This window comes from Lampetra fluviatilis, chromosome 43 (assembly GCF_964198595.1).
Source record: "Lampetra fluviatilis chromosome 43, kcLamFluv1.1, whole genome shotgun sequence".
Classification (NCBI taxonomy): domain Eukaryota; kingdom Metazoa; phylum Chordata; class Hyperoartia; order Petromyzontiformes; family Petromyzontidae; genus Lampetra; species Lampetra fluviatilis.
The window spans coordinates 4,899,777-4,971,865 of NC_136317.1; the positions used below are offsets into that span (position 1 = coordinate 4,899,777).

Below are 72,089 nucleotides of genomic sequence, written 5' to 3' on the forward strand. Positions count from 1 at the left end.
AGTGAGTGTGAATGAGTGAGTGAAAGATTGAGAGAGAGAGTCAGAGAGAGAGGGCGTGAGAGAGTGAATGAGTGAGTGTGAATGAGTGAGTGTGAATGAGTGAGTGAAGTAATGAGAGAGAGTCAGAGAGAGACGGCGTGAGAGAGTGAGTGAGTGTGAATGAGTGAGTGAAAAAATGAGAGTCAGAGAGAGAGTGCGTGAGAGAGAGAGAGTGAAATAAATTCAACATACATTCGTAAATGATTGACAGTATAAGTGAGTGGTCCAGAGAGTGAGGAAATGGGTGACGGAATGAGTAAGAGAGTGAGTGAGAGAGTGAATGAGAGAGAGTGAATGAGTGAGAGAATGAGTGAGAGAGTGAGTGAGAGAGTGAGTGAGTGAAACGGCCGTGGTAACATGATTTCGAGACTCCAATCGACTGCAATTCATCAACATCACCGGCCTTGATTTAAACGTTGCCGCAAACAATCGGTACCATTCGCAAAAAATATAACACACTCATCAATAACCCTGCAGCCTTAAAAATGAAAACTATACAATAGGCGACGTATCGGGCAATGATCCTTCTTCACAGCACCTTTTGCACACCTTCGCAAATGTTTCCACCGTCCAGATGTCCCGAGTAGCACTGAACGCAACTTTCCCAACACCCAACACCCCCGGGTTCTCTCACAACTCTGTCCTACTCAGCTTCCACGTCATCAGTCGTGATCGATCCACTGCTGGACGAAGGCCATCCACCTCTCACGATCCCTAAGATGTAATCACCCACCCAGTATCCGCACACTTTTTTTTAAAATATTTATTAAGGACGAAGACAAAATAGCTCTTCACAAACTGTTGGGACAAATTCTGTTAGCGAGCACATATTAAGGCCGCCACAGCAGACGAATGCGGTGGGTCATCAGCAGCACGCCCGGCCGCCTGTGTCTCCCCGGTGTTGATGCGAAGGATCGGCACCACCACGCTCGCTCGCTCACCCAACCGCAGTCTTCTCTCCCCCTATACCCGGTGAGTCCCCCGCATCTGCCTCACAAGACGCAGTATTCCCTAAGTTTCGAAGCAACCACCGAGACCCATAGACTTACACCAAGACCCATAGACTCACACCGAGACCCACAGATATCGTTATCCGACAATTTGACCTTTTAGGTCTTCTCCGCGCCGTTGACCCGTGTAGACGGCTCCAGTAGCCGGCTCGGAATTGGGCCCCCGTGCCCACCCAGCCTGTTCGCAATCGACAACTCTCAGCGGCCCTCCGACGTTCCCTTCCGATCTTCTGCATCGCTCATCCCCGAGCCAATGACGACTTATTTGAACCGCGCGACAAGTCCGACGTTACTGCAATCAACACGCACGCTGCCGTCTGGGGGGTGGGGGGGGAACTGGGAGCAACACCTTATCGGGGTTCTTTAATGCCCCGCTTCAAAAAAAACAATTTGTGAATGCCACGCGCAGCTTCAAGTTTAAGCCTCGGCAAGGTAAGGTAATTATACCCTTTTTACCGGGTAAAAGGGTAAAGGTAAAGAGTAAAAGTGTCGACATGCCAAGGGGTAAGGGTAAAGGGTAGGGTAAAAGGTAGGCTCGTTGCTTTTTACATTTTACCTTACCTGCTAAAGGGTAAAAGGTAGGGTAGAGTGATTGTATTGTTTTTACACTTTTACCTTACCTTGCCGAGGCCTAGCTTCAACACACGCGCGCGTGCACTATGTGGTCTTGCCAACCGCTAGGGTGGCAAAGGCCCAGCCCTGCAACTGCCCGCTACCGTCACTGCTGTCAGCATGGCCTCCGCTAGAGAGGAGCTCTACAGAGCCCCTTCTCTGTCGAGGGTGTTTGGCCTACTCTTCCAACTCTGGCCAGTGCGTCTTGGAAGAGGTGGGAGTTGCCCACATCTCCCCCCCCACACACACCCCACCATCAAATTCGACCTGCTGTGGATGCAACCACGTGTACTGCTGGGTGGTGAGAGGTGCACGGGGAAAGAGGGGGAGGGGAGGGAGATGGAATGTGGTGGGGAGGAGGAGGGGGAGGGAGGCAATTAAATAATCTTGCGCGATTGTTTCAGCTTCCACGCCGGGAGACCGAACCGGCGGCGACCTGTGGGTTGCAAGTCAAGCGAGGTCTCAGCAACAGCAGCCAACCCTCCTGCATCCCTTGCTCGTTCTATTGTCAGCGCGTGCTGTGCAATTGTAACGAAGCGCCCGAATGAATAATGAATGAATAATGAATGCATTGTTCCAATAACATCTCAGGCGCGCGACAGACTCGAACGGACAGCGCACGGGGAAACTCCACGACGCGTGTGAAGTTAACACCCCCCCCCGAGCTCCCCACCGCAACGCCTCCAAATAAGAGAGACGTAAACACTCTATACGTCGTATTTAATAAAACATAATACATCGTCAAATGTAAGCCGAATCGTACCTTGATGTCGGGCTCCATCCTCAGATGTTTGAATTTCTTCTCTCGTTTCCCCCCCCCCACCACCACCACCACCAACCCCTTTCAATTTTTCATTTTCTCGCAGACGTTCGGTAACTTGGAAAAGAGAGCGGCTGTGATCAAGCCAAGCGCGCCATGGCGAACGCAGCGTGCAGCAGCAACGAAAATCATCGCTTTTAATTCAATCTCATCTCGACCATTCTTTCGTCGTTAAAAAGTCGTGTCCACTGCCAGTCTCCCCTCGCACGCATCTCCCACGGCCACCCGCGCGCACGAGCGCTGAGAATCAAAACAATAGAAAGAGAGAAAGACAAAGAATGGCCTTCTCCCCGTGTAGCCTTAGCGTACTGTTGGGGCAAGTGCTGTTAGCGAGCACCTATGAAGGCCGGCACGGCAACACGAGACGGTTTGGTTGGCCAGCATCACGCCCCGGCCGTCTTTGTCTCGCTCGTGGCGATGTTTACAACACAGCTCCAGGGTACTCGTTTGAGGCTGAGACGACCTAGGGGAGGGGCCCAGGACCGGCTGAGATAATCGTCACCGGTGTTGGGCCGTTAGCGGGAATCGAACCCGGGTTGCCGGGTTCGCAGCGCAGCGCACTAACGGCTACACCACCGCTCAAAATACACACACATACAGAGGCGCATGTTCGCAATTCGAAACGAGAGCCGGATTTATATATATATATAAAAATGCAAATCCCCCCCAACGCAGCTTTTTTTTTGTAACTACTGTTATGTTTTGAGTTTAGCTAAAGGGGGATTGGTGGCGGGGTGGAGCGGGGGGGCTCTGGGTACAGTGACATCACCTATTGCATTATTTAAAGAGCCTCATGGCAAGCAGGTTCTTAACACATTGTGGCGGAGGGGGCTTTAAATCCTTTTAGGGGGGAAGGGGGTGGTGGAGAGTTGGGTTGGTGGGAACGGAGTGGCAGGCGCAAGCCGCGGCATGGATACCGTGCAGGAAGACAATTTCGAACCAGCACAAAACAAATTAAGACGGCGTGATACAAATGCCTTGCTAGTACAATTCACACGAACACAGAGACAAAGATCCCCCCGTATAGCATTAACAAGCTGTTGGGGCAAGTGCTGTTAGCGAGCACCTTTTGAAGGCACACGAGGGGGTGGGTGGCCAGCACCACGCCCGGCCGCCTGTCTCCCCAGTGGCGATGTTTACACACCGCACCAGGCACTCATTTGAGGCTGAGTGGACCTAAAGGAGGCTCAGATAATCGGCACTGGTGTTGGCCGTGAGCGGGAATCGAACTCGGGTCCCCCGGGTTCGTAGCGCAGCGCACTAACCGCTACGCCACCGCTCCCCACACACACACGTACACACACACGTACACACACACACGTACACACACACACAACAACAACAACAACAACCGCCATTCGCCACTAAGTGGCGGTGACGTCACCACGACGCTTGTGCCAGGCCATGTGCACCTTGAGGCCACGTGAAGTGTCGAACGCCCGCTGGCAGGAGGTCACGGGGCAGACCCAGGTGCCACGGGTCGACTGACCGAGATGACCGAGATGACTGGCTGATGCACCACCTGTGCCCCCTACTGTACCAACTTGCTGTGCTTTAGCCACCCGGCGCTCCGCTCGTTGTTGTGAGCGTCGCTCCTCCGCCCTCCGTTGTTGTTGGAGGGCGACTGCCTCCAACTGCCCAGTAACGTCCTTCACGAGCCTCCTCCACTGAGGCCGATTTTGACACCGCTGGTACCAGTCATCGGCAAGTCCACTCAGCTCCACGTCCTCCTGTACCACATCACTCCATCTCTTCTCTAGCCCGTGCCGCGCCCGTTTAGCCCCCTCGATCCGGCCGAACAAAAGCTGTTTAGGCATGCGGTGGCTGGGCATGTGGGCTACATGACCCAGCCAACGCAGCCTTGCCTGCCGGAGGAGCTCACTGATGGGACTTTGCCCAGATCTTTCAAGGACTTGTGAGCTCCTCACACAATCCCGCCTGGTTAAACCCAGGATGGATCGTAGGCAGGCCAGCCTAAATGTTTCCAACCGGCGAAGTTGCTCCACTAGGGGGGTCCACGTTTCGCAAGCGTAGAGAAGGGAGGGAATGACCGTGGCCGAGAAGACCTGAAGCTTCGTGCGGAGCGACAGACCAGGTAGCTTCCACACAGCGTTACGCAACCGATGAAAAGATATTGCCGCTCGACTGATTCGGAGTGAGACCTCTGCTGATAAACTGGAGCCGGTCATAAGCACACTGCCCAGGTATGGGAAACTCTCCACTCTCTCCACAACTGCCCCATCACCAATTGGGAGTTGTGGGGGTGGAGTGTCCGATGGTACAAAATACCCAGGCAGGTGCTTAGTTTTGGTGGGGCTGATGGTAAGGCCCCACCTCTTAGTGGCACGCTCCAGTCTCAGCAGCAGCGTCTCCAACTCCTCTTCTGAATGAGCAGCTATTACCAAATCATCGGCATACATAACGTGGTTGACCAATAGGGAGCCATCCCTTGATCGCACCCGGGAGTCGATCAGCCTCCCATTATATCTGTACCAAATGGAAATTCCCCCGGTACAGCTATTGAAGGCTTCACGAACTACGCAGTCGAAATAGATGTTAAATAATGTGGGAGCCAGAGGACATCCTTGTCGCACCCCAAGGTGTACAGGGAAAGGCTCGGACTCCCGGCCACGTAGTTTTACCCGGGCCCGCTCACCATCATGAAGGTCCTTAATGATCGTGAGCAGAGGGTCAGGGACTCCGAAAGCACGAAGAACAACCCAGAGCCCAGTCCGACTGATGGTATCATAGGCCTTGACCAGGTCAATAAAGCAGAGATGTAGGTCTTTTTGGAATTCCCTACACCTCTGCTGTAGCAGACGGACAGAAAATATGGCATCTGTGCAGGACCGCCCTTTCCTGAAACCGCATTGGGGCTCCGCAAGCCTCTCCTCAGCGTGCCTAGCAAGGCGATGTTGAATAATCCTTGCAAGGACCTTACCCGGCACACTGAGGAGTGAGATGCCCCTGTAGTTGTTACAGTCGGTACGGTCCCCCTTCTTAAAGAGGGGGACCACCAGGGCATCCTTCCAGTCCTGCGGAACCCGTCCAGTGGTCCAGACTGTTGTTATGATGTCATATAGGGCAGTCTGTGCACAAACGCCACCCTCCCTCAGCATTTCGCTTGGGAGATCATCTCTGCCCGGTGCCTTCCCTGGTCTCAGATTCCGGATCGCCCTCAGTACTTCCTCAACAGCCGGTACCTCAGCCAGCCACTCACAGGGGGTGACCTCTTCCAATATTTGAGGCACCGCAGCCTCAGCAGGGTTATCCCCACTTTGTGCCATGATGTTTTCCTGGCTGAGAGATTTTCCCTCCCCCAGGACCTCACAGAAATGCTCAGCAAATCTGCAAACCTGTTCCTGGGGGTCGGAGATTGGATCACCGTTTTTTCCTCTAATGATGGTAATAGGTGTGGCGCTACAGGTTACTTTTTTGATGGAGTTAAATAGTGATTTGTGATCGCGGGCTACTGAGGCAGACTCCATCTCCTCAGCAACCCGCGACCACCACCCATCCTTACAGCGCCTCACGGCTCTCCGAACCTCCGAGCGAAGACTGCGGTAAACCTCCTCATTCTCTGACGTGGGATGCTGTAGGCGATGAGCAGCCATTGCAGCTGCATGAATCACAGTCTTAAACCTCGCCCATTTACCCTCGACATCAGGTGGAGTGGGGGACGATGCCAACCCCAGCTGCAAGCGATGATGAAATTCTCGCTTGCAACTTTCATCAGCTAACTTAGACCAGGCCACTTTTGGTTGGAATGGGATCTTGGGTGTACACCCACCACCGGAGTGGAAGAATGGCAGGCGCATCTTACAGATGACTAGTCGATGGTCAGAGGGCAGATCAGCTCCACGGTAGGTCCTGGTGTCAAGGACATGGGCTTGCATCCGCTGGTCCGTCACTACGTAGTCCAGCAGATGTTCTTGCTTGGACCCGGCATGCATCCATGATGTTGTGTGGATGCGCCGATGCCGGAAGAGCGTGTTGGTAATTACAAGCCCATGGGCTGCACAAAAATCTAGCAGCCTCCTACCGTTATTATTGAGCTGATCTGGCCCATGCCTTCCAATCACTCCAGACCAGGTGCCAGCATCATGACCAACTCGGGCATTGAAGTCACCCAACAAGATGACTCTGTCCCGAGTGGCCACTTTAGCCAGCACCTGTGACAGGAGGTCATAGAAAGCGTCCGACTCATCGGCTTTGCCTGCATCCCTCCACGGATGTTCGTCTTCGGTGGGGGCATAAGTAACCACGACCACCACTCCTCGCCTCTGGTTGATGGGAAGGCGAGCCCAAAGTATCCTGGGGCTTACAGCTTCCCACACCTCACCGCCACGCTCCCACGCCCCCTTCATTCTTTTGTTCAGAAGAAGAGCCACACCCTGTTGTTTGGCAGTCTCCTGCCCCGAGTAGAGGACTGTCCACCCCTCATGGTGGCAGGAGCCAGAACCGGTCCACCGGACCTCCTGAATGCCACAGAGATCCAGGCGGTACCGGTCCAGCTCCCGACAGAGGAGTGGCAGCCTCTCCTCCGCAGTGAGCGTTCGAACATTCCACGTGGCCATCCGCAATGGTTTTTCGTTGTTTCTGGAGGAGCCCCGAGGGTTAAAATTCAATCTCCTGGCTCCGCCAAATGGGGTTTGGCCAGGAGACGTCATAAAAGCCTGACCCCCCGGGGCCTCCGGCACAAGCTTATTAATTACAGGTTTATGTTTAATTCGTAGTTTAGTGGTGGTTAATTGAAGGTGGAGGGGTTACCAGCCCCTCGCACCCGTCCAGAGCCCCCGTTTAGCCACTGTGGTGGTCACAGACGCCATGAGGGGAGAGGCCAATGGGCATTGGCCCTCCCCCCACAGCACTGCCCACGACAGTGTTGCCCGTCCGGCACCGCGAGGAGGTAAGAGGTTGTTTTGCCGGACACGTACACACACACGTACATACACACACACACGTACACACACACACGTACACACACACGTACACACACACACACGTACACACACACGTACACACACACGTACACACATACACACACACTCACGTACACACACACGTACACACATACACACACATACACGTACACACACACGTACACACACGTACACACACACGTACACACACACGTACACACACACACGTACACACACACGTACACATATACACACACACGTACACACACACACGTACACACACGTACACACACACACACGTACACACACGTACACACACACACACACGTACACACACACACGTACACACACGTACACACACTCACGTACACACTCACGTACACACACAGACACTCACGTACACACACACGTACACACACACACGTACACACACACACGTACACACACACACGTACACACACACGTACACACACACACGTACACACACACACGTACACACACACGTACACGTACACACACGTACACACACGTGCCTTACTACCACCGCAATGACTCGTCGCGTGGACACGTGCGCCATTCTGTTTTGTGGCCTTACGAACTTGGGGAGAAGTGGTGGTGGGGGGGGGAGAAGTGGTGGTGGGGGGGGGCAGAGACCAATGGTCTTTATTGTGGTGGTGGTGGTGGGTGAGGGGGGGGGGGCGCACGGGGGGGGTGGGGGTCAGCCCCCCACCATACCAAACCTTTGAGAACCACCACCACCACCTCCTCCTCTTACTCTTCTGGTCTTTCGTAACTTTACCGAAAGACCCAAAGAGTATGAATTCCTGCAGCCACGAAAACTTCAAGATTCCACCTCCTCCTCCTGATGTTGCTTGGGGCTCTCCTCCTTGCTCCGCGCGTAATCGTGAAACCACCTCCGCTGCTGCGCAACAGATCCACGACGCTCCCGGTGATTGGAGCTACGCTCAGTGAGGTTTTTGCTCGGAGGCCGGCGAGCGGGCGCATCGCGCCGCGTAAAGGTTCGCTCGGTAGCCCATTAATTAAACACCGACAACATCAATCGGACGGACGCATTGGTTAAAAAAAAACCCGAATGCATGCGCGCGCCGACGGGCTTTGCATGCCGATGTCGGCACGCTGCGAGGTTTGCGAGAGGCGATCATCATCATCGAGACACGTTCAATCCACCGCTGGATGATGGCCTGCTGCCGAGTCTTCTCAGGCCCCTCTGTGGGTGTGGTGATCCACACGTGGCAAGCTGCCAGCACCTGGACGGGAAGGGGTGGCGCAGTGGAAACTTTTGCACTGGGTTCGATTCCCAACACGGGCGCGCCTGTCTGTGTGAAGTGTGTGCGTTCTCCTCCTGTTGATCATCGCTTCCCTCCGGGTTCTACGGTTTCCTCCCATAGATACAACAAAAAGAAGAAATTATTAAAAATACTTAACAAAAAAAAAACACGCTTTAATGAAATGTACCGTACCGGTAATGGCAGAACTCCACGACTCCAGGAAGTGGCACCGAGGCTTGCCATAACGTAAGGGACGGTGGTGATTTACAGCCAACGTCAGTTGAGCGTGGACAATTAGACACAAGCCGAAACATAACATGTAAAATTGATTTTTTTAATGCATTTATTATGATATAATATAGTGTTGTCATCAGTAAGACATAACTATACCAAGTTTGCAGTCGATACCACATTGGGAAGTGGGTTAAAATTGAGTTACAAGATTTGAAGATACGACAACAACAACAACAGACAGAGTGAGTTAAATAAAAGCGTGGAACCCCCAAGAGTGAAAGAAAAACATGCACCTGCAATTTACTCAACTGCGATTACACGTAGCAACATCGCCCCCTACTGTGAAAACTTGGCAGGGCTGTCCAGAAAGAGACCCCTGAGGCTCACCGACACTTTCCTGTGCGGTAAAAAAACCCCCAAAATTATCGCTCGCATTAAAACGACGACGACACTTCACCTCTCGACTCGCATCGATCAGTCGCAAAGCAAACTATGGGAATAATTCCCCGCTGGTAATTATAAGCACGTGACCACATTCACTTTCAACACACTACCTCTGGGCCAAAAAACACTAAATCACGATGCGATTACAGCAGTGCCACCACTTTGCCACTTGAGCCTGGGACACAATCAGCCGGGATTCAGCCGTCCCGAACTGATCTCGTCAAAGTTAAGCAGTATAATAATAATAGGGAGTTTCCCCTTTTTTCTGGCAACAAAACTGAAACCTTTTTACAAGGATTCATGTCTGCATTAACCACAACACTTGCAGTCAAATGCAAGCACAAAACACACTATGATAATATATGCATTGTCCTTGAAACCGATTGGTCCACTCCAAGGGACGGCTTTCTCTTGAGCCTCGACCCATTTGGTGCGCGACCAGAGGGCGCTCAAAAGAAAGCCGTCCCTTGGTGTGGACCAATCAGTTTCAAGGACAACGCATATATTATCAGTGTGTTTTTGTTTGCATTTGACTGCAAGTATTGTGGTTAATGCAGACATGAATCCTCGTAAAAAGGTTTCAGTTTTGTTGCCAGAAAAAAGGGGAAACCCCCTATTATTTATTTTGGTACTGGCAAAGGAGGTCCAATGATGAGGAAGTTAAGCAGTAGTTGCGCCTGGAAAGCGCTTTGATGGACCACCACCACCACGATGATGCATAACAATGTCCGATAATAACAATATTAAGACTGTACCGGGGCTACGTTTTCAGCCGAAGGGAGCGAAGCAGTCCATTGTTGTACTGTGGTACGCCGTCCACCTTCAAAACTCCGCACGGACCAGCGTGGTGAAGTATGGTGAAATAATTATCGCGACCCGCACAGCACAGAGCGGCTCTTAAATCCAGCAGTGCATCAACATAGGAGCTGTACATATACAGCTATCAAGCAGTGGATCGACATAGTTGTTACATATGCAACTATCCAGCAGTGCATCAACATAGGAGCTGTACATATACAGCTATCAAGCAGTGGATCCACATAGTTGTTACATATGCAACGCTTCCAGCCATCCTGTGCGCATATTAACATCGTTGTTTTTTTTGGTCTGAATCAACTGATGATTTCATCTGCGACTGGGCTGCTGATAACAGGGAGGCAAAGGCGCAGTTTTGCATTTGCTAACTCACACCGCTGCTGGCTGAAGGGCCTCCACAACAGGGAGCTTCGAGCCCCCTCAAGGAAGTATTTGGCCTAATCTCCCATGCTGGCCAGAGGTCTGGTAGACGAAAACCACACTCACCCAGAGCTGACTTTCCGATGTTTTTTTATTTCCTAGAACCCTGATATTCTGCATTGCTTTGAGTAGGAATTATCGCTCATAAGGTACTACCACTAGAGCACAAAGGTACATCTATCCATGGTAAATCCTATATTAGTGTGCCCTGTATTCGTAAACACCGCCGTGAGATCATGAGGATAACATCGAGGTCGAGATGGACGGAGCTGGCTGCCAACATCATTCCAGAACCAGCGTAGGGGACTTGTCTGGCTGAAATGAGGCACGGTCTTTATTCCCGTTGACTTAATGAGGCACGGCCAAATGTGTACAGTATGGATATTGAAAGAGAAATAGCCGAAACAACGTTGAAAAAATGGGGGTGGGGGGGGGGTGAAACAAGGCAGGCGAGGGAAAATAACCGGGGGTTTGCATTTGTGATATTTTATGGCAGATTCGTGGCTTTTTGAAAATAAAAAATTCACGACGTAGAAAGAGATGTGATGAAACATTTCTGGCGAGGCATTAGTAGTAGCAACTGGCATACCAGCGGGGGTGGTGGTGTAGTAGGTGGCGGGGGGGGGATATCGACTGGCTGGGAGTGAGTGTGTGACAAAGCGTGGTATCTGGGAAACAGAGCAAGGTGGCATCGCGCCTGATTACAGGCACCTCGGCGCCAACCACCAGACACGGGGAACACGTGGGGAGGAGGGCTCGTGGGCGGTGGAGCAATTTCACGGTGGGATAGTCACACGTCAACTAACCACATGTCCACCGCACGCCGAGGCGCATTGCTGCCACTGTGTACTGCTGCCCCCTCGCTAGCCGTGCTCGCAAATGCACCGTCTTGCGCCGGCCACGCCACCAACATTCACGAGATTGGCAGGGACGAAAATGAATGCGAGCGAATGGACCGAAGGGTGTGACGATTGCCAAACACCGGCACGGCTCTTCGGAGGCTTTAATTTGGTTGACGTGTGAAGACGCAGACGGGTAGCCGCCGGAGAAAGATATAGGTACCGTGTTTTAACACACTCCTTGTATTGTTTCGTGGCATGATGACGACGATGATGCTGTCGGCATGTTTAATGGTACACGAAGTGGCGGCCAAAAGAGGGAAACGTGTCGGAGAGGACGTCCACCGCTGACATGGGGCGGTGCGATTCGCTGCACGTGACAGGTGCCAAGTGCATTGTTGCATCGCAAGGCCGTGAGAGATGGGACGCGGCTTTGGCCAACAGCGGATTGACCGTGGCCGATGATGATGACAAACTTTGCCATCTCCACAATGCAAGCGACACGTGCTAGCGACAAAGACTTTAAGAAATCTTTATTATCGGATGAGTTCTTTACAGAAAGACAAAGTAGGAAAGTAAACAATTACAGAAACTAAGCCAGTAAAAAAAAAGATCATAAATAATTAAATCATTTCCCCCGAAAAGACAATCTGTGATTTCAAACAATACACCAATAATCTGAACAAATCCGATGAAAATTTACAAACGCCAAAGAGAAATACCTTCATTATTTGTGTACCTGTGTGTGTGTACACTGTTTAACCCATTCACGGAAAAACACCCCGCGGCGATAAAGAATAATAAAATATAACATTCCAGATCACAACTCGTGGACACAACATATCCCTTGACGAATGAAGCCTTTCTCACCTGTCTCCGAACATCTCGCTACAACAAAGAGGGGGAGGAGGGAGGGCGGGACGATCAAACCCGGCAATCTTTGCAGTACGGGCCCAGGACATCGCGCGAGTTTATCGTACCCCGAAGCTCAGGTAGGAGAAACTCCCGTCTACCTGGTTCATCAGGTGGACACGGCAGCAGCAGCAGCAGCAGTGGAAGCAGCAGCAGCAGCAGCAGCATCAACCCCCCCAGTATAGCCGCGGGACACTAATCGCTTGTGCTGCGGCATCCCATCCAACCCTCAACCCCCGCCCCCCCGGCACCACTTTGCCTGCTCTCGACAAACATCAATTAGGCGCGAGCCAGGTGTCATGTCAGAGCGCGCCTGAGTGGATGTCTGTTCACGCATATGTAACGTGCATGTTAAACCAGTTGTGGGGGTCTTGTTCGGCCACCCACCGAACTCTTCCAGACGCACCGGCAAGGTTTTTTTTTTGTTCGAGATTGAGACGATTGCCGTGTCGTCATCCCCTATGTCAGCGTTGGCCGGCCACCCACCCCCTCGTAGTGTACCACAATCCTCGGCGTCCATAGGTGCTACTCGCTAACAGCACTTGCCCAAGTAGTCCGTTAGGGATATAGTGGGGTGGGGTCTTTTTATTTAAAATTAAGGTAATTCCAAGGTTGGGTTTTGGCCAGATGAAAGGTTGTACTCGTGCGCACGTCATCTGCTGTCCTCCCATCGTTAAGACTGCGGAATAACGAATGCCACGTGGTGGGTCTTCCCTTTACCTGCCACGTGCGTGACAGGCCTTCGGCTGCCACTCTTGTTGTTTCGTCTAGGAGCCCGGCGTGATGAATTGCGAGTAATCGCTGAGCTCTGACCAGCGAAAACGTCGTTTTACAAAGCGTGCCTCTCTTACATTCGTATATGCAACGCATCGAAGAACACTATTAAAACATTGAAATAATAAAAAAAAATGCAAGAACTTAAAAAAAGCCTCCGTTTTTTTGTGACCTTGATAAGCTGTCCTTTTCACTGGCACTCTGCCTCCCCCCCGTAAAATTTATACCAGCGGGAGGCTGCGCTCTGCTTACTTATTACCGAAACTTCACCGCAGTAACCTGCCATTAATGTACATACAGCCACAAAATTGTTGCTTGTGCTAGTTCTGACTATGGCGGATGCTTCATTAGACAAAGGGAATGTGCTTGACTGGATACGGGCTTCAACAGCAGGGTCAAAAGATGCTCAACGCGACAATGAGCACTGCAATAGGCGGCGGCGGTGGGGAGGGTGCGTATGTGTCAAGGTGTCATCTGCGGCAGACAGCTGGGACCGTGGCAAACGAGTTAGCAATTCATCTCGTCTCCAAGCCAGGCTTCCGTCAGCTCCAGTCCTCGCAGCCCACCGCGATCTGATAACCAATGTTCTCCGGCCGCAAGCCACTGCCGTTGCTACATGCGGAATGCGCCGGATGGTTTGCTCAACACGTGCACACCCCCCCCCCCATGTGACGTGGGAGAATTCCCGGTGTGAAATGAGATAGCGGTCGAGGCTGTGTGGGTGTACACGTGTGCGTCACGCGAGACGTACACTTCCGATTTAAATGCAAGACATCTTGAACGTCTATGTATGGATGTGCGCGTACGTGTGTGTGTGTGCGCGTCACATTAAGTAACGCAGTGGCGTTTCAAATCAAAGTAAAAATAAATAAATTGGTAATTTCGCGAAGCAGAGCCATTGCCTGAAACGTCACCCATCGATATTATTCCGTTTAAGGCCCACCGTTATTTTACGAATGCGTTAAGGTTCGTCAAATAGAAATCATGCATGCGTGTACACAGTACCAGGTGACAAGAGTGTGTCTCCTGCGGTGCCCCCACGTGGTTTTCTCGCACGATGCAGTACCGCATCCTTAATTTGAATCGGTTCTCTCAAGTGGGACGTGTTGAGCGATCATCAACAACTTGCAGCGTGTAACAAGGGGAGACTGGTAAACATGGCGATGGTTACCGTGGTGGGCTGCAAAGAGCCGGAGTTGTGCCAACTTATAATCGAATAAACCAGAATTCAGTTCCGTTTGTCCCTCCTCTTGTTCGGGAACGATCGTGACCAAGTGCATGGCTCAATCTCGGGGTGGAACGAATGACCTAACGCAGATTTGAATGTCTCAGTACAGTACCGTGCACCACTGATACAACCGAGGTAAATTCAGAGAGACGGTGGCCAGCCGCCTTAGCTTTAAACTCACCCAGGCGGACCAATAGAAGCACATAAAATGTTTTTGTGTATGAAGAGCGGTCGTGAAAACAGCAGTACACCAGCTGCAGCACTTTGCTCTTTGCCCCCAAATGTTATATCACGACCTCGGCCTTTGGCGTAACGACGCGAGACGAAGAATCCAATCTGAAATCCCGCAGAGCATCGCGACCATCCGCATTGTTGGCGAACGGCCCGCAGAAGCGGATATCGCAGAGCTAGCCATGAGGTTCCTTCCCTTGACCTCTGGTCAACTCAGCTGTGAGTGCGGGCGAGGGTCGGCACTTTCCCCACTCGCTCTGCCGTTAAAGAGATGACACGTTGGTCGCGTGACAGTCAAACCGGTATATTTGCAATTCGCAGAGCTCCCTCCCGCTTGGCCACATTAAGGGCAAGAGCACATTTCATTTCACTTAAGTTTGTTTCCTGCAGTCGTCGTGGGTGTGACAGGGCAGTGTCCGTGAACTCATGCGACGCTTGAGGACCCGCTTTCATTGCAGGTGGCCGAAACCCGGATTTGGAACCCAGGATGTCAGCAGTGCCCAGCTCAGCACTCTGACCTCCGAAACACCCGAGGGGGGGGGGGGGGGCCTTGCCTCTGCCCGGCTGTGTTTGAATAGAGCGTGTGGATAAGAGCTGGGCGAGTGTAGTCACCAGCCACACGAGAGTTGTTGGGGCACAACGAACTATTTCCTGCCGTTGCCCCCACAATGGCAGGTTACAGCAGGGCCCAAAGCCAGAGCAGCTCTTCCATCTGTGCAAACACGAATTTCCGAAAAGTTCAATCGCCCCTTTGCTCGCGTCGACACAGCAAAGCCGGGCGGGGAGCACCGGGCCAGGAGGCTTGGCGGCTGAGTGAACAGCTTCTGAGTCGGAAGGTCGCGAGTTCAAGTTATGTTTTGGGGAGCGGGGGGGGGTTGACTCGGCCAGCCCATCATCCATGTCGGGTCGGTAAAATAGATACCACCGTTTATGGACGACCACCGGTGAGATAGGAATTTCTATTGCTGAGCACCACCTCAATACCCATTTGAGAAGATCAGTTTGAATTCACCGAATGTGTAGATTACGTTTTAAAGCACAAATGTTCGAATGCCAATTTAGCCGCTATTTTTTACTTTGCAGGGATTTCCGTGACATTGACGCCATTGTCGAATACAGTTTGTAAATAGATGAAGCTGCCGGGCAACGTATGCAAGCGTAACCCATGGTATTACCGCAGTTCAGGTTAAATATACGGTTACAATAAATGTTCAAATCTTAGAGAGGCCCAAAACCGTGCATATAAGGTATCCCAGAAATCCATTGAACAAAAGCGTGAATTATTGAGACAGCTTTAAAGTGTAAGGCATATTCAGGGCCAGAGACAAGACCTTAACTTCAGCCGGGCCTGTCCACATGAGTGAGCTGCGAAACATTTCCACGCCCGGCAGCACACCACGTCCAGTATTGCCTTCCGCTATGGCTGTGGCTACTGCTGGCCACACACCTACTCCATCCAGTCTACCAGCAACTGGGAAAACAATCCGAACGAACACGAGTTTTTTTTTGTTTACGCACGCCCCCGTCGCAGAGGGAATGGAGCGTTGCCCTGCTACAGCGAGCACATCATCATCTGGTTTCAACGTGCAGCAAAAGGGAGAGGGGTAACGAAAAAAAATCTGTTTCGTCAATGAATGAATGTTACCGTTTGTCCATAGGCCGGTGGTTACAGTTCGCCGCATTCTCACCGCATCGGCGCAACGCTGCGGGCGTTCGCGAGATCAAAGAAACGATGACGAGGACCATCCTTCTCTCCCCCCCCTCCTCCCTTAAATAAATAAAAAAACAACCCTCTACATAATGAATCGAACAAATAAACAATTCCAAGGTCTTTGAAGACGCGGCGCAGCCGGGTCGGCGGACGCGAAAGCGGTCAACGTGGCGGCAAGATGGTGTCCAGTTGCGCGCTGCACTCGTGTCAGTCGCCCGCGTTTCATGGCGAGCGGATTTGTATTTGTTTTGCAAACGCTTTCCAGCCAAGGTTGAAAGGGTTTATGCGTCGGCTCCATCTGTCCGTCCGTAACGGGGGGCGGTGTGGGGGTGGGAGGGGGCAAACTATAGCTCTCATGAAGATGATCCGATCTGAAGGAATCTGTTGTGGTAAAAGTGGCGCGGCTATTCGGGACTCGCGCGATTGAAAACTCAACTCATTATTTGGAGAGGGAGTACACTGTTGCGTCGGCAGCGGGTGTTAAAAGCACAAATATTAAAACTCACATTGGTCAATAACACTGCTTCAAAAAGGAAAAGTATACGATAGGCGACGTTTTGGGCAATGTCCCTTCAATGATGTGCTATAAAGAAGGGTCATTGTCCAAAAGGTCACCCATGACAGGATTTCCTTTTAAGGTCAGTGTTGTTATTATTGACAAATTTGAGATTTTGGACAGAGAAAAAATTGGGAGAAATGCATTTAAGGCGTGCCTGAAACTTGGAAGACACAAACCAGAACGAAGAAAAGTACCATTTGCAAATATGCCCTGCCAGCGAGCTAATGGTCGGTTCAGAACTGCTAGTAATTTTCAAAGACAATGGCATGTCGGGAAAATGTTACTTATCCAACATGCATACGTGTATTTCCAAACTTGTTTCGGGTTGGAATCGTCATACTCTACCCCAGCAGTGTGTTTATCCCATCTTTAGCATATATTAGTATAGGACATATTATTCAAATAAATAAAGCGTGTCGTATTTATGATAATTTTTGTGATCATTTTACATAACAGATAAATCTCTTCTGCTTTTCATGGACATTGTTTTTTTAGTTTTTTGTACTCCCCTGTTTGGACTGGACATATTAAACTGGTAGCCTTTCATTAGTCAACGCCGGATAAACAGTTATCCCCCAAGTAAAATGGCTAAAGTTGCAACAAATAAATCAAGCCACCAATATTACAGTAAAATATTCCAAGATTTACACCTTTGAAATCATTTCTGAAACAAAGACATCACACAAACTGCACATTTCACCACCCCTTCAGTGTGTTTTCTTTTTATAAATCCGTAACTGCAAATTAAAACAGGATATATATTATACCATTTAAAACTTGGGATTAATATAATGGGGAAAAGCTACATTATACAAATTAAAACTTATTTTCAATGGTGACATGAAAATCTACTTGCCAATTATGATACAAAAGCATATATAATTTTACGTGCATAAGTGTGTACGGCAATTGTAATATACAATTATCAACCTTTTATGAAATAACCTTGGGGAACTAACTTACGATTATGTTTTCGAGTAGTAGTATCCCTCCATTTGAAACTGGGCGGTGCATACATGGAAAATGGACAGACAGATGTTTTATCCAGCCAAAAAACAGCATGAGTCCCACTCTTCACAACACTGTTGAGAAATTATGATAACGGAGATGATAACAAAGCATCGATTAATCAAGTCTCTACAGACTCATGGCGAGTCATCGATTCGCGTGTAAGAGTCCACGATTTTCCATCTGTATAAGTTGGACGGTGGTGGGAACGGTGGGACAGTGGTTGGCGCACTATGCTGTGAATCCCCGGCCACGGTGACTCTTAGTGGCCGGTGATGTCTAAGCTGGCCCTGAACCCACCACCCTACCCCAACCCGCACTGCCCAGCCAGCGCGGTGCAGTCCGCTCAAACGACCCCAATAGCGGACACACAGCACTGGCAAGCTTTCACCCAACAGCGGATTGACAGAAGGGTTGTTAAACAAGTGTTTACAGAATTAGTTCACGTGACTCTGGCAGCCACGAGAGGCTGCTAAGATTCACCACGATTTCGTATTAGCTAAATAATTAAGTTTTGATCACCCTGGATCGGAGTGAATCTTCAGCACCCCTACTGATAAATGTGTGTCAAAGAGTTGGCCGCAAGGTTCGTGGGTTATGTGCATCAATGCCTTCAATCCTCGATCACCAGGGCAATACGGGGGGGGGGCGGGGGGGGGTGCCCCGGATAAAACAATAACGCGAAATACGCGTCAATCAGGAGTAGGGGTCGGCACGGTTTGAACCGACTCAAACTGGTTTCAAATTGAGCAATCCAAACCAAACCAGCGACGACTGAACCAAACCAAACCAAAACCAAACCAAACTAAGCTAAACCAAACCTCTTAAGTTGGCTTGAACCAAACTAGTTTGAGCCGGTTCCACCCTGTCCGAGCCAAACCGAGTCGGTTTTCGTAGCCCCAAACCAAACCGAACAAGTTCAAACAGAGCCAAACCAAACCGATTTGGTTCGGTTCAAACCGCGGTTTGGTGGTTTGAGCCAAACCGTGCCGACCCCTAATCAGGAGTGAACAACGGGTTGTTTCCAACCTACGTGGCAAGCGAGTGAAGGCGTGGAACGTCAAGTCTCTGTTTATCACTTATTAAAGTGCTCGGGCTTACTCGCCGACACGTGTGTGGTCATGTGGGCACACACCTCGTTGGCCCTCCAAGGAGCGTATACCAATTACACTGGTCAACAAAAAACAAACATTTTTTTCTGGCCTGGACTTTTGCAGCTGTTTTAGACTAATTTCAGGGTGCTGATTCCAAATCTGATCTCAGATTTGCTCTATCACATCTCATTTTTATGCTATCGGCATACCCCATTTTCATTGATTTTACCCGAAATTAACTCTGTCACTTATGAAGTTGTTGCGAGTCAGTGACTGCTTTAGTGTTAAAATATGGTGCTGTATTTTTAGGATAGTGTGTTTATAATATAATTTTATGTAGATATCCACATTTATTTAATATTTTTTTCCGCAGTTTTTATTGAAAATGCAATATTTTATATCTCAAAAACCTGATGTGATAGACAAAAACTGATGCCAAATTTTGAATCACCCCAAAATTACCTTAAAACCGTTGGAATACCTTATGCCAGAAAAAGTGTGTTGACCAGTATTATTAAAGCAGCATCGCGTGTTTAGGATATTCACACGGTTAATGCGCAATCGCAATAATCCACACGTGTATAACAAAGCGTTTACTGCACATCACAGTAGAGCACGAATGTAGCACTTGTACTGAAACAAAAGTGGGCGATTCTTGCTTTCTAATTGTTGAATTCTGAGTTGGGAACACGACATCGGACAGCTGTGCGAGGAGGACAGGCGGTTAGCGCCACGTCTTCCAACTGCGCTCGCTAATAGGCACGGCGCACGCATTTCAATACGAAGACAGTCGCTTCATTACGAAGCACGCGGTCGACGCTTCTTGCGACTTCACACAAGACGGGCTTCCAAACATCAATAACGGTGCAAGGCCCTCCTATAGTGACCGAGCTATTGTACGCATCGGTTTAATCGGTGTTAATGTCTCTCTCTCTCAAGCTGTTACGAGGTGCATGGGGCATTTCATACAGCGACCCTCCAAAATGGATCACTTTTTTTTTTGAAGGGGGGGGATGGGCAAAGCTATTTATTAGCTCCATATTTCCAGAGAGTTGTACGTGTTAATTGAGTCGTTTAAAAAGTGTAATCACTGCAGTCTAAACCCCCCCCTCCCCCGAACCGGGCAGCTGTGCCCAATTTAAAATGCGAGGAAGATTGCGCGTGCCCATTTCGCAAACGTGCCAGGAATTCTCCTATAAACCCTTCAGAATGTCCAGTACAACGTTGTGCAGTAGGCACGCAAGTTATAGATGTGGCACTACAGCAGAGGGCCCCCCAAGCCCACCCCACGTTCAAACTGACACAGAGTAGCGGCCAACAAAACTAAATGTTTGCAGTGTAAAGCATTCACTATGAACCCGATGGTGAACGCAACCATGTAATGTTGTAACACTCTGTTTTGTAATCTACAGTAGGAAAAATTATTAAGATGCGGATTAAACAGTGAAGAGTAAAAAATTAGGTTGAATGTTGTGCAAATTATTGGCGAGACGCTGCAGCCGAGTGAAAAGGGCACTGTGAAACCTGCACCGTGGCATCGAATCAAAATCCTTTCCAAGGTAACACAACAGCCCAGCAGCCTCGGCTACAGCTCCTCCATCCATGCAGTAGACACTGCTTGTTTGTGGAGCTCGTTGCTGAGACAAGCGCAGAAACGTCTAGGGCTCCGTCTCCTGGCGCACAAAGTCACATTTTTCAACAGTCGGTGCCACCCATGATGGGGATGAGACGGATTTTAGTGTGCAGTCGATTTTATTTACACTTAAACGAATATAAAACCATGTAAGGACCAAGCCCATGTGTGTTTTGTTTAACGACTAAAACTACTATTTTGTGGGTTTTCACAGTTGTGCCCTGTAGCTCTCGGATGTTTCTTCGGGTTGCAGCGTGCGTTGTTTGGAAGGATTCCCGACGAGCAAATCGGTCGGAGATCATAGGCCATATGGCCTTCCATAATGCAGGTTTTATTGGGTGAGATTACGTAAATATATAAATGTGTCGTGACAGCCGATGTAGTAGAAACCAAAAGTGGATTTCCTGCTCAAATGTGACACCGAGGCTGTGTTCAACTCCTGTTTACAGCAGCCCTTAGCGAGTGGCGTAAACTCCTCATTGCCATCGAGGGGGTGAATTTATGCGTAGGCCATCCACTGCTTACTTACCCAAAAAGTGGTAATCGATTTATCGACTCTGGAGGGATGAAGGGTTGAGTCAACCCCTGTCCGTGCCCACCCCACACCTAGAATTTCAACGCGCTACCGTCCGATCGCGAGCCTCTCGCTCTGCTGCCAAGACACCTGGCCCCCCCGCATATAAGAATGGCATGAATACCAAAATGTCCTTAAGTGGCTATCACGCCGGACAACGTGCTGCACAAATCGAAAACAACATGGAAGTGCAATGAAGCACTATTTCGGTATGAGAACTGGAAGCTTTACCGATCTTTGTGGCTCGAACTCCGGTGTTAGATAAGAGCTGGGGCCATCAGGCCAAACGGGGGGAGGGAGCCACAACTGTGCACAGCCCCAAGCGTAATTACGTTGGCCTCGTTTGGAATTTGCAACTTTACGCAACAGACACACCATCCTCGGACACACTACGCTTCTTTCTCTAACCAGTGCCAAAAAAGGCATCCCGACATCATTTTACAGGGAAAAAAAATGAACGCACCAGCGCCCTGAAAAGAACAATAATCCCGATCCCAACGTCCCACTAATGTGTGCTTTTGCTCAGAAAAATTTAGTTGAAGCAAAAAAGTAAACGGGAAAAAAAAGCGGTAATACATCGGTTTTTTTTTCCTTGGTTTTTGTGACCTCCCCCGACTTCTCGATTCGGAAAAATTGCGGTCGCGCTCAAAAGTACGTGCACAGCATTTACACCGCGTCCAAAAAATGCTTTTTGCGCAAACACGCTCCAACACTTCCTTACATTAAACCACCCACCACCCACCCCACCCACCCACCCCACTCCTCACTCATTCGATGTGGAATGTTCAGTCCACCTTCACCACGCTGTAAATCTTGCGCACGAACCAAAAGCAAGCGAAAAATCCGATGGTACCTGCAAAAGAGAATCAGAGTAACCTGTCATTGTACAGATGAGACATTCAGGTTACACTTGTTTTTGCCCAGGGGTTTCGCCGCGCATAAAAAAAAACCTCTTCTCGGGAGGGTCCTGTCAAGGTTTTTGCAGTTGGGTGGTGATGCTTGCTGTGTGTTTCCCAATCGAGTAATATCAGCGTATTACTTTTCTAATTTAGAAAATTTGGACCCTGATGCCAGCACACAGTGGCGGCCTACACTTGCAAATGACGCAGGGGAACTTTGCTGTCCACTGTGAAGCAGAGGGTGCGTAGCAGTGTTATGGTTATTACATTCGCAGCATTAACCAGGGCGGCCGCTGGAATCCAACCGTGAATCTCTGCAACGAGCGGCAAGCTCCTAACCGCTGGGCCGCGTCGCCGGCCAATTAAATCGTGACATTTCATTCAACGGCGATGAGGGCTGCGAATTGCTACAAGCCCACAACGAATTTAAAGTAGATAAAAAAATGTATTTACTCTAATTACTAAAACACATCTACAAATAATTACAGTGAATAATCTGTTAAACTTATTCCCTGCAGTTTTCAATCTCACATCCCTTACAGGCACACACCAATGGAATTGATCTCTGTGTGAGAAGAAATGTCAATCCTCATTATATTAAATACCAGGCTAAAAATATTTCCAATCATCGCCATCAACCCACAACGCCTTAGAAGCGGGACACGCGCTGAATATACGATGAGCAAATACGTTGAGCTGTGCCACTTTCCCGGAAACCTGGGTTCACATCCAGACCGCAACTGAACTAGTTGATGTGTGTCCACCCAACTCCAAACCTACACTGACAAAGGTGGTGAAGTATGGTCAATCAACTCCCCCAATTGACATCACAGTGTTGGAAAGTCTTCATCCAACAGCGGACTTACAAAGGATTGAAAATTATTACATCAACCTCTATCATTACTACCAAATTATATTACGAAACTATTTCAACAATTTAAGCAATGGTCCTCCATCATAGCAGGTGAACTAAGCTGTTTAACTTGCAACGAGTTAGGACAAAGCGTATCCACAATGGTTCAGGTTCAGTATGTATATATGGATGTATGTTGAGCGTCTTTTGCAGCGTACGTAGCCAACCATGTTAGTCGGATATGCTGGGGAAGGACAACAAACTAAAAACAAAAAGCAGTTTGTAAGTAAATTTAGATTGTAAAGTGCATAGCTCCGGTGGCTTCCTAACATCGGGAGGAAGAGCGTTCCGGAGGGCCCCAGGAGCGCATCTGAAAGCGCGCAATGCGGGTGACCGTCTTTGTTCGGTGGCTAGCCAAGAACCGCTTCGAGGATGATAAAATCAGGGTTGACAAACGTCACGCTTCACCCAGTGTCATGACCCAGTGGCATCGTGTGGTTGGGCACAAGCCCCGGTGCAAAGATTGAAACGGATCCCATCCCCCCCCCCCCTTTGTAGCCTGGCGTTCTGGGCTCCCTCGGGGCCCCCCCGTGATGGGCCTCGGCACAGTCGCACCGCCTGCGCACTTCCGACGGCTACGCCAGTGGAGCTCACCGGTGAAGAGGAAGAAGAGGAGCACCATGATGAGGGTGTAACCGAAGTAGAGGATGGTGCTGGCGATCCCCTCTATCTGCAGCTTGGACACAAAGTAGTGCACGGCGTAGATGAAGAGGTAGACGGACGTGAAGCCGCTTGTGAGGAATGAACGCCACCACCATCGGTAGTCCTGCAACATCGCGCGCGTCAGCGGCCGTGCGAAGGGACTGCGATTTTCTCAACGCGTCACAAAACGCAATGCATGCGCGTTCGTTCGCTCACCGTACGATTCAATGCCTAGCGGTGGTTCGAAACCTTTCGGGACCCGCAGACGACAAAAACAATTGTTGCGGGTCTATAATGTAGTTGGTAAGTATCTAACTGCGGCATTGCACGGACCTCCTCCCACGGCATTGCAGATAACAGGCAATTGTAGAGCGTAGTGTTAAGAATGTGTGACAAAATCACCAGGAATGCACCCCATCTTATCAGATCTCAGAAGATAAGCAGAGGTCGAGCCTGGATGGAGCTTTGTTGGGTGACCGCCATGCCAATAAAACAGCTGTAACAGGCATCGTGGGCAATAGAGCGCAGTGCAGCAATAGCCATGGTTCTTCTGTACTCCCCCCCCCCATACAACTTCACCAACCCGCACGGACCAGCGTGGTGAAGTTATGGTCAAACATTCCTATTATGTTCAAGTCTGATGATGATGCCGATGCACTTCGCGAGGAGGTGAAGATAACTGCGTGTTAACGTCCAAACTTTTTTTGGGGGGGTTTAAAAAAGTTTTTTTTCGCTCGAAAAGATGGACAAAAAGCTTGGGCCCCCTTTCATTCCACTGCGCGGCGAAGGGGGAGACACACCGACACGGATCGTTGTGTCGCAGGACCGCGAGAGGTTGGCGGTAAATTAGTTCAGGTATTCCTGATGTGATGCTGTGCGCGGGGGAGGAAAGGGGGGGGGGGCTCTAGTCCCACAGTAATTTTTATTCCTTTATTTCTGCCCTCCCCTGTCCTACTCCCGCCTCTCTTTCTCATTCACGTGTTTTTTTCCGCCGTTCCCTGGGTCACAGTTGCGGAGCACCTCGGTGCGTCGACCCGGTTCTTTGTGCCTTCACTGTATTGTTGTTGAACGCATATAAATAATGAAATGAAAACTCACATCCATCAATAACCCCGTGGCCTTAACAGAGAAAATATACAACACACAACGTTGCAGGCATTGCCATTTAGGTGTTCCGAAGACAGGCAATTACCCAAAACGTCGCCGATTGTCCATTTTTTTTAAGGCCGCAGCATTATTCATAAATGTGTTGGAAAAGGGAAGCAGCGGCTATGTTAGGGAGACATTTAGCCTGTTAATGTAAAGACATTTAACAAGGTAATGTAACTCAGAGAGTCGGAAATAACTGTTAACATTGGCAGGTAGGATGGAAGCATCACAGCCAGTTATGACTTTACCTCATTAATAACATCCTTCCAATGATTGCTCAGTTTGTACCCATCTTCTAGGTTGAAATTGTGTCCTGTTTATATATCTGGATGGCTTCATGAACAAATCTTTGTTGATAGCCAGTGGGTTTGCATAGTACCTTCGTCTTGGAGAATTCAATTTCACGTGTGCCCACAGCGTTAAAACAATGATCAGCCGCGGCAGAGGTATTAGTCCTACCGTGTTTCAGATCCGTCTTATGTTCGAAGAACACGGTCTGAGACATGTCGCTTGGTTTCTCCAATGTAACAACATAGTTTGTAGACACCGGGGTATCGCACGTCAGGGATCACATCCTTCACAGATGGGATCAGATGACGAATTTTATGTACTGTGTTGAACCGAACCTGGATCTTGTGTTTGCTCATGATTTTGGAAATATTTTTCGTGACCCCTGCTTTGTATGGCAAGGTGATGGTTTTGATTGGGTCCTCAGGTGGTTTCTCCCAACGTATTCTTGATTCTTTCGGTAAAGTCACGTAGAAGGGAAAAAATAAAATAATAAAACTAAAACTTTAAAATTATCCCGACGTTTCGATTGTAACAGAAGCAATCATCATCAGGTGTGAACACCACTTGTTTCCAATTTTCTTGCTGTGGTTTTCACACCTGATGAGGATTGCTCGCTTATTTCCCTTCTACGTGACTTTACCGAAAGAACCAATAATACGAATCCCTGCAGTCACGAAAGCTTTAAATCGAAATCTCTCCAAACGTTTGGGGTGACAGCTTTACGGATTGTGCAATCCGAATATCCATTCATCTTGAGGGCTTGGTGTACGTGCTCCAGTTCACGGGCTAGGTGGTGATGGTCGGAAATGCAACGAGACCTGTGGTGTAAAGTTTGATGAGGGAATTCTTCTGGGCTTGATGATGGTGAGAGTCAGGTTTTAGATAGGCACCCGTGTGGGTGGCTTTCCTGTAGACAGTGTCCCAATGAGCCATCTGGTCTTTTTTTAAATCCTTTATATTAAGTTCACTTGCTTGCGCGCTTACGACCGTGCAAATCTTTCGGTCGTTTTTTAACCCACTTCCCGTGATCCAATCGAGCTGACATTTTGCACACAGACTCGTTGTGCGTGACAATGTATTTTCGTGAACATTTTTTTCCCAAAATTTAACACTTTTTAGGAAAAAAAATTATTATATTTAATTACCAATTGCTTAATGGTGGCAGGCAATCATCTGACCCATAGTTGGCAGCCATCTCAAGCCAGAGGACGAGAGGACTCTAGCCGCCCGTTTCAAAGACCAATGTGGGCTGGGTTGTGGCCCATTGAACACGCATATAAAGGATTTATAGTAAAAAACTTTGTTTTTACGGGTTAATTTTTTAGATTATAATTGTGCTTGTGCACCACTGCCAACGCAGCAGCAGCATCACCAAATAACCATGCAAAGATGGGGCTTTTGGTTTATAGAAGAAGAATCAGAAGAACTCTTACCTCAGCACACAGGTGGAAGTAGCAGAGAAGAATCGTGGTCTCGGAGCAAGTGATGAGCAGAATGATGAACACCAGGAAGAGGAATCCGAACATGTAGTACATCTGGTGGGACCTGCACAGACAAAGCACAATTCTCCTGTAAGCGCTGCATCATTAGGAGGACATTTACATCAAATCTCATAAGGTGCCGCACGGAGAGAAAAGCCATTAAGATCATATTAAGCCATGATTGCGTAATATTGTGCCATATTTTGGTCCCTGAAAATGTGCTGAGGCAACAAAACTACCCGAGCATTAGCGCGGGCGTTGCAAAGACGTTTTGCATCGGGGCTTTTAACGCTAGACTCTGATGGGTTTTTTTTCCAGAATTGGGAAGGCAATTTCAATAATAGGCAAATGCGATACTGAAATAAGCACTTTCCAGCATCGTATAAACACCTCCGTTGAAACGAGGTGTGTTTAAATTGTGTTAAAATTACCCCGTGTGCCCGACCGACTCGATGGTTAAGTGTTACTATCAAAAATAACGCACGTTCCAAAGGCTTTTTCAGCCCTCCTACTAATGCAACACTAACTGTCCTGGGTGTGCCAATTCGAATGTGCTTTACAGTTGTGGCCCTCCAGTAGACGTCTTCAACTGTTCAGCAATCTCGTTGTAGACGGTTTAACACCTTTTGCGACCAATATTATCCATTAGAGGTTTTTGGGTTAGATCGCGCAAATATAAATGCGTCGTTAAACCCGCCAACACCCGACGACACAGCCAATGAGTTTGGTTTGTCACGTAAACAAAACGTGACAATTCGTTGCTAGTTCAGCACACCGGTGTGTTGGAGAGTAAACCCACAACATTTACGTGACAAACCTTACTACAGTAGAAACTCGGAGATCGAACGCACCAGAACTCGAACAAATCGGTGTTCGAACAATATTTCCGAACATTTTTTGCCCCGGAAACCGAACAAAATTCGGAGGTCGAACAGGCAATCGCGACTTGAAAGAACCTGTACGGCTGAGACGCGTATGGCCAGCGTGCATGACGCTTGCCCAGACAAAGGGGACTCCCCTTCCAAACAATAACACCACCTCCTCCTCCTCACCACCTTCCACTCAAGCCAACAACTCTCCTTACTACAGGTAAAGTGAAGTTCAATGTTCATTTATTTCATTTATTCCATATATTTATTCATTTATTCCATTTATTTAGTGTGTTTCTTGTTTTTTTGTATGATTTTATGCATGTAATTACTGTAAACTTCGTGTAAAAATGCTTTATAATGAGAGATTGCTTGTGTCTGGAACCAATTAATGTCATTTACATCAATTTTTATGGGGAAAATGAATTCGGTGTTCAAACGGCCTTCTGGAACGAATAAAGTTCGATCTCCGGGGTACCACTGTATTTGGCTGTGTCAGGTGGTGGCGGGTTTAACGACATTTATATTTCGTTGTGGGCGGCTCTCGCTTCGCTCATCTTTATCCCGAGCTCCGCAGTGCAGCCGAGAGGAAGACCCGATGTAATCAGCTGGAGTGCGATGCAACCCCCCCCCCCCCCCGTGCATTCTTGCACCGTGAGACATGGCGATGGCTCGAGTGGATAGGTCCACGATTGCTGCCGACCAATATAAATCATGTTTTTTATTTAAGAGTCGCTCAGCAGAGGCCCAGAATGTCAAGCTGCTAGAAACAGATTTACCAAAGTTGAAATAGATAAGCGTTCGCACGCCTCTTGATTTAAACAAGGTAACGAGAGCTTCGGAAAAGAGAAGACAGCAGGGAATTCCAAAGGGCAGCAGTGCGAAGGAAGGATAAGGAGAAAGAGTCGCGTTGTGACCTGCAGTGTGGTGGTGGTTGAACACAATGTGGAAGAGACAACAATCAACTCAGGTAGACCAAATCCTCAACACGGGTGGAGGAATCATTTAGTGAAGTTGACAGGAACAGTAACCATGTTAGTAGCGATAGAAGAGCGATAATGAGGCGACCGGAGTTGCTGATGGCGCCTCGCAAACAGCAGAGACATTTTCCAGTGACATTTGTTGGCACACCCACCAGATGCTGTTGAGGATGAAGAAGAGCTGGATGAAGATGCATCCGAAGGGAAGAATTCCTCCCATGATGATGCCGGGCAAGGGCCGCGTGTAGAGGGACTGAGCAGGGATCTCGCGCGGAATCTGGTTGGTCCTCACTGGGCACTCAATGACCTGCGGGTACAAGAGGCAGCAGTGATTGTTTACTTGCACCAGGGCGGATCTGCACAAACACAGGAATCCGCACCGCATCCAGACGTCGTTAGCAGTTGAACGCTGGCACACTGCCTAAGGGTGACAACAAATCAAATTCCAACACTTTTTGTAAGTGATGAGAAACTCCACGAAGAAGTGTGCAAGCAGGGTGTAAACAAGATTTCATTAATAAATAAATGCACTAACAAGGAGAAGCTTTGAGTTGGAAGATTATTATGCTGGTTTACCCAGGAAAGCCTCACCGAGGGCCTTGCCAAGTTGTGGCAGCAGGGACCGATGGTTGCTACTTACAATTCCGAAAAATGTAATTTGCGGGTAATTTTTTTAATTTGCCAAAAATTGGACCACGACGCTGGCACTCAATGGGCTACTGTTGTGAATGACGCCAGGAGGCCTTCAACTTGTACTGTGAAGCAAACTGCGCATTATCCGTTAAGATCATACACGTGCAGTATTAACCAGGGCAGAATGCTGGATTCGAAAAATGTACCTCTGGAACAAGCGACGATTGTGCTACTGCTTGGCCATGCAAGCACCCAATAGTACAGGGTGTTTAAAAATCATGGACCCAATTTCAAAGCAGTATATTTCACGATGGCAACATGTTACAATTACACGAAAAGTTACAAACGGTTTAATGAGTTATCAAGTTATACCAACCATTTTATAAATGCTCTATGTGCCCTCCACGTGCTGTACGGACAACATCGAGACGATAGTTGAATTCGTCCCAAACGCCTCTCTTCTCACGTTTTCCTCTGAGGTGCGTGCTCGCCCTGTGCTCTTCCACTTACATCAACAGCCTGTTTCCTCAAATTGTCGGTACCAACGACGAACGCTTTTTAACATTGGCGGATCAATGCCAAGACGCCGTTGAAACGCACACTGCACCGCAATTACAGATTTAGTCTTGCTGAACTGCAGAACGCAAAACGCCCCTTGTGTTGTGGGGTTACCATCTTGCGAATGACTGAGGCTAGGGGCTGTTTGTGCGCTGGGAGAGGCATCTAGCGGTAATCCTTTGAAACTCTATGCCCCGCCCTTTCAAGTGGTAAGAGTTTCATTCATGGGCGGTTCATGGTTGCAGAGATATAGCGATTTCAAATCGGGTCCATATTTTTGAGATACCCTGTATATTATATTATACACCAGTACTGTGACGTGATGCGACACCCAACACATGATGGAATCATGCGTTTTGCTGTCTATGCAATTTGCCTTACGTGCGTATCATTACTCTCAGTTGAGCATTGGACACAGTGACAGGGCAGGAACATCTCAATAAGCTTTCCTTAAATTTCGATTTAAAGCTTTCGTGACTGCAGGGATTAATATTCTTGGTTCTTTCGGTAAAGTCACGTAGAAAGTAAATAATAAAATAAAATAAATTAAACAATCAAATTATCACGACGTTTCGATTGCAACACAAGCAATTATCATCAGGTGTGAAAACCACAGCAAGATGATTGCTTGTGTTGCAATCGAAACGTCGTGAGAATTTTATTGTTTATTTTTATTATTTCCCTTCTTCGTGACTTTCCCGAAAGAACCAAGAATCTAGCTTTCCTTATCTCAGGTTTCATGTAAGCCGACTCAACACCACCACATTGTGGTGTGTGATAACCAAAATAACCCACATGTGGTCAAAATCATCTTATGTTAGGCTTACTTTGAAGTTCACTTTATGTACTGATCACATGATTAAATGTACAGCACATTTCCAAATCCTATGCAGGATGAAGGCTTCCCCCTCGCGGTGTCTGTTATGAAGATTGTTTGACCAGATTTCACCACGCTGGTCAGTGTGGATTGGCGAAGGGGGAATTCCCAGGACTGGTCCGATATCACTCAAGTCTGCTATCAGCTATTGGTCTAGAATTGAATTCGGGTTAATGGTTAATACCACTGCACCACCACTCCAGCTTTAATGACCATATAATGCGATAGGTAATTATTAGGCATGTAATGATGCATTCAATTATCAATTAAAATTGATTATGACACTTGTGATCCATGCATTCATTTGTACATGTAAAAATCTATTAATTACAGTTCATGCCAATTATGTGCTAATCATATATGCCAATGTTACATTTAGGTTAATTTGGAACAAAAAACTGTGTAAATGAGACGCACAAATAATTAACAATACAAACAAGACAGCGAAAATTAATAAATTCTTGAATCGAATAATGACCCCAAATTGCAACAATGTCCTGTCACTTCAACAGTGGTAATTCATTATTGTACGCCTGGAAAGAATGGAAATTAACGAAAAACAAACAAAAAAATCAGCCAATACGTACGGTGCCGAGTGCAATTTCTGTATATTTTATATTGCACTAAATTGTATTCATGGGGCATCAACTGAAGCTTCATGGCAAAATGCCCCATTCACCGACATAGCTCTCCCTTTAGGAAACAATCTCATATCTCAGTGGCCCCTCGGCTGACTTTTAAATAACCTCCTGCGAGCAATTGCGAAGACTAAAACGCGACCGCAATGACACCTGCTCCCGACAACACCCCGCACATCTCTCGGCGAAATGTTCCGAGACTGCAAATGCCCACTTGTGCTCGATGCTAAAAAAAAACAACAACACATCTCGCACCTTGGGACCCGGCAGCCGTAAAGTGGCAAATTAAAAACTGCTTTACTCAATATCGAGAGTGCCAGCGGCCCAATGAGTGCACAGCGTGGTGCGGCGCCATTTACACCCCTGCGCGGCTCAGCGTGGCGGCGCAACGGTTTGCCTCTCCCGTTTATCAATAAAATAAACAGACGAGGAAATAAATAACACGCGCGGGGGAGATGCGACGGTGCCGACAATCTTCCGGAAAGGTTACCGCCCGCGCGTGCACGGGCGGGCGCCATGCGTCCGCATAAATTGCTCCGGAAGCCGCGCTTAACGGTGCCGGCCGATGCAACGCGATGCTTTTTTTTTTTTTACCGCCGTGCGTCACAAAGACGCCGATTGATTTTTTTCCTTCCCCGTATCCTGCAAGACTCGGCGACCGTTTTTCACGATCAATAGAGGTGGGGGTGGGGGGGGGAGAAAAAAGGTGGAGGGGAGGGGTGGCGTGATGGATAAAAATCTATACGGGGCCCCTTGTGTGCGTGCGAGCGGAGCGAGAGGAGAAAGGGATATCCCAGCAGGTCGCGTACACGTGCCGCATTTAAAGCTCTTTCATCAATCCACTGCTGGATGAGGACATCTCCCACGTGAGAGGTTTTGTTTACTCTGCTTCGCCCTGGTCAGCGCGGCTTGGTGAGCGTGGGGAGCATAGATGTCAAAGCATTGCAGTAGAGTACAACACTGGATTTTGCTGCACTGCCCAGTGTAGGCCTGCAACTCCGATGACAATATGTCTGTGTGGAGCAGCCACACATTCAAGCACTCTCCAGGCTCAAGCACTGAAGGCGGTTTGGTGAAAAGATGTAAATTACGTTGCCTGGTATACAGGAGGTCGTGGGTTCAATCCCAACCCTGACGCCTGTTTACGTGACAAATCTTACTAATTGGGATGTTTTGGGTGGTGGTGGGTTTAACGACACATTCATATATCTTCGCGATCTAACCCAAAAAATAAACCTGTATTATGGATGATACTGGTCGCGAAAGCCGACGTTTTAAACTGTATATTTGGAGTTTGCCCGTTCTCCTAGTAGCGATGGATTTTTCTCAGGTGCTCCAGTTTTTCCCTCCACATTTACAAACATGCGTCTAGAGAATTTGGCAGCTATACATTTCCACGTGACAAGCTACTTGATCGAGCTATCATTTGTGGCCAGGTCACTTCTGAAAAAGAGCTGTATAGCTCAGTGGGCCTTACCTGGTAAAATACAAATAGTTTAGTTCGGTGAAGATTTTCTAGTAGACTCCCATTCACAGCTGACATCACCTGGCAAATATCTAAACCGGTCCTGGGCCTCCTTTAGGTCGACTCAACCTGGTAAAATAAAAATAGTTTTGCTTTAGTTAAACCGTGCTTGGCTCACGAGATCCGACTTGGTCGGACGCATGGCAGGCGATCCTGTCAGAGGTCATGAGCTATAGATTTTAGTAAAAAGTAACATCTAGACCAGTGGTTCCCCAACCTGTGTTCCAATAAATCATTGGTGGTCCATGACACCATGGAAAGTGGTCCGAGGAACGGTCGCAGGTCCTACAATTCAGAGTCGTAAAGATTTACATGAAAAAAAAAAGTTATCGGTGCGCGATGCTCCATACCGACAGGTCACCGACAGGGCCAGTAAGGGTCGGGAACTACCGCTGCGGACGGCAGTCGCGTCCATCGCCCTACCTCCTTCTTGAAGCCGACAAAAGCGCCGAGGAAGGTGAGCGGCACGGAGATGCAGAACCAGAGCGCGAGGATGGCGACGAGCGTGCCGAACGGGATGGCGGCGGAGGAGCCCTCGCCCCACAGTATGAGGTTCATGGTGAAGAAGTCGACGAACACGAGGCTGCGGACACACAGCGGCCGGCGTTAGATACAGCGTGGGCTACGATTCCGTTTGCAGCAAATATCGTTTTTGATCGTGTCGAGCGAACGCAAAGTGGCAAATGATAAAGCACCATTGTTCCACCCGTCGCATCACGCGTACGTTTGGCATAAGCACCTTTATTATAAAGGCAGCAAGGGGATCACGAGCGGAAGGCGGTGCATTTGACAATGTCTGCAGTAGTTCCGCGGGAGGGGGCGATGATTGGCGTCTGTTAGCGGAATATGCTTTGGGTCGGGTAGCCGCCGGTGCGCCATGGGTCACCACCCGCACAGCAGGTCACGTTCGGGTCGGAACACAGCCCCTCTTAACAGCTGTTAATGGTTGCGGGTCGGTCGGGTCAAGTTCATCGCGAGTCATTCGCGGATCACCCAAGATTTTACTGTTTGTGAAATTGGAGGGTGCGCGCTCCCGCACGAGGTCCGGACTGAGCCGCACACCCGCTCGGGTGAGAGACTAAGCTAGTCTGGGTAAGCCGAATTGTTCCTTACTTTGTGACAAATAAACACCTAAAATTTACATCATTTTCTTGCTTTCGCACATTAACAAAACCCAACCGAGCCATCGGGAAAAAGTCGGCTGTCGTTACAGTATAAACCAGAAATGGCTGTGGGACCCAACGCTTGCAACATTTGCAACAAACGGCAAACGCGTTACTTCTAGGCTCCGTTGTCAATCGTGGCACTTGAAGATGGCGGAATGTTCAACCACTCTGATGTACTTGCGTTTTCATGCAGAGCAATATGAGGTGCCAGGTGTTTCGTAGGGATTTACCTTGGGCAGAGGAAAGCCGTGAGGATCACACTGGTCTTCCAACGTTCCCCTCCAAGTGCTGCAAAGAAAAAGAAGTGCGTGCATTTTTGTTGTAAACGCCCTCTACAACTTTACCAATGTCCCACCGTGTCAATTCATTTTCGCCGGGTTTAGAAAGTAAAAAAAAAATCCCCAAAACAAAAAGGGCTTCACGAATTAAGCTCCCGTATTAAAACGCAAAACTAGCAACTCTCTTAATTCTATGGAGCTGATCCCAGCGACCTCTCCCTTCCGTCACACTCTACAGTTTCCCACCAACAACGTCTCTCGATCCAGCAACAAAGGCCTCTTGTCAAAACCTCGAGTTAACCTCCACTCAAAGAGAGGTCGCTCCTTCTCCTGTGCTGCTCCACATTGTCTGGAACTACCCTTATGATAAATCCGCCCTGCCAGGACTCTTCCCTTGATGAAGTCCAAGACCCTCCCCTTCTCCTCTGCCTGTGACTGACCTGCTCTCCTTCATAGGTTTCTTGGGTTAAATAGTGTAAATCCCCCTATTTAATAATAATGCAATTTTATTGCAATGGTAATTATCACTGACAGTAAAGACTAGTTTTGTCAGGAGGGTCCTGCATTGGCGATTAATGTGTCAGCAACATTTCATAATTTTTAACAATTAATACAAATGGGTCTATGTAACAATACATTTCATCATTGAAGGGTTTGTTGGTTAATCGATATCTACTCAACAGGTAAATATGAATACGCCAATTTAAAACTGTTCATCCGGGAACATTTTTAAAACGTAATACTTTTCAGGGCACCATGGAATAAAGTGCCAGCCCCAACCCATAGCTACTCTATCTCTCTGGCCCCTCTAGTTAGGTGCTATACAGAAGGGCCGTTAGCCGTAAGGTGTCCTGTGATACATTATCATTGTTTTAAGGCCCCAGTGTTATTGACAAATGTGTTGAGTTTTTTTTGCTTTTGAACCACTGCCTACGCAGTGTCACCAACTAACTTGTAACATTGAGGTTCATCGCAAGAGTCTTAAATACACGGGAAGAAAAGTGTGGGCTGAGCCGATGCTAATGGGACAGCAGCAAATGTATACTTAAAATGTTCACACGATGAACTTAAATATTTTCTTAAGACCAGACAGCCAAAACATTAAGAGGGTTATTTCCTGTCAGTGACATTCAAAGTTCCCTGTTATTATTTTTAATTTATCTGTTATTCATTGTACAAGTGCGCTGAAGTAGCAACTATGACTTTTTAACTTTAGTCGTTGGGAGACCTAATTAGGGAGAAGAAGCATTCCAACCGAAAAATTATTCTTGAGAGAAAGTTTGGAGTTCAGCCCCAGTCAGCTGTCAGCAACTCATTTTTCAATAAAAACTAAACACATTCATCACTAATACTTTCACCACTATGTTCTGGATGAGTATGCCAACATTGAGAGTGATTGCCTTCTTGACATTTACCTCAATCAAAAAACGCCTGTGTGTAGAACAGACTGCTCATCTCAGGAACACTATCAATGCTGGCGGAAATGCAAACGCTCAGAATGTGGGGTTATTTTGCCTTCATCTTTCACAGGTGGACCTGTCTCCATACTACTCCTCTACAGATGCACAAAGAGAAGCCTACACGAAAATCTTGGAAGACATCTAGTCTAAAAATGGGAGGAATAATTTTCCTAAACCGATCGTGGGCCTCCTGGAGGTCGACTCAACTTTCAACGAGTACCTTGCCCAGTGCGTCAGTATCAGCACCGACCGTCTTAGGTGCTCGCTAACAGCTCTGTAATGGGAAAGGTAGGAGGGTGGTGGGGGCGGTGGGGGAGGGGGGGGGTTCTAAGTGTTTGGGGAACCGCCCAGAATGTGGTGGAGTACTCACACTTGTACATGCGTGCCGCCACGTATCCCGCTGGCAGGCCCAGGAGGACCCACAGCACCATCGCGCAGGTCATGAGCGCACCGCGGTTGGCCGGGGAGAGGAAACCCATGCAGGCGAAGACTGCACGGCACACACCCACAGCACAGCAAGACAACAATGCCGAGCGGAGAATGCCTCTACAATCCAACGAGACGGATTAGTCGACAATTTTTTATTTTAACAGTTACAATACTCGTACCGAATCTTTTGCGCGAGATGAGACACGAGCGCAACTGCGTTCGGGATTTCTGCAAAGGTAAAGGCACGGCCCTGCAATAGCTTGCTCGAGGCACTGCTGGCAGAAAGGCCTCCACTAGAGCGAGCCACAGAAGGAATTTCTTCAACTTTTCCACGTCGTCCAGACGTGTTTGAAAAGGTGGGCACACCCACACTTTACCCAACCGCACATGACCTGCCATTCACTATGAACCCATTCGCACGCTGCTGGGTGGGCAGAGGTTGCGTGGGGAATTTAATAAATTTGGCCCATTGCTCCTACTGTCGCTCCATTAGATAAGAGTCGAACCAGCGACCTCTGGATTGCCAGTCTAATGTGTTAACCGTTCCACCACGGCAGCTCCCTGTGTAGTTGCAGGAAATAAGCGCAGATGAAAAACGTACTTTGCATGTAACGATGCATCAATTCATCGATTGTTATACTAGTGACACGCGCATCCAATTGTGAGTGAGGAGCAATTCTATTCTTGTATGCCCTTTGTATTTGGTTCGCATTACCCCTGCAGCCACTTAAGACGCTGCAATGCCGTACAAAGCTAAATAAAACGATTCAAGAATCGAACTCTGACATGGAATAGAGGGCCGTGAATCACCATAAACAAACACATAATCCAACTCTTTAATCTTCCCCGAGGAAGGGAGGGGGATCTATAAGCTGGCCCAACTTGGGAAACAGGTTTAACCAGCTCCATTTGCAACCAGACCGGCCAGTCTAACCATTTCATGTTGACTCAAAAGTAGTTAAAGGTCACACACACATGGGTTTGCATATTTGGCTGAATGAAAATGTCTGCATTGGGAATGATGCAATGGTCATTCTTCAGAGCTCTGAACGAGAGCCTCTCTGTTCAGGAGGGCCATTGCCCAAATGTTTGCAGATGTCAATCAAATTCTGAACAAGGGCTTCCTTACACACCGTGCGGGTCATAGGTTTCATTTGACCACAATTTACCATGCTGGTTGGTAAAGGCTGGTAGCATAAATGTGGATCCATAGATGTAGAGTACAACAATTGATTTTGCTGCACCGCTCTCTACAGCCCACAACGTACCAGGCTCAAACCTGCTTGGAGCCTCGGAAATGTAACGTATTGTCGGTCATTTGGTCAGAGGCTAGTCACCTCTCAGTCACACAAAGTGAGGCTGAGAGGTGACTTATTAGGATCTCAGAAGTAGCTCTGTGATATCCGCTTCAGCGCGCTGTTCTTAGCACTGGTCTGCGAGAGATCCAAACAGATACTCTCTTTACCGACATGATGCCGACAGACACAACTGGGACAAAATTGCGGTAAAATTACTTTGTTCTTTTTTCATCAGTCATAAGTCAGTGTCAATGACGAGAGGCGTGGTGGCGGTCGGAGGGAGGAGATATTTTCATTCTGCCTCGACAGCAGTGGCCAGTGAAGTGCGGCACGCGTACACAAAGTGATGAAGGTCATGATGAAGATCTGCGTGCCGGAGCCCAGGAAGACAGCCAGGAGCATGCTGCCTTTGGGAGGGCGAAAAACATCGCCATGGACCAGCTTCCAGCCGTACTCCTCTTGCACCTCCTCCTAGAAAAAGAAAAAAATGAATCAAAAGTTATTTCCGACTCCAGTGAAAATCGAAGCGGTGCTGGTCTCCCCCAATTACAACGGTGAGCCAGTGGTGTAAAATTCCTCATTCAGATTGTGGTGACCAATATTTCCACAGGAGAACCGCATGAAGTAGTACTAATTTTATCAACAACAAAATTATATATGATGGGCCGAGTCAAACTCTCGCCCCCCCCACCAGCCCCCACAACCAGAATTTGAATTCGCAACCTCCCCATCTCGTGCCGCTTTGCTCTACAACGACCGTTATCTTCCTCGAAAAGAAGATTTGAATTAAGCTTGTCACTAATCACCTCACCCTTACCCCTTGTCCAACGACACCCACCCACACCTCACCCCCCATCAATCTGATGAATTGAGGGAGTGTCCTGGCAAAAAATAACCCACTATCTCACTGTCCACAAAGAATGGTTTTGTTGAGAGTAGGCGGATTAAGAGGGTGACAAAAATGAATCGTTAAGTTCAATGTGTGCCCATCTGTTGGGAGATGACACAAAAAAAAGAGATTATTATTACTTTGCTTGTTTGCCCAGGAAAGTCCCAAATGTGTCTACAGACAATTTTTCATGAGGGTCCTGCCGAGGTTTCAAAGGAAGGGGGCAATGCTGCGCAAATTTGCAGGCACCATTTCAAAGCTTCCGTGGGCTGATTGCAGCGGCAGCACACACGGTGCAAACAAAGGCGGCAGCTCTAAGATGGCTACGCCCAACCCGTGACACTGGGCCCTGCTGCCATGGCGCGGTGACGCCATCAGAATATATATTTTTTTACTTAGAATATTTATCGTTTAAAAAAAATGAACTTTCCAATTTTTTTTCGTGTAACTGTTAAACAGGGAGCGTAAGTGTGACGTAAGTCCCGAAAAGAGTAATCGCGTAACTGCAAATTTGCACTAATGGCTGGGGGGGGGGGCATTACGCGAGGAATGCCTGGACAGTGCATGGATGTTTTACTTTGAGAGGTAACCAGAGAACTCAGAGAGAGTCCATGTGTAACAGAGGGAGAACATTCAAGCTGTACACAGAAAAGATGCCGAGTCAAGAATCAAACCCAGGCCATTCGTGCTGCGAGGCACAGGTGTTACAGCTGTGCCACCTTGCTCCCCACCTTGTAAAACGTTAATTTCATAACGTTCCAACGAAGCTAGCATGTGCATTTCAATCCACTGCTGGATGACGGCCTCCACACGCTGTGCGGGTCGTGGAGGTTATGCGACCATACGCTGGTCAGTGGGGGTTTGTAAAGGCCAGAGGCACTGGCATGGGAGCAAAGTAGGATAGTACAAAATACAAATGTATGTTCAGCACCGTCCTCTCCTCTATTTAAGACCAAAACAGGGAAAAGTCTTTCACAATTCTGACTAATCGCCTGATGAAGCTAGTTTAATCACCAGAAAAACATCGTCGTCATCACCGTCGTCGTCACCACCGTCGTCGTCACCGTCGTCACCACCGTCGTCACCACCGTCGTCACCACCGTCGTCACCACCGTCGTCGTCACCACCGTCGTCGTCACCACCGTCGTCGTCACCACCGTCGTCGTCACCACCGTCGTCGCCACCGTCGTCGTCACCGTCGTCATCACCACCGTCGTCACCACCGTCGTCACCACCGTCGTCGTCACCACCGTCGTCGTCACCACCGTCGTCGTCACCACCGTCGTCGTCACCGTCGTCATCACCGTCGTCATCACCGTCGTCATCACCACCGTCGTCATCACCACCGTCGTCACCACCGTCGTCACCACCGTCGTCACCACCGTCGTCACCACCGTCGTCACCACCGTCGTCACCACCGTCGTCACCACCGTCGTCACCACCGTCATCATTTTTTATATCCGCGCGCTTGTGTTGCATCGAAATGCTCATCTCAGCCTCTTGCATCCAATAAAGCATCTCTGCCAGGTGTGACTCAACTTGGGTCAAGGTCTCTCTCACAGGCACACGTTGAGAAGGGGGGGGGGGGCTCATCACTGTTGCACGTGAGCTGAAGGAGGAATTACGAAAAGTGAACGGATGTGTTATTGGCCAACCGCCCCAGTGAGCTGGGCAAAAGAGATGAAAGCACCATAATAGCAGCACTTATCCTCACCATCTGCTAAGCCTTTCAAATAGGGGGCACTTCATCTGATTAGCGGCATTACAAATCCAAAGAAGCTGGAAGTAGCTCGGCAACACAGGTGTCTAAGGCGCCGTGTGCCAGAGTAATGAGCACGCAGCACCGAGAAGCCACCGTAGGATGTACAAGGCTGCACTCTCAGCTTTTATGATCGAGGTCTGGTTTCTCCATGAATGTAAAATAAATGAAAGGGAAAAAAGGTAATTGTGCTGTTTGGTGCATTAGTCAAAGTCAACTGATTACAATACACATGGATTAATTTTGCAGTCCAGTGGAGGGCACTCTAGAGATTGAGCAATTGAAGCATGCCAGTGGGATTTCTGGCTCCCACACTGTAATCAGTGCTATGGAAATGGTTACATTGAATGAACGATTGGTTCTGCTGTGAAATGTCCAGCGTACACAGCTATGCAAGAAGAATATCCACAGCACACCACATCGTACAAAAAACAAACTTGATGCACGCAAACGCAAATATTACGAATAACGTGCTTCAAGTGACAAAACGCACGGGTGTTGCCTGAGAATGAACTGTGCTGAATGAAAGTTTTTTTTACGAGCAGGCTTAAATTCACTGCTAATTTTAGAGCAATGTACAACACCTTTGGGTTGCCGTGACACTGCGGAAAAGGTGACAAACAGCTTAGAGTTGAAATTCAGATGCCAAGAACATCTCGCTCCCACTTGCCGCCACCTCTTTGGCAAAGAAATCCCACCGAGACCCATTTACAATTCTATTGAGAAGCCAACATTTATTGCACCCAATCCGCCAGAGCCTGCATTGTGAAGCCGAAACTAGTGTGCACATCCAAATGTAGTGCCCCCTGCCGTGCACTTAAGGGACGCTTTGTATAACGCACACCAACGTGACTTTGCTCTCTCAGCGACGCGAAAATGTACGGAGCTGCAATTTAGGAAGGCAGGACTGGCGTTTCGCTCGCACACCGAAAAATATAAAATTCCTGAGGCTGACCGCGTCTGATCGAACCCGATCGTTTTCACACAGACGAAGGAACTAGTAGAAGATTAAACGAGGCACAACTCGGGAGGTGGCAGCGATGCATTGAGTGAGACGGTAAGCGCAGGCGTGAGAGAACCAAGGGATGTTCGGAAGAGAGGAGGAGGAGGAGGAGGAAGGCGATGAGAGTACTCACAGCCGACTCCGCCTGGTTGTAGCGGGCGATGTCGCGATGCAGTGTTCGCAGCATGATCATGGCCACCATACCGGAGAGGAAGAGCACGATCACCAGCGAGTTCATGATGCTGCCGGGACAAAAAATGGGCGAGGGCATAAGCACAAACTTGATTTGAAGCTTTCGGTAAAGTCACGTAGGTAGAAATGAAATAAAATAAATCACGACGTTTCGATCGCAACACAAGCGACCGTCATCAGGCGGAACCGATACAGCACAACTGCAGTTGTCCTGCTGTATCGGTTACGCCTGATGACGGTCGCTTGTGTTGCGATCGAAACGTCGTGATTTATTTGATTTTATTTCTACCTACGTGACTTTACCGAAAGAACCAAAGAGTATGGCGTAAGCACACTTGTTGCGCGACCCAACCAGTCCAGACTTCCCAGTACAGCCAGGGACAATAGGTTTGCGACTGTCCCATTGCTTGTTTTGTTTTACACTTGAGGGGACGACCTACATGCATGCTGTGTCATCTTCCCCACATCCCCCTCACCCGCCCCCACCATGTCTGCTCTATGCAAAAGGCTCTCACCTGAACCACTGAATATTTGTATGCGGCATGGACTCCAGGATGTAGTCCCATCGTGATGCCCAACGGATGTTGTCGTTTTTCTAAAACAAAAATAATGCATTTATTTCAGAATGTTGCTTATGAAGAATCACCTGGAATGCACCAAATCTGGTGAGATCTCAGAAGCAAAGCGAAGTTGCATGTATGTTGAACTTGTTTTGCCTGGAAGGTGCTTGGATGGGCAACCACATAACCAGGTGTTAAAAGCTACGGACAATACATTCGGGGCAGCAGGAGTTAGTGCAGCAAAATCCATTGCTGTGCCATACGTCTATGCTCCCAAGTCTGTTCCATGCTTCATCAACCCGCATTTACCAGCGTGGTGAAGTAGCCCCCCACAACGTGCATTGAGTGGGCAAGCGATCATCCAGCAGTGGATCGACAAAGGGATGTATATGTTTGCATGTTACGTTAATCAACACTGTCTCTAAATTGCAAGCAAAATGCACAAAACATCAACAATCATGGACCTGATGAAGGCAATTAGTAGAGTTTTGATTTACTTCTTGGCTAGCTTTGACTATTCTTAGGTTTTTTCGGTAAAGTCACGTAGGTAAAATTTTTTTAATTATTTTATTTTACTTTTATTAATTTAAATTTTTTTACCTACGTGACTTTACCGAAAAAACCTAATAATATGAATCCTTGCAGTCACGAAAGCTTCAAATCTAGAATTAGCTTTGACTACATTAGCTCCGTGTTGTTTCACCAAAAAAAAAAACAAGCTGCTATGTATTCACTGCATAAGGGTATCACATCAATTCACTGAATTGGGATAAAACATCTCGATCATCCCTCCATACGAATAGACTCATGCACATTTGCAAGTCAGATCACATTGTGCCCACAGGGACAGCTGCCACTCGGGCTGCCCTGTCACATGTGTTTAGTTACCTTTGTCTCCAAAATGCTGACGATTACACACCATATCAGGTTCTAATTGAAGGCTGTGCCGATGCTGGCCAAGAGCGGGAATCGAACGCAGATAGCCAGGTTTGTAGTGCAGTGTGCTAACCACAACACTACCACTCCCCAGTCAGTGTTACAACCTTAATTAAATGAAAGCAACCAAGATAAAATGATGCTGATCTAAAACTGACAATGAATTCTATAAAAACCACACACATGGGGCACTTCTATTCCCACCCATTATTGCAATCTCTGCACAAGTGACATGCAATCAAACATAACACCTTTACACAAATCTGCCCGAGTACATTGGCCAATTTGTTCGTTTTGTTTTAAATTAATTTTAATCATCCCCAGCTGCAAATCAAAGTGACAAACAAAAGGAGCAGTCACCTGGAAGGTGATGGAATATGTGTAGGTAATCTTGACATCTTCCTTAAATTCAACAGGGATATCCATGGGATCTGAAGATGCGCAGTCGGGTTTCCCAGTCGCATGCTTGAAACTGTAAAAACAATTTAATATTTAATAAATAATAAATACACCGTCAACGAACCAATTGTACAGCCGTCATAGGAGAATTCTTTCAGACAGTACGTAGCTAACCGTGCTAATCAGAAGTACGGGAGGACAACTACAAACAAAAAGCAGTTCTAAAGAAATGAGTTATCAATCTGGATCTGAAAGTGCATAGCTCCAGTGGCTTCCTAATATCAGAAGGAACAGCATTCCAGACGGCCGCAGCACATTTGAAAGCACACAATGCGGTGATAGTCTTTGTTCAATGGCCAGCCAAAAGGCGCTGCGAGGATGACTGGAGTTCGCGTGATGGTTTATGATCCTTGACGAGATCGTCAAGGTATTTGGTTAATTTGTGGCAAGCACATTATGTGTAATGAGTGCGACCTTATAATGTATTCGTTCGGCAACCGGAAGCCAATGTAGCTCGGCGAGCACTGGACAGATACGGTCAGATCTTGCGGTACCCATCACGACACGTGCCAGAAAATATTGTACACCCTGCAGCTTGGTAATGTTTTTTGCCAGACATCCCATAGTGAGCTGCAATAATTCAGCCTTGTAAATACTATGCTACAGGCCACTGTATTTGCTAAGTCACAACTCAAGTGGTAAAACGTGCTGTAGAGCCGATATAAAATGGCACGGGAAACATAATAATAATAGGGCCACACCCAATCCGAGGACTCTTTTTCAGTAGGGTCCCACAGCTTTGAGTTGGGTTCGTGCGTCACGCTAACGCTTCCCACCCACACCACCCACCCCTCCACCCTGGGCTGTATATCCCACGCAAACGCACGGGCAGTGCAAGACTAAAATGAAAAACATCTGACCTTCTGGGCTCCAGCTTTGCAGTAACCAGCCTGGACTCTTGTGAATGCTCAGCATCGCCACTGTGGTAGAGGATTGTGATGTCCACGTGATTGAAGATGTAGTAAGTATTGGGCTTGTTGAAAGCTTCCTGTCACACCGAGAAAAAGAAGCCGTGGAGAAATATAATTAAGCGCCCGATTCAAATTATTCGAACGAAACTTGCACGAAAAAAAAATGGAAAAATATATATTCAAGGAAATAGTACTGAGGATGTTCGCTTTGGACTGATGTGAGATTTAAACTTTGCATTGTCACAAGATGAACCCATTCAGATCTCTCGCAAAACAGCAGCAGAACCCTTCGTGTGATAAGAATGGCCCACAAAAGTGTATATCACAGATCTACTTACAGAGAAACCTTCTCAAGTGATCTCTGGTCCACACAGGAGCACCTTCCTACCTTTCCACTGAATTTAATGTTCATCGCATGATAAGCGTCACACTGATATTTAAATCTCATCACTGGAATATAGCCAAATTAAGTGTAAAACCAAATGTATATATGATTTTATTTTTGTGTGTGTGCGCGCACTATGTATGTATGTCGAAAGTATTTCGCACCGTACGTAGCCAACCGTTCTAATAGGAAGTGCGGGGGAAGGACAACAAACTAAACACAAAAATCAGTTCGAAAGAAATGAGTTTTTCAATCTACATTTAAAAGTGCATAGCTTCAGTGGCTTCCTAATATCGGAAGAACTTTCTAGACGGCCACAGAAGCGCACCTGAAAGCGCGCGATGCAGTGACCATCTTTGTTGGATTTGTTACCCAAAATGTTCGATGGTTAGCATCATTGGTGCCACCTCAAGGGACCGGGGCCCAATGACAGGTGGCGGTCAGGATTCAGAAACAGGAACTCACACCTATGCAAACTCATCTATCCGACCCTGAACTGGGTCATCATACTTACGTTGATGACGCAGGCATCCCTTTGTTCACCTTCCGCCGACACGAGGCAGCCCACGGGGAAACCTGGATTGCAAAACTTCTTTGCGCCCTCCACTTCGTAGCACCACGTAACTGGCATGTTGTCTATGATCCTGCAAAGGGAGCCAATGTGAAGCATCTTTCAACACCTTGCTTAGCCATGCTGAGTTTTACTTGTTCGTATTTTCAGCGCGTTGGGCTGGTACTGGACAAATTGATCTGTCATTAACGTGTCAGGATAATGGTACTTCTTCAAAGCACACAGAGGCCAGAGAAATAGAGTGGACGAGAAGGGTTGGAGACTTCTTTACACCATGGGGCCAGATGAGAATTACATTAAAACAAACATTTCTGATGTCCAGCTTTTAAAAAGGTACATGCATAGTTAAACAAACCATACCTTTGTGGTCAGAGACAAATACTTAAATGTTCAAAGAAGTATTCCTAAAATAAAATCATTTGTATGAAAAGTAAACGTTTACAATGTCGCTGGCACAGATCACTGTGGTAATATTTGTTCTTGTGAGGACTTAGTACCGAATAAATATCTGAATTATCATTAGTTACTTTCAGCTCTTGCCAATCTGCTGCTGGATTAGGGATTTCCCCAAACTGCGTAATCTACGGGGATTGCGAGACCATATTTCACCATGCTGGTCTATGCACAAAGACGACAAGAACCCGCACTGACCAAAGTTGGCGAAGTATGGTAAAAAAAAAGCCTTGCGACTCACCAAAGAATGGTAAGGCCTTCATACAGCAGTGGAATGACAAATGTGTGATACACGTGTTCAAGTTAAGTATTACAATGCCTTTAAATGCTTTTCAGTCATGGGAGCTGTCAGTGGTAAGTCAGTAAAGGTAGAGGTCGGGACTGGTTCAAATATCACTTGCCAATGATATTAGCCGTCACCGGGAATCCAACACAGGTGGCCAGTTCATACCACAGCGTGCGAACCTTCTGGGTCCAGCTGCCACCCTTGGCTATTTGGATTTGATAAATTAGTTTTGTTTAAAATATATCATCGTCCAATTTGAATTACAGAGTATAAACAAAACATCTCTTTGTACAGTTTTGTCAGTTCCAATAGGATACCTTATTTACTGCATACGAGAAAGTAAAAACGAGACGGGCAGTACAAATTAGTTAAAGAGATGGGACAATATGAATAGAGATGAGACAAAAATAATCAACTCTCACATTGAATCAGGAGCCCAAATTGTGACAAATCATTGAATCACTTGTAGGGCGGGGTGGAGAGAGGGGTGAATTATTCTATGGATAATTGTAAAAAACTGGAAAATTCAGACAGCAGTGTTGTTAGCAAAATGGTCAAACTCCCAGGTGCACCGTCGGTTGGGATATGCATAGCGACGCACGTCACAAAGGAATGCAACGCCCTCTCGCTCAGCCAATGGTCGGAGAGCTCACCAGTGGTTCTGGTAGTTGAGTTGCATGGCTCTCTTCAGAAAGTCCAGCTTTGCTTGGTCTTCTGTGTTTTTAACGCTGTAGACCTTAGTGTCGCACACCTTCTCGCACGTTTTCTCAGCTTTGAAGGAGATCTGATCGCACAGTCGTAAAATGAAATAACGTAACAAAATGCCACTGTGGTCTTCTTTTCGACGCTCTGCTGCTGAAGGCCATGAGACGCTCGCGACATTTTAGGGCAATCATCAGCTATCGCTACCTACAATAGTTGCCACGCCATCTTCTGTCACAAATAAAACTAGTTGCCCAATTGTTTTGAAATAGACTGATCAATGATGCCACTTACGGGGAAACTAGTTTTGAAACTTGTTGTCCACCGTGTTCAGGCGTCATGGTATAAATTTGCCAAGTACCAAAATATTTTATGCAAATTACTCAATTTTGATTACACAGCAATGATTGCCCCCTACTGGCAAACTGTCAGCCAGGTCCTGAGTCAGGCCAGCTACCACTGGGAGTTTGGAATGAAATGTGTAAGTCGCTTATTGCGTTTAAAGCACTCCAATTACTAAACATCAACTCTGTTCTAAACTCTGACCCAAGTGTATCGAGGCCAGAGGTCGCAAACGAGTTTTGATTCCTTACCCGTACCCGGCCGCACCAGGGTCGCAAACGGGTACCTGTACCCGGCCGTACCCGTACCCTACCCGTACCCAGCCGGGTACGGGTAGGGTACGAGTATCGGGTACCTGATTGCGACCTCTGGGATGAAGCCATGTTGCAGGCGCGGGTGGGTTGATTCTAGGAACTTGAATTGTGAGAAGAGACAAGACGTTGAGAAATGAGTGACAAACGGTTACTTACCAGTGACTCACGGTCTACCCGTACCCGGCCGCACCAGGGTCGCAAACGGGTACCCGTACCCGGCCGGGTACGGGTAGCCGGGTATCGGGTAAGGTACGGGTATCGGGTACCCGGTTGCGACCTCTGATCGAGGCCCTGAGTGTTTCCAATTTAAAATAATAATTATACGAATATTTTCCCAGGAAGGTCCACAGAACTATGTTGCTCTTTTTCAGAAGCGACCTGGCCACAAATGATAGCTCAACTAAGTGGCTTATCACGTGGGAATGTATCCAAATACTCGAAACGCATGTTTCTAACATTGTCACCGTGTGCTCCTGCATACACGTGATGAACAATCTCTAGCAGGGAATGTTGTAAATTCTTAACGTTGTCACAGCATTTCAAAGGCACATTCAGAAATACTCGAGTACAGATCTCATAACTTCAAGTTCATGCAACTTGTGGAATCTTTACAAAAACCCAAGCAATCCAAAAGTGTACTAAACTAATGCTATGTTCACCAATTACCCAAATATTTCTTATTTCTTGCAATGTAAACGTAGGACCGTAAATCCGGAAGAGTGCCACAACTGACAGGTTCACAGAACAAAATATATCAATGTCATGTGTGTACTGTAGTCTGTGTAACCGATGGATTTAAACCCACTTGAAAAATCTAGGCTGGCTTTATTTTCACAGACATAACACGGAAAGCCTACGAGTGATGGATATTTTGATTTGCTTCCTTTTAAGATGTACGTGATCAAGAGGTACAGTCTGTTTAAAGGGAGAGTGGTGCCTCTGGGACAGAAGCTGGAACAAAGCACAACCTGAGATTAAAATGATCCCCCTTTGAAGAGTTCACAAGAAAGCACCATGGGAGAGTATTGGGTTTCTCTTTCTTGTTGCCTTTTACGATTCATATTCCGCCAAATCCTGCCAGAATATTTCCGAGTAGGTTTTACAGTTCTGTTGACATTGCCTACGAGTGAAGCCCCAGACAGTTACTAGGGCTGTGTGGGGGTGGGGCTTCACGGTACACACGCCATGCCCAGCCATGTCCAACTGGGCGCTTTGTAAAACCCACACACGTTATGTTGTAACAGTGGGTCCAATGAACACAATGAGCACTAACCACCAGGAATGCGAATGCTTCCGCATTGCAAAGTAAATGCTAGTACAACTGGATGACCAAAGTCTGTGCCCGAATGTGTTTGGATATTAAAGATATTATATGTAAGTTTTTTTTCATGAATAATGTTGAATACATTTACCAGTCAATCGTATGAATAAAACATGTTTATGCGTCATGTTTGTAATAGGAGTTGCAAATGCTGACACAATAACGTGAACATTTGAAGTGCGGTTACATTTCTATTGGGAGGCTATTTCATTCTACGTGATGTTATTTGTAGTACAACAGATTCAGATTGCGAAAACCACAGTGCTTGCTCACTATAATACGATATCTAACAATGCTCAGACTTGAGTATATACATGGTGCAGTGGTTTACAACGGTCGAACAAACATAAAAGTACAAGACAATACATACCGTCACGCTTGCAAATCCTAGATGTGATGCGTTCCACCTTATCATTGTCCTAAATTACGGTTTCAAAATCTATTTAACATCTCACTCACCGAGTATGGGGACGGCTCAATCCGCTCTCCGAAAAGAACCTGCCCCAAGTTCTCTGAAGGTCGCTTTTTTCCTTCTGCTTGGCAGAAGTCGAAGCTGTGGAAGACCGCCATCAAAAATTCAACCACTCATGCAAAGGCACTGAACTAATATGTACAGACAGTATTTCGTTTCTTGTCAAACACAGACTTGTCTCGTAGCTGTTGAATTTAGATTATTTGATTGGCCTTTTCCCCAAAATGTCATGTCATAGATGAAGAATACATTAAAATATCTAGCAGACCAGTGCAACCGTTTGTGCTAGAGGAAGGCCCACAAAAGCAGATATTACAGAGCTACCTCCGAGTGCCTTTGAAGTAACCTCTGGTCCACACAGAAGGTTTAAAGCCCTTTCTTACTCACCATGCCACTGTCAGTTATGTTTATCACATGACAGTCAAAATATTTTTAAACGAGCTGGAATTTTGCCAAATGCTGCTTATTCTACAAGTGCCACCATGGACAAACATTGGCTCTCTGTAGATATTAATGTAATTATCGAAAAATACATGCCAGGACTCTACTTAAGTGAAACATTCCAATGACAGTAATACGTGTCAGTGACCAGATGAGAGCTGTTGGCTTGCCTTCACTCTCACAACTACAGTCGTGGCAGATAAGTCAACCATTAGGTGACAGTTGATTCTTTACAAGCAAAGTGTTGTGTTTCACTGTGTCGACTAAATTAACGGTTTACTTTAGCCACCTCACCCTTGTAACACAAGCGCTTCTAGCTCAAGCAACACAGCATAATCTACAGCTTGTGTGGGAAACCCTTTTCAAACTGAGGACTAAACAAGACAAAAAATGCAATTGGCTGGACACTCATTAACACACACCATTGCGTTATCGTAATTAGAGCTCACTGATAAAGGATTGTGATGCCTGCACCCATTTTTTTCTTACCAACATGTTGATTTCCGGTTTACGTTTGGGAGTAAGACAGCTAAGATCCTTCCAATGATGAATACATATTATTTGCGGGACGTTTAGAAGTAGGGCCTCATGTTCCTGTAGGCCCTATTGTATAATTACAATGTAGTCCACGTGGCATTTCTAGGGTCTCACTGTTGCCCATGTGATCGTTTAAAAACAGTAACCAACCAGGCAGCTGCCTGACTGATCAAACAGGGTTCTCAAGTGTGGCGAGTTTAAATTCTCCGCCCAGTCAATATGACTGCCAAAAATCCAATCACATTCGATTTGGAACCGCACTTAGTTTGGCAAAAATTCAGCTGCGAGAATTAAATATTGGGATGACTGCCATGTGGCAAAGATGACTCTCACTGCAAAGCGTCACTTGAAGGGACCTGAAGTGATGGGTCCATTCTCCAATACTACTGGACATCTGTGAAAAAGAGCTTTATTATAAGTCATTGGATTCCTCCAGTCTAAATAAAGATTGATTCTGATTCCGGTTGAACTGCTCTCAAAAGATGTGAATGAACATGACGCCGACAACACAATCGGGATAAACATAGGGAGAAATAAAAACAATAATAAAAAACTATCCTCATTAATGTTTGATTATTGTGCAAAACGATACTTCATATTGAGGAAAGCAGGTTCTCTCAACCTCTAATCGACACAACGGTCTTTAAAGCCAGTCGATTCACAATGATGGCAGCAGGTGACTTGAATTGTGGTTAGCAGTATACCGTATAAAATAAGGTAAATCATACTCACGCATTGTATTCATAGGGAAGAACAGATTCCACTGAATCCAGTCTGTTCACAAACAGCTCAATGACGGACTGTGTGGGAAGAGAAGTATTTTTTGTAGCAAGTGATGAGAATACATACGTTTGACATTTGTAACAACCAATCAATACATTTGCAGTTTTATACTTTTATCATGTATAACGAATGTTACATATTTTGAGAATCTTATCAAACTGTATGGCTCTGCTTCCGTGATACAAACAGGGTGCTTGACAATGAAATGATTAACAAGATACGGAATAAGATAAATACAAAAGCTAACAGGATACACCGAGGCATGAGAACAATACGGTTTTAGAAATAAGAGCAAGGAAACAAAAAGATGAGGGTTTAGTAAGGGGGTTGCATAAAGGCTTGCCGATTATAAATAGAAAGGCCATGCCTCAAAATGTGTACTTTTCCTTAAGAGTAAGTCAACACGTGATTATTAATACATTGATATCCTGAAGATGACTCTGCAAGTTGTAAAAGATCACGAACACAAGCCGACTCATTGATGTGCTTTAAAATGTGTTATAGTCTGTCATTTTTTATCTCCACCTTATCTCTCCATACGATGTCAATACTGCCCTTTACAGAAATAATTTGACAAACCACAATCGTGCCGAAGCAGGTTTTCATTATAATTATTACACGCTTTTATTTAACTCACTCCGTCTGTTGTCGTATCCTTAAAAAATCTTGTAACTCAATTTTTACCCACTTCCCAATGTACTATCGACTGCAAACTTTGTATACCTATGTCATACTGATGGCAAGACTATATTCTATCATTAAAATGAATTGAAATGTATATTTTTAAACATTTTACACGCTTTTATTTAACTTACTCTGTTGTCGTATCCTCAAATCTTGTAACTCAATTTCAACCGTCTTCCCAATGTCGTATCGACTGCAAACTTGGTATAGGTATGTCATACTGATGACAATACTATATTCTATCATGATCATTTTAAAACATATTTTTAAACAATCTTTTTGACGGGTCTAATTGTCCACGCTCAACTAACGTTGCCTGTAAATCACCACGGTCCCTTGCGTTATGTCAAGCTGCGGGGCCACTTCCTGGAGTCGTGGAGTTCTGCTATTACGAGTACGGTACATTTAATTAAAGCGTGTTTAAAAAAAAGTATTTTAAATAATTTTTTTTTCAGAGTAGAGCATATACTCAACGTCCTGGCCACTCAAACCACTGTAAACCAAAAAAGACACGTGCCTTTAAATAAGTCTTAGCATGTTTGCTTTACAAACTCACCTTTCAAGTAACTCGAGGACATTTCAAGGCATTAAGCTTTAAGAAAAAATGTGTTCACCTTCTGGCTAACATTATGCAAATGTATACCTAACTTTGTGAATGCTTTACATCATTAAGAGTGAAAGTGAAGCACTGCATCCTTCCTCTTCAATATGGAGTATAATATTCACATAGACAATAGACAAATAATTTGCCCACTTGTCACACATGATTTTCGTCGGGAATACGAGGTCAGGTGACGTGTCCACTTTAATTTCCAACCATTTTAAAACGTAAACAAGACAACACGCATTTATCATTGGCTGTTCACGAAAACTAAAACAAGATACTGTACAAGCATTGTATGGTAGTAGCAGTAGAGGTTAAAGGAAAATCGTTCCACTTAGGGGTTTAATTAGACCAGGGATACCCTATTATTCCAGTAACCGATGGTGATGGGTTCAATTCTTCAATCGGATAACACAAAACACAGGTGGAAAAAGTTTAACCTCTGTTCCCACGTGTGCCGCTGGCCGGGAGGTGACGCGCGGGGGCGAGTGACATCATCGGCCTATCAACTTGAACGTGCCGTCAGGGCAGCTACCATTATTAAAAGGGGCCCGAGTAATCGACCAGTGAATACGGTACTATATAGTCGAATACAATTGTTATCGATCAGTCCACTCCATCGACTTATCTTCCCGGCCCTAGTTGAATGCTGCCAACCGAGGGCGCAATGTGCACTTTAACTTCCTGTTCACGTTGATAAAAGCCTCGAACGACCTTAGAACACTACGGCAATAACAGGGAAGCTTTGAAACCACGTCGCAAAGATAAGTATCGCTTTCTGAGAAGCCGAAATTGTTTGTTACAGTGGAGTTAACCCTGCCGTAAAAAAAATGGAATTTGCACCACTGGCTTAGAGACACGGTGAACGACCCGCATTGACCAGCGTGGTGCAGTATTGGTCCTGTAAAGCATGGGCAGTCCTGTCAATCAACTGCTGGATTGTGAAGTCGGGGAGCATACACGTGGGCGCATAGATGTACATACAACGCAGAAATATGGATCTTTCTCTCTGCTGCCCAGCGGTCTACAACACCTGTAGTGCAAGGTCTTTGCCCATCCAAGCCTCTACCCAGGCTCAAGCCTGCTTAGCTTTATAGATCTGACGAGTTCGAGCATTTGTGTGTAATTTAGTCAGATAATGATCACGTTGTAATACTTGATAAACACGTGTGTCTTATATCGTAATCGTCGTCATCACCAGCAGCAATGGTCAATCCACTGCTTGATAAATGCCTCCCAACAAGGCGTTTCCATGACTCGCCACCCTGCGATGCAAATACGTATATCTTAATACACTGTATCTTAATAATATACAGTACTACGAACTGTCCACTAGTGTAGGATCCCGCTTATGTAGGAAATACTGAATATACAGCGTTAGTATACGCATAGGCACACTGAACTATGTCTCTCAATGTGGAAATATCTACAGTACGTACAGCAATTTAAAGTTACGAATCGGCGGGACGTCATTATTACCGTTCTAAGGACGTCGCCTGAGTATTACCCGTTACGAAACAACAGCCAGCGGATCAGAGTTTAATTTCCACCCGTGCGCAATAACATCAGAAGCGGCGTCAACTTCACCAAACCGCACTGACCAGTGTGGTGAAGTATGGTCAAAACAACCGCTCACACGACCTTTACGGCGTAGTTGAGGCCCTAATCCGGCAGCGGATTGACCGTATGCACACACTGTAGTAGTGGCGTGACCAGGCAGCTATTGCGGAGCGCCTAACCACGACTTTTAATTCTCTTTGATAAAATAATACATTTTTTAACGAAAGGGCCAAACCAGGCCGAGGCTTTTCCCGCTTTTCCTAGCACACTTTACCGGGCAAGTGTCGCTCTTGCTCTCCTCCGGGCAGAAGCTGACGGGGGCCAGGCCAGGGAGGTAGAACCCGGCGGAAAACCCGCTCAAGGTGACGAAAGTGAGAACAGAAGCGACAGACATCTTTCCCATTCCCCTCGAGACCGACGGATGACAAAAAAATAAAACGAATTTAAAGTTGCGATCGAGTCTCGCCGCCAGGACTTCCTATGCGGTCCACGTCAGCCACCCCCGAGGCGATTACATTCCGCAGTTCGCATGAGCGCGGCTCGCCACTTTGGCGGCTCGCAATTGGTCAGTGGGCGTCCAACACGACAGCACGCAGCGCTCCTATTGGTGCAGTCGCCGCCGCCGCGCGAATGAAGTGGCAAATATAATCCCCCCTCTACCCCGCCTTCACCTGAGCGGGATAGGGCGCGGTCAGAGGCGTGGTTTGGTTTGCAGGTGATGGGCGAAGAGCCAATCAGCGTGAGGCGAAACGTGATTGACACCTCCTCGATTCTAGATTTGAAGCTTTCGTGACTGCAAGGATTCATATTCTTAGGTTTTTTTCGGTAAAGTCACGTAGGTAAAAAATTAAAATTAATAAAAGTAAAATAATAAAACCTCTTCGATTACTGTGCTGTCAAGGATAAGAAACCCCTTAGACTTTTACATAGGACCCATAGACTATCATAAGACACACAGACTTACATAGGACCCAGATAATTACATAGACTAACATATAACCCATGTAAATAAAAGAATTATCATTTACATGGCACCCATAGACTTACATAAGACACACAGACTTACATAGGACCCAGATAATTACATAGACTTACATAGAACCAATATGAATATAAGAATTATAGATTTACATAGCACCCATAGACTTACATAAGACAGACTTACATAGGACCCAGATAATTACATAGACTTACATATAATCCATATAAAGATAAGAATTATAGATTTACATGGCTCCCATAGACTTGCATAGGGCACGGGGACTTAGATAGGACCCAGATAATCACATAGACTTACATATAACCCATATACATTTAAGAGATAAAGATGTACATGGCACCTATAGACTTACATACGGCACACAGACTTACATAGGACCAAGATAATGACGTAGACTTACAGTGAGGGAAAAAAGAATTTGATCCCCTGCTGATTTTGTACGTTTGCCCACTGACAAATGATCAGTCAGTAATGGTAGGTTTATTTGAACAGTGAGAGACAGAATAACAACAAAAAAATCCAGAAAAACTCATGTCAAAAATGTTATAAATTGATTTGCATTTTAATGAGGGAAATAAGTATTTTTTTTCCCTCACTGTACATAGGACACGTACACTTACGCACGTATGCTGAACTTCTTTCGCACCGGACGTAGCTAACCATGCCAATCGGAGGTGCGGGGGAAGGACAACAAACTAAACACAAAAACAGTTCTAAAGAAATTCGTTTTCCATCGACTTACATATAGGTCAGCTGAGCAGGAAAACTGTTCCGATTGATACGGGCAAGTCCACATTTATAAACATGCATTGAGATTATTTAGATTATTTTGGTGCGATAAATGTCCAAATAATGGGCCACTTTGTTGAGCTATCATTTGTGGCCAGGTTGCATCTGAAAAATAAGTTAATCCCTCAGTGGACTTTGCCTGGTAGGATGGGGATGGTTTAGTTTCATTTGTATGTGTTTGGGTGATTTCTTTTTTAATCTTTCTTGTACTTCGCACTACTATCACGTGATTGTATTGTTTGTTGTTGTAACATTCTTACCCGCCCCTACTAGACATCTGTGAAAAAGAGCTTTATAGCTCATCGGATTTCTCCAGTATAAATAAAGATTATGTTTCGGAATTAGTTTACCTGCACACGTCACCAGAGACAAAACACTCCGAGGTAGCCTTTATTGTCTCATCCTGTATTCGAGAACGGAAGACTGCATCACAGACATACTCCATAATTAGTAGATTTCAAATTGGTGTGTATATATACATGTCATTAAGTGTTTGCTATTTGTGGGCCATTTTCCACCTTAGATGCCCAGGGTGCGCCATTTCAAGGCATTTTGCTGTTGAAATATTTAAATAAATCATGCGTATAAGTTAAGAAATCAATTCTGGAGACACGCTTTTTTAAATAGCCTGCACAAAATGTATTTTTTCACATGACAATTATGAAAAACCCATCACAGAGCTGGAAAAAAACTCAATATAGTCGGTGAAATAAACAATAATTTAACTGCAATGTTTTATAGAGCAGTCGTTGATGGCCAGGCTGGGACCATACATTCACCAAACTTGAGAACCCAGTTTTATCACTGGTTTCTTAAGACTCCATTCAACCCTATGATGTCAGCCGCTCCGGCTCAGTGCTCTGACCACTGATACACCTGGGTAAGGTACCTCTCAAATCCTGAATACGGTACCTCCTCAACGCTCTGACCACTGAGACCCCTGGGTAAGGTACCTCTTAAATCCTGAATACGGTACCTCCTCAACGTTCTGACCACTGAGACTCCTGGGTAAGGTACCTCTTAAATCCTGAATACGGTACCTCCTCAGCGCTTTGACCACTGAGACACCTGGGTAAGGTTCCTCTTAAATCCTGAATACGGTACCTCCTCAGCACTCTGACTGCTGAGACACCTGGGTAAGGTACGTCTCAAATCCTGAATACGGAACCTCCTCAACGCTCTGACCGCTGAGACCCCTGGGTAAGGTACCTCTTAAATCCTGGATACGGTTCCTTAGCGCTCTGACCGCTGAGACCCCTGGGTAAGGTACCTCTCAAATCCTGGATACGGAACCTCCTCAGCGCTCCTACCGCTTAGACACCTGGATAAGGTACCTCTTAAATTCTGGATACGGTTCCTCAGCGCTCTGACCACTGAGATCCCTGGGTAAGGTTCCTCTTAAATCCTGAATACGGTACCTCCTCAGCACTCTGACTGCTGAGACACCTGGGTAAGGTACGTCTCAAATCCTGAATACGGAACCTCCTCAACGCTCTGACCGCTGAGACCCCTGGGTAATTTACCTCTTAAATCCTGGATACGGTTCCTCAGCGCTCTGACCGCTGAGATCCCTGGGTAAGGTACCTCTCAAATCCTGGATACGGAACCTCCTCAGCGCTCCGACCGCTGAGACACCTGGGTAAGGTACCTCTTAAATCCTGGATACGGTACCTCCTCAACGCTCTGACCGCTGAGACCCCTGGGTACCGTACCTCTTAAATCCTGGATACGGAACCTCCTCAGCACTCTGACTGCTGAGATCACTGGGTACCGTACCTCTTCAATCATGGATATGGTACCTCTGCATTGCTCTAACAGCTAAGACACCTGGGTACCTTCCAAAGCCTGACGTTGACATTACAGTTGTTTACCTTGCTGAAACGGTCACACCGTAAAACGATGGCGGCTCATATGTCTTCTGTCAGTCCCACTCACCAACGTATTCGGCCAATGTTGGCGATGGAGATTGTTTCTATCAAGCTTGCTCCAATAATCTTCCATTAGAATTAGACTCACACAGGACCCAAATAGAATAACATCACGTAAACAATTGGGTCGGCTGTTCTGCACTAAATTTCCATTGGCTTGCAGCTTTCATAAATTATATTTCTGATAAATTAGACTAACCAAGGGCAAAATAAATCAATAAATATCCAATGCCTCTGGCATCAACTTTGTATAATTGTGCAGCCAAAGCATTCTTTGCATATTTCCACAACTCTATCCTCGATGTGTAATCGGCATCTTGAGACTAGGAATCCAGTCGGAACTCTCACAGGTAGAAATGCAGAAATGGTATCACAGAATTGCTGGGGAAATCTCCAGTGGCCGCTCATCCACATTGATACCATTTCTATTACTGTACAACATTCACCCATCTTCTTGGTTCTTTCGGTAAAGTCTACGTGACTTTACCGAAAGAACCAAGAAGATGAATCCCTGCAGTCACGAAAGCTTTACATAAACACTAGCAGAAGTACCCGGCGTTGCCCGGGTGAAAAATATATTTCTTAATAACCTTACATATATACACAGATGGGCTGCTACCCCTGCCCCCCCCCCCCAGCCACGATCTCCTCGGCCGCTGTGCAGTAATATGTACGCCTATAGTGTGGTGGGGTGTCGAGGCCTAGTACCGTGCAGAGCCTCCGGCCTCGCCTAAATTGCCCACCCAGCTAAGGCTGGGTACTGGGGCCGTTAACCCCCCCCCCCCCGTGATGCGGCCGGGCAGAACGGACCAATCGTGTCTCGCAAATCCCTCACATTTCGTCCAATGAAACTGCGTATGGTCCGGCGACACACAGACAGACAGACACACACACAGACAGACAGATTTGTGATTTTATATATATAGATTCACCCAGTAACCATGAAACGTTTCTCCAACGTTGGTGCCAACGGCCCTAACGGTTGCAATCGCGTACCAACGTTGACCCACCGTTGGTATATTGACTGGGTAACTTACAAAGGACATTCATTCTAGATTTGAAGCTTTCGTGACTGCAAGGATTCATATTCTTAGGTTTTTTCGGTAAAGTCACGTAGGTAAAAAATTAAAATTAATAAAAGTAAAATAAAAATATCTCCGAAACGTTGTGATTTTTATTTTACTTTTATTAATTTAATTTTTTTACCTACGTGACTTTACCGAAAAAACCTAAGAATTACCAAGGACAGTCTGGGCCATTGTAACTCTTTTTTCACGAGCCGCCCGTCGAAGTTTTGCAGTAGGGGGCGATGTTGCCGTATGAATTACACTGGTCCGTGATGCGGCCGGGCAGAAGAGCGATCTCTGTGTCCTTCTGTAATTGGTTCACGGGGTTTCGTATCCAGCAGACGCCCTGCCTTATTTGGGTGCGGTAATCGGTCACGTGGGGGCCCAACAATGATTTGATGTGTCTCGCACGGTCGCACCCAGGCTTATTGTATATCGCGGCTCATCGCGCCTAATCATGTCGTCGTTACGCTCACGGTTTCGAACATTTCACGCCGTTGTGGCGCGCTCCGTATTCGCAAAATGCAGCGACCGCTCGAATTAAATAAATAAAAAAGTTGGAACGTAAATTAAACAGTGTCATTAAAATAACTTAAACTGCGTTTTAAATAAGGGGCCGTCCATAAATGACGTCACGCGATTTTGGACGATTTTTTACCTCCCCGCCCCTTCGTCACACGGCATCACAAAAAGTCAGACCCCTCTCCTAAAAAATGACGTCACAAAGCTCTGCTCCCCACCCAAAAAAAAACATTCTTCAAATCGCTTTAAACGATTGTAATTGCAGCGCGTATTTAATGTGGCGCTGCACTCTGATGTTGTAGGAGAAAATATGTATTAAAAAGTCTATTTAATTAAGTAGAACGTGTTGTCTATATTTATTTAAAGTTGCGCATTTTGATGTGACGTCACATTTCTCACCCCCCCCCCCTCGTCACACATCGTCAAAAATGCCTGAACCCCCCCCCCCTAGGTGCGTGACGTCATTTATGGACGGCCCCTAACTCAACTGGGATTATACACAACTTGTGCATAACAATCTACGCCCCCTACTGGTAGACTAAAGCGCCAGGTCACTCTTGCAAATTAGACTTTCCTGATCTCTTTGAGTTCTCAATTGGTTAAACAAAATACACATTAAACATCAAACTTTTTACCAGCTATTTTTTTTTATTTGGCAAATTTGGACGATAACGCCAGCGTGCGCGGTCTAAACTTTTTTTCTCATGTCACTGTTTTTTTTACATCCACTACGAAGCAGATGGCACATTTTGTTATGGGTAATATATCAGGGTTGTGCCGCGGGGCTCGAACTGCAAACCTCCTCTAACGTTCGGCTATCGTCACCGGCACCTCAGTTAGGTGCGTTGCTTTCGCGAGCGCTCTGCCACACAGACAACATCGTAAGCACGTGCCAGTGGAACCCATGTGTTTCATTTTCAGAGTTGGAAATTGCAAAGTAAAGTTCAACAGTCATCATTGACCGGGTTGAAACCAACAACAACTGTCTACCTTTAAAAACTAAGGTTTAGTCATGGCATTATAAATTTCCACGTAGTAGACAACTTCGTTGAGCTATCATTTGTAGCCAGGTCGCTTCTGTAAAATAACTAATAGCTCAGTGGGCTTTACCTGGTAAAATATATATTTTAGTCTATTTGCTTATATTTAGTGATTTCATTACCGTTCCTAGACTTTGTACTCCTATCGTGTTTCTGTATTGTTTGTTGTTGTAACCTTCTGACCCGTCCCCACTGGGCATCTCTGAAAAAAGCTTCATAGCTCATCGATTTCGCCAGGATAAATACAAATTATGATTATGGTTCTGCAAGTTCAACACTCTAACCTCTGACCTCTGAGCCACCCAGCCACTCCCTGCAACATTTCGATTTAAATACCTAGTAAACTTAGAATATAATGCAATACAACATGACAGTTAGGGTGTGTTGTACTGTATTGCATTATATTTCTAAGTTTACTATGTTTGTTTTCTCTTTCATTTGTACCTCATGATGATGATTGCTCGTGTTGCAATCGAAACGTCGTATGCTATTATTTAATGTATTTTCTCTTTCTACGTCACTTTACCGAAAGAACCAAAGAACACGTATACTATTCGAAATCATTGAAACAACGTGTTTCTATACCACTCTCATCCGCCGTCCAAATCCCCAATTGCGTTCCCTAACAGTCGATGTGACGTCTCTACGTTGCGTGCGTTCTGTCATCCACACGATCATTCTCTCTCCCTCTCAAAGTGATGTCCCAGCATGCACCTCTGCCATGCTTCCTCGTGCACTTTTGAGCCACCGTTTAGCCAGAAAATAGTCTGGCGTATCTCGACGGATCTGCGCACGTGTACGTACGTTCTGCGTTGTATAATTTTTGCTCGTAATTCATCAATGGTGCACGTACTCTTACCTAATTTTTCGGGGAAGGGGGGGGGAATAACTGACCACGGGTTTACTGTAGACGATATCGCGTGCATGCAAAGAACATGCTGCTGCTGCAGAAACAGGGGAGGAAGTGTCAAGCTCACGCTAAAAAACCCGCAACGGCCACATGTAAAAGCTGCCCAAAAATATAAATGCTGACATGGCATAAAAAATGCCGCTGTATTTCGTTGTACGTATGTGTGTTGAACTTCTTTCGCGCCGTACGTAGTCAACCGCGCTAATCGGAGGGACGGGGGAAGGACAACGAACTAAACACATGCACGCAAAAAAAACATCTCCAAATAAATTAGCTTTTAATCTAGATGAATTAAAAGTGCATGGCTCCACCGGCTTCCTAATATGGGAAGGAAGAGCGTTCCACACGGCCGCAGAAGCGCATCTGAAAGCGCACGTGTGGTGCCCGTCTTCGTTCGATGGCCCAGCCAGAAGCCGCTGCTGCTGCTAGGGTGCCCCGAGTTCGTGTGATGGTTCCTGCTCATTGACGAGATCGCCAAGGTATCGTGGTTCATTTGTGACAAGCACTTTGCGTGCCATAAGCGCGACCTGTTCATGTCGTCATTCGGCAACCTCTGGGCAGCCCTGCACCCGCGGTGGCTGCGTCCAGCAGACAACGCAGACACCGCGCGTTCAAGGCTTCCCAGAGCGTGGGGAGCTAAAAGTGGGCAACTTTCCACGTGATGATTACGCGTGGCCAACGTGGACGTCGGTCGTAACTCTAACCGTGAAAGCTCCTCGTCCACACCAGCGGCCTGCAACTTTTCACCGCCGAGTTTCGACGCCAACGCACGACGCCGCTGCGGGCTCCCAAGCCGCATTGGAGCATCCGCGATGGGGGCAGCGAACTCGATTTCACCCGCAGAGAGAGAGAGAGAGCGGTCAGCAAAAGAGAAGGGAGCCAGCCGTCTTTGCAGAGGGGATGGCCCACGTCACCAACCACGCAGGGACATCGAAGTCATTGCCTGAGGAAAGCACAGAGGACTTTGACCCAAACGTCCTCGCGCTGACGTTGCATTCATTCGTGAAAAGTATTAAGCCACCAGTGAGTCATTATATTGGAAGGGATTTGACCAGTTCATAGGCACGTGCTGTGTACATTTATGGAATGCTGGATTTTCTAAGCATTCCTGATCATCGTCTCTGAACACAATCTTCTTCTTCTAGCTTGTGGGGCAGTGTGTCTGTAGACTGTACGTCCAGGTTAAAGTTTGTGAGCCATTTGATGGCAACGGCTTGCGGCTGCTTCTGTTTCGCATTCACGGTCCGGTGCACTTGTTGCGTGCAAAATCGTGCTTGTTTTGTTTGTACCGTGTGTGCTGAACTTCTTTCACGCCGTACGCAGTCAACCGTGCTACTCGGAGGTGCGGAGGAAGGATAACAAATGAAACACAAGAAGCAGTTCTAAAGAAATGAGTTTTCAATCTAGATTTTAAAGTGCATTGTTCCAGGGGGGCTTCCTAACATCGGAAGAGCGTTCCAGACCTCCGCAGAATTGCATCTGAAAGCGCGCGATGCAGTACACATGTATGGTGAACTTCTTTCGCACCGTATATAGCCAACCGTGCTTTTCGGAGGTACGGGGGAAGGACAACACACTGAACGCAAAAAGCAGTTCTAAAGAAGTGAGTTTAAAAAATGTTCGGCTTCAAACGCGAGCTCCCACGGTTTTTGCGGAGGAATTTGGATGCACGCACCGCTTTGCGACCAACTTCCCCGTCTTGACGCGGACGTCATTCGGCGGGCAGTGAGTAATGAACCGGAATTTTTTTTTCGTCGCCCCGGCCGTCACATTTGCGCACCCGAGTTCAGCTTTTGACCAGTGCCCTCGAAATAGGAAGCTGCGGAGCAGAATTCATGCAGCCAGCTGCTCGCCTTCGCGTTTTGGTCACGCCCGTGCTTCTAAATAGGAGGCGAAAAAAACATGTTTAAAAAAAAAAGGGATTTGATCATTTTTAGCACCCAAAGCGAGCATTCTTCTTAACCCCCCTCCCCTCTCTCCCCCTCCGACCCGGGCACCCTGGAGTTTTGCGTGAATATACTCGAAGCCAGCTGCGTGGAGGGTTGGCGTAATCAGAGACGGATCATATTACGGACCAACTCCCGCACATCGGACAAGGTGGACGAACGCGGTGGAAGGTATGTAGCGACACCATCTACTCGGCTTTCTGATATTGTGTCGATGTGCCCTGTGGCTATGGTGGGTCTGCCTGTTATATAGAACAAAGACGGTCACTGTATCAGATGCGATTCTGCGGGCATCTGAAACGCGCGTCCCTCCGATATTAGGAAGGCACTCGAGCTAAGCACTTCTACATCTAGAATGAAAACTAATTTCTCTGGAACTGCTCTTTGAATTTAGTTTATTGTCCTTACTTCCCTTGCACCTGCGATTAGCACGGTCGGCTACGTACGGTGCCAAAGAGGTTCAACGTACTTATTCAGGAGTCACGATTCAGAGGATGTGTAAACATAAATAACCGAATTTCGATTTAAAGCTTTCGTGACTGCAGGGATTCATCTTCTTGGTTCTTTCGGTAAAGTCACGTAGAATGGGAATAATAAAATAATAAAAATAAAACATAATAAAATAATTCTCACGACGTTTCGGCCACAACGCAAGCGTCTGAAGACGCTGTCTCCCCGACAGACCTGGTCTTCACCTGAGGACGACTGCTTGCGTTGTGGCCGAAACGTCGTGAGAATTATTTTATTATGTTTAAATTGTATTACTTTATTATTTCTATTCTAAGTGACTTTACCGAAAGAACCAAGAAGATAAATAACTGATTCATGCATCCCGGCAAATGCGACGTAATTTTGAAACATGCACTGATACAAACAAAATCCGCGTTCACATTATGTTTTTCGGAGGGTCCCATTATTGGGATGTATGACCAAATGCCTTTAAGGCTCGATTTTTTTTATTCGCGTGTAAATCAATATAGTGCAGACTGCAGATGGCAATGACATTCAGGAAGTCGGCGAAATCATTGAAAACGAGCCCCGAGTCTCACACTGTAGTCGTGCTAGAAGGCTTTTGAGGTTGGGAAATCTAAAATGCAGCTCCGTATTATCCAGATTATTTTGGGGTTACTTTTCTTTTCAATCCGTTCACTGCGTGTCTCTCATTCCGGAGAAAATCGGCAGTGAGTGGAGATGTTTTTTTTCCCAACTGACAATTTAAAGAGAGACCTTCTGAAGGCCTACTTTGTTTACATTTTAAAAAATATATATTATTTACCCAGAAAAGTCACGCTATGTATGTACGTTGAACTTCTTTCGCACCGTACGTAACCAACAGTGGTAAATCGGAGGTGCGGGGGGAGGACAACACGAAAAGCAGTTCGAAAGAAATACGTTTTCACACCAAAGTCCAACGACTCTTTTGCCAGGAGAGTCCTGCTACACTTGGATATTTGGCCAACACCTGTACGGTGCCAAAGAAGTTCAACATACAAACATTGCACGTTCTTATTAGCTGCGGTAGGAAACCGTAGAAGTCGGAGGAATCCCATGCAGAGAAACAGGGGAGGGAGCTGGACAAACTCTACGTATCAAATGCGCCCTGGGCAGGCAATTGAACCCAGGTCCTTCTTGTCGTGTGGCATGTTACCACCGTGCCACCCACCCTGCCTTCCAAATCTCAAATGGCCCCTTCATGAATCTAGGGCTTTCGGTAAAAATTTGTATTTTTGTGTGCAAAATAGCCATATATTGTAGTACAATATTGCCAAACATCCCAATGCAACACCCTCCTAAAATGGAGTAGTATGGCTCAGCTGGATAAACGGATTAATTTAATTATTACTATGACTGTGTAAGTACGTTCATCATCAGCGGCCATTGTCTATACACTGCTGGATGAAGACCTGCCAATGCCACATGGGCCTTGCGAGGCCTATAATCATCCGTCTGACGCCGGAACTTGGACCGATTTAAAACTAAACAAAAACTTTTATTTCACCAGGTAAAGCCCACTGAGCTATGTAGCTCTTTTTCAGAAGCGACCTGGCCACACAAGATAGCTCAACGAAGTGGCTTATTGCAGCCAAATACTCTAATCCCACGTTTCTAAATGTGGAGTGGAAAACCGGAGGACCCGGAGAAAAATCCAACCCACCACGGGGAGAACATGCAAACTCCAAATATACTACAACAGGCACCAGGGCTGAGATCGAACCCACAACCTCCTGTATACCAGGCGAGAGAGTTAACATCTCTCCACCGCGGTGCCAATTACGAGCAAACCAGTGGCACTTGCTGTTAAAAATAATCATGAGGAGCGCCGTTGTGTAGAACAAGGACCCAATTTCGTTAAGAGTGTGAGGGGCCTTGCCTGTCAGATCGGCAGTTCGCCAGCATTGATTCAAGCAAGCCTGACTGCTGATAAAACACTGATTGTCGAAAACCGTCCAGGAGTTTGCTTGTCCTCAATCAATGCTGCCGGCTCCTGTATACCAGGCGAGGTAGTCAACATCTCGCCGCCATGGCGCCCCCATATCACCAAAGCTCCACGAGCCGTCCCCTCTCCTGCGCCTTCCATTGTGCCGCCGAGTCTCCGCACGCGTGACTCTTCACGCGGAAAGTTCACCCTTACTTCCTTCCGCACCAGAATGCGTCTCGTTATGACAAGCAGAGCCGTTACCCACCGGGGCAACGGAGAATCGGGGCGGCCGCCTGGGGCCCCGCGAATTGCCGCCCTCCACCGCCCACCTCCCACCCCCCCGCGTTTCGACGTCACAGTGTCAGATGTAATACTTCCCCGGTTTAGTTCGAAGGCGTCGGTAGGGGCTGGGGGGGGGTACGCAGTGGGGTGTGCCCTGGGGCTCGCAACCCCACGCCATGGACGGCCCTGAATACAACACCAGTGACAATTATCTGGACTGTTCCTGGGCCTACCCTAGGTCGTCTCGGCTTCAAATGAGTACTGTACCCGGTGCGGTGTGTAAAAGAACGTCGACTAGGGAGACAAAGGCGGCCGGGCGTGGTGCTGGCCACCCAAACCCTCGTGTGCCGTACCGGCCTTCATCGGTGGTCGCTCACAGCACTTGCCCCGAAACTCTTCTTTTTTTAGGCTATCTGGGGGATACATATTCTTGGTTATTTCGGTAAAGTCACGTTGAAGGGTGTTAAAAACAGGTGTTTTTCACACCTGATGATGAGTGTTTGTGTTGCAGTCGAAACATCGTCAGAATTTTATTGTTTTATATTTTTATTATTTTATTGTTTCCCTTCTACGTGACTTTACCGAAAGAACCAAGAATATGAATTCCTGCAGTCACGAAAGCTTTCAATCAAAATCTATATGGGGGATCTTTGTCTTCTTCTCTTCCCCTTTCTATCTCTCGATGCCGCTGTCGATATGCACGCTTCCTTGCACAATTTTCAGCCTTTGTTCGATTTTTTTTTTGCCATGCCGCTGCCCGTGTGTTTTTGGTCCATGTCACATCAGGTTACAGTGGGTTATGTTGCCATTGGTGCTGATGATGATGATTCTAATGTTGACAATGCTGCCGATAATGCTTCTGTTGGAGATTAAAGACCGCTGGCTCTATTGTGAGTTATCTTTCCTTGGTGCACAAATTGGCCAGTGCATGACCCTTCTCATGCACGAGTCTGGAGACTCAGTGAGGATTTCATGCATAAAACACATTACATTATTCACATCTATATATGGGTCAATGTTTTTTTTTTCTTCCAGGAGATCCTTTCCAATTTTGACCGAGTGTGCATCGATATGTAAATACGTTTAACTTCTTTCGCACCGTACATAGCCAACCACGCTAATCGGAGGTGCGGGCGAGGGGGGGGGGATAACAAACTAAATGCACGCGAAAAAAGTCAGTTTCAAACAAATGACATTTCAAGAAATATGACTCTTGCTTGCGTTCGCGCCGCTGTTTCCAGGAACGTGGCAACATTTCAAAACCTCCGGACGTTGGGAACTTACCCGGGCTTGTTCTCGCCACCGTTCACGATCTCACTGCCGCGTGCTCCTCCACTGCCCTTCGATCAACCCGTGGGTGACCGGCACACCCACCCACCCACCCACGGGGAGAAGGCCCGTGAAGGCCCATGGCTTTCGGTGACGCCAACGCGACGGCCGTCGACGGCGCGTGCGTTGAGTGGCTGTGGTCGCAGCGATGGTACGCCGCCCTGAACAGCGTCGTCTATAGCGTCACCTTCGTGGTCGGCTGCCTGATCAACGGGCTCGCTCTCTGGGTCTTCACGCACACCTCCAAGAAGAACAAGGTGCACATCTTCATGATCAATCTCACCGTCGCGCATCTCATCGCCATCGCCTTCATACCCTTCCGCCTCTTCCACTTCATCACCGGGGGCTGGTCGCTCGGCAAGTCGTTCTGCCGCGTCCTGGTGGCCGCCCGCTGCGTCTTCTCGGCGGCCACGCTGTGGTTCTTCACGTGCATCAGCGTCGAGCACTACCTGGCGGTGGTGCACAAGGTGGCCGCGGGGCCGATCCGCCGGGCCAAGGTCTACCGGCTCGCCAGCGTGGCCGTGTGGCTTCTGGTCGCCACGCAGATCCCGCCGATCATACTCACGGAGGAGGCCGGCAAGGCGGTGTGCAGTGGCAGCTGCCACAAGATGAGCGTGATCACGTCCTGGCGGGAGATATGGCTGCAGCAGCTGGTCATGACCATCTTCCACTTCCTGGCGCCGTTCGCCGTCATCACCGTCACCTACTTTCACATCGTGAGGTTCCTGCTGGGCAAGAGGCACCACGGCGGCGGTGGCCGCGTCAATTTCGGCAGCAGCTTGAGCGGCAGCAAGGGCAGGTCGAAGTCCCTGAGGATAATCTTCACGATCGTCGGCTTGCTGGCGGTCTTCTACATGCCCTACCACATCGGCATGGCCATCCACCTGGGCACGCAATGGCTGTGGGGCGACGCGGCGGACGGCTGCGGCGTCTCGGGCGCCGTCGTCGCCTGCCTCTCGCTGCTCATGGACGTCAGCTGCTGCGCGCTCTTCCCGCTCTACTTCCTCGTGTCCAAGTACTTCAGGCAGCGCTTTAACAGCGTGCTCGTCTACCAGCGGTACCTATCGAGGCTCACGAGGAAGAGGCGTGCGTCCGTGGCCATGGACTCCCTGGAGTGACCGCCGCGGTTGCCATCGGCGGCAGCACCAGCATCGTCAGCGGCGTGTGTCGAGTTTGAGGCCAGGAGGTGCTTTCGTTCGAACCGCGTGTGCGGTGCTCACGGGACTCGCCAGGGATGAGATACTCATTTGGAAGAGTGACGAAGTGTGTGTGTGTATGTGCACTGTTTGTTGAACTTCTTTCGCGCCGTACGTAGCCAACTGCGCTAATAGGAGGTTGCAGGCGAGGGGGGGGGGCACACGCAAACTCAACACACAAAGCGGTTCTCAAGAAATCAGTTTTGAATCTAGATTTCAAAGTGCCGCAGCTCCAGTGGCTTCCTGCAGCAACGAAGACCAAGTAGAAATCGGCACAAAAACAACTGCGCCACGCGAGAAATCGAAAACACCGCACGAGCACAAAGACACTTTCGCACGGGCAGACAACTTTTAGACCAGTGATGTTGTACAATGACATGAGCTGCAGAAACGCCAAACAGACATTTTTTGCGACTATCGCACCGACGTGTAAACACACCGGGTTGTAAGGAGTCAGCTGCAGTTGGCAGTGACGTTATCGTAAAAGATCGACAGCTCAGCATCAGAATTGTTGTTTTGGTAGGTGGGTGACCGAGGACATATTTGAAACGGTGGCATTCCAGGAATTTGGGGCATTCACGGAGAAACATGCCCACCGCATTTACACCGAATATGGAACTCTGTGTGAGTCTACTTGGTTTCGCTATGAGTCTGTGGGTCTGTGTGTGAGTCGAGGGGCATCTGTGTGAGGCTGTCAGGCTGTGCATGAGGCTATTGGTTTCTCTATATCGGTGTATCTATACGTCTATGCCTCTCCCTATAAGTCTATGGGTGTCTGTGTTAGTCTATGGATCTATGTGTGAGTATATTGCTTTATCTATGATTCCATGGGTCTCTCTCTCTCTCTAAGTCTATGGGTCTCTGTGCGAGCCTTTGGATCTACGTATGAGTCTACCTAAAGCGATGGGGTTTCAGGCGTTTGGGGCATAAGCAGAGAATGAGTGAGCACCGCGTGACCTGTTTTGTCCTCGGTGCAATGCACTTTGGGGCCGTCCATAAATGACGTCACGCACCTAGATGGGGGGGGGGGGGGTCAGACATTTGTGACGATGTGTGACGAGGGGGGGGGGGGTTGAGAAATGTGACGTCACATCAAAATGCGCAACTTTAAATAAATAGACAACACGTTCTACTTAGTTAAATAGACTTTTGAATGTTTTCTCGCACAACATCAGAGTGCAGCGCCACATTAAATACGCACTATAATCACAATAGTTTAAAGCGATTTGAAGCATGTTTTATTGGGGGGGGGGGCAGAGCTTTGTGACGTCATATTTGAGGGGGGGGGGGGGTCTGACTTTTTGTCACGCCGCGTGACGAGCGGGGTGGGGGGTCAAAAATCGTCAAAAATCGCGTGACGTCATTTATAGACGGCCCCTTTAGTGTTGTGGGGCACCTATGATTTTGAACACGTTGGTCCTGAAGTCAGTCCGGGTAGGTTCTTGTCACACAATTACAAATGTACACATCGCCCATTCTGTTATGATGGCTTTTTCTTGCCATTTGCAGACATTGAGTGAGCAATAGACACATCGGAAGCAGAACGTATCAATCACCAAACAACCGCCTGCATCGACATTATCATCATCACCTTCATCAGCAGCAGCAGCAGATCCCAAGTATCGTCATCATAAACTACATCTGACACCACCGTGACGTCGACGCATGGCGCCCCCCAAAGCATGGGGCCCGGGGCGGTCGCCCTAGGGACGGCTCCAGTAACAGCACAAGTACGATCATCACCAATGCTACCACTCCTTAACTCAACACCATCATCAGTAGCAGCATATTTATCACAATCAAAAGCGCTACCAACACGAATACCACCCACCAACAGCAGTAGCAGTAAAAAGCACCAGTATCATCACTACCACCCTACCACAACAATAATGTATCAGCATCATCACCACCACCACCACCACCACAATCGTTGTGTTTACATTGCACAAGTTAAGTGTCAAGTTGATTTTACTTAACCGGGTGAGAACGCACGAGACCAGGATAGAGTCTCATTTGCAAACGCGTGGCTGCCCTGGGGCATCAGTCCGCCAGTATGGGACGACGATTGCTGCTCTGTGTTTGTAATCACAATTGGCTGGGGAGCAGTGACACATGCGCACTCACTGCATCGCGAACCCGGCCACCCGAGTTCGATTCCCGCTCGCGGACAATAGCGGTGGCGAATATTTGAACCGGTCCTGGGCCATGCCCAGGAGCGTTGGGCGGTTATGCGCGGAGGCCCCAGACTAATCAATCAATCACCTTTCAGCCGCTTAATCACCATCAGTCGAAAGACATTCTGTAGCGGTTAGCGCGCTGCGCTAAGAACCCGGCGACCCGAGTTGGATTCCTGCCCACGGCCAACACCAGTAACGATTATCTGATCCGGTCTTGGGCCTCCCCTAGGTCGACTCGTTCTTAAATGAGTACCCTGGCGCGGTGTGTAAACACATCGCCACTGGGAAGACAAAGGTGGCCGGGCGTAGTGCTGGCCACCGAAACCCTCGTGTGCCGTGCCGGCCTTCATAGGTGCTCGCTCACAGCACTTGCCCCAAAACTCTGTTTAGGCTATATGGGGGACCTTTATCTTTGTAATCCCAATAGAGTACCTTTGTACAGAAAATGCACATTACAAATGGCGCCACCTTCAACGTTACGTTTTGCACATGAACGTGTTGTGAACCGATAACAATGACTCACAATACAGAAGGACACTTGAGTTTTAAACGGGAAAAACATGTATATATAGAGTTCCTGTTAAATACGGTAGATTATTGGGAAGGAGCATTAGACGCGATGTAATATATACGCCAGCACAATCTAAAAAAAGTGAAGACCTATGACAAAAAACGGAAATGCTTAAATAACCAAATAAGCAGACCGTGTCTCCTTCACATATTAGTCTGCACATACATTTAATATTTCTTACACGCAGCTTTCCGGGAGTGCGTGATTTCAGCAAGCATTGTTTCAAGAGAAGTAAACTGGCCCGGTTGTGACATTCACCGTCTCATCAACAGAAACGGGCTTCTTTTGAACCAATGCTGATGATCTTACAGGCAAGGGCCTGTAACACATTCCTGCGGAGGGAGCTGGTAGCAACGTTGGGTTGCTCGGTCAATGGCCAGGGTCAACGGCGGCGCGGTGTATTCCACAAATATGCCCGAATGTGAGGGCGGGCACAAGCCGGCGTGAGTAGGTTAAACGTTGAGTTTTATAAGGGCACCACGGGGTGACCAGCCCCTCCCCACCCAGCCCCACCCCTCCCACCCCCCACCCAGCCCCACCCTCCCCACCCAGCCCCTCCCTCCCTCCCCACCCTCCCCACCCAGCCGCTCCCCACCCTGCCCTCCCCACCCAGCCCCTCCCTCCCACCCAGCCCCTCCCACACAGACGGACACAATAATCCCCTGTGGGCTGGCGGAACCAGTGGGTTCCTACCAGTATAATGTGTGGCGCTAGTTCAACGCGACATTATATCGTAATACAGCGCCAAACTCAAAGCAATCACGCGCGTCGCTGTGGATAATATGAATTACAAAAATACATTCGCACGAAATGTCTCCGCATATTGGTCGCCCCGATGCGCCGTACCCTGGGGGACGGCTCTGAATGTGGATCGCAGGGTTGATTGGACTTGTAAACGAATATGGTTGAAATATAAAAAATATCTTTACGCACGCGCCGGGTAAATTATGGCATTGCCCGATCCCCGCTCGCTGAGCGTCAGTGATTGGGTGCTCTTGTGATGGTGAAACATTGGTTGGCAAGTACACCGTCTGCTTTTAAGATGAAACAAATAATGTTGGTGGTGGTGGTGGTGATGCCGCTGCTACTGCCTTGGTTGTGGTGCATAAACAACAACAAGACTTAACACGTAGGCTTTCGCGACCAATATTATTCATACATTTCAAAATGCTGTTGATTCTCTCTTCAGCACACCGGTGGGCTAAATAAGTGAATTATTTTGTCCTTTGAAAAGCGTGACACATTTTTTACTGTTTGGCCGTGTCGGGTGGTGGAGGGTTACGACACATTTATAAGTAACGCGATCTGACCCAAAAACCTATATTATGAACAACAAGACTCAACACGTTTGTCAATAACACTGCGGCCTTAAAAGTATAAAATAGGAAACGTTTTGGGCAATGACCCTTCTACAGAGTACAGGGACTCCTCTACTTACAAACATTTGACTCATGAACTTTCAGAGATACGAACAAACCTGTCCGTATGTCCAGT

The 72,089-nt window shown here is 47.4% G+C and overlaps 2 protein-coding genes across 2 annotated transcripts; one reads left to right on the plus strand and one right to left on the minus strand.

Annotated features, from left to right (window-relative positions):
- Positions 1-11,961: 11,961 nt before the first annotated feature.
- On the minus strand, positions 11,962-53,942 carry LOC144947045 (transmembrane 9 superfamily member 2-like). Its single transcript, XM_078876189.1, has 17 exons — positions 53,694-53,942; positions 50,521-50,588; positions 48,798-48,891; positions 46,313-46,443; positions 44,864-44,993; positions 43,914-44,041; positions 42,955-43,066; positions 41,614-41,693; positions 41,040-41,148; positions 37,594-37,726; positions 35,899-36,018; positions 34,021-34,078; positions 33,048-33,207; positions 28,549-28,700; positions 26,497-26,608; positions 23,576-23,747; positions 11,962-22,022 (listed from the first exon to the last, which is right to left on the minus strand). The coding sequence occupies exons 1-17, from the start codon at positions 53,820-53,822 to the stop codon at positions 21,955-21,957; spliced, it is 1,956 nt and encodes a 651-aa protein (XP_078732315.1). The 5' UTR covers positions 53,823-53,942; the 3' UTR covers positions 11,962-21,954.
- A 12,789-nt stretch (positions 53,943-66,731) lies between these two features.
- LOC144946938 (N-arachidonyl glycine receptor-like) lies at positions 66,732-67,769 on the plus strand. Its single transcript, XM_078876006.1, has one exon. It carries the CDS (start codon positions 66,732-66,734, stop codon positions 67,767-67,769), a length of 1,038 nt encoding a protein of 345 aa, XP_078732132.1.
- The last annotated feature ends 4,320 nt before the right edge of the window (positions 67,770-72,089 follow it).

What these genes read in the sequence shown, in the direction of transcription:
- LOC144947045 (XM_078876189.1), bottom strand. Translation starts at nt 53,822, where the DNA reads ATGGGAAAGATGTCTGTCGCTTCTGTTCTCACTTTCGTCACCTTGAGC. An exon ending in ACGGCTTTCCTCTGCCCAAG is followed by an intron (nt 33,208 to 34,020) that starts GTAAATCCCTAC and finishes GTGTGTCCGCAG; the next exon opens with CCTCGTGTTCGTCGACTTCT. An exon ending in CCTCTTCTTCCTCTTCACCG is followed by an intron (nt 22,023 to 23,575) that starts GTGAGCTCCACT and finishes TCTCTTTTGCAG; the next exon opens with GTACCATCGGATTTTTCGCT.
- LOC144946938 (XM_078876006.1), top strand. Translation starts at nt 66,732, where the DNA reads ATGGCTTTCGGTGACGCCAACGCGACGGCCGTCGACGGCGCGTGCGTT.